This window comes from Silurus meridionalis, chromosome 13 (genome assembly GCF_014805685.1).
Source record: "Silurus meridionalis isolate SWU-2019-XX chromosome 13, ASM1480568v1, whole genome shotgun sequence".
Lineage (NCBI taxonomy): Eukaryota > Metazoa > Chordata > Actinopteri > Siluriformes > Siluridae > Silurus > Silurus meridionalis.
In genome coordinates this window covers 9,781,962-9,854,050 of record NC_060896.1, presented here as the reverse complement: position 1 = coordinate 9,854,050, position 72,089 = coordinate 9,781,962, and the positions used below count along the sequence as shown (strand labels likewise).

At 36.0% G+C, this 72,089-nt stretch overlaps 5 protein-coding genes and 1 long non-coding RNA gene across 8 annotated transcripts in view; 3 read left to right on the top strand and 3 right to left on the bottom strand.

Annotated features, from left to right (window-relative positions):
* kcng4a (potassium voltage-gated channel, subfamily G, member 4a) overlaps positions 1–23,918 on the top strand; it is a 51,421-nt gene extending 27,503 nt beyond the window's left edge. The window contains exons 4-7 of one of the 2 annotated variants that reach the window (XR_006927698.1): positions 1,162–1,557; positions 20,488–20,630; positions 22,152–22,254; positions 23,828–23,918. Coding sequence is in view for 1 of the 2 variants with exons in the window: in XM_046864797.1 (XP_046720753.1) it covers positions 1,162–1,212 (51 nt within the window). In the remaining variant the exon portion in view is untranslated. Of the gene's footprint in view, positions 1–1,161; positions 1,717–20,487; positions 20,631–22,151; positions 22,255–23,827 lie in introns of those variants that run through there. The other variant, XM_046864797.1, reaches the window with a different exon arrangement.
* Positions 20,448–23,110, top strand: si:dkey-246g23.4 (uncharacterized protein LOC559426 homolog). Its single transcript, XM_046864920.1, is given in 3 exon segments — positions 20,448–20,526; positions 20,529–20,628; positions 22,163–23,110. Coding segments are annotated over 3 exon segments (588 nt in total). The 3' UTR covers positions 22,572–23,110.
* A 13,560-nt stretch (positions 23,919–37,478) lies between the features above and the next one.
* Positions 37,479–38,384, bottom strand: LOC124395462. The gene is made up of 3 exons (XR_006927631.1): positions 38,300–38,384; positions 37,719–37,830; positions 37,479–37,606 (listed from the first exon to the last, which is right to left on the bottom strand). It is a non-coding gene; the product is annotated as an uncharacterized LOC124395462 (long non-coding RNA).
* A 496-nt stretch (positions 38,385–38,880) lies between these two features.
* wfdc1 (WAP four-disulfide core domain 1) lies at positions 38,881–53,903 on the top strand. The gene is made up of 7 exons (XM_046863861.1): positions 38,881–39,346; positions 50,216–50,411; positions 50,619–50,702; positions 50,805–50,945; positions 51,981–52,031; positions 52,135–52,191; positions 52,617–53,903. The coding sequence occupies exons 1-6, from the start codon at positions 39,236–39,238 to the stop codon at positions 52,182–52,184; spliced, it is 633 nt and encodes a 210-aa protein (XP_046719817.1). The 5' UTR covers positions 38,881–39,235; the 3' UTR covers positions 52,185–52,191; positions 52,617–53,903.
* A 928-nt stretch (positions 53,904–54,831) lies between these two features.
* utp4 (UTP4 small subunit processome component) lies at positions 54,832–63,912 on the bottom strand. The gene is given in 17 exon segments (XM_046865322.1): positions 54,832–55,071; positions 55,223–55,333; positions 55,526–55,711; positions 56,626–56,721; positions 56,806–56,912; positions 57,021–57,177; positions 57,308–57,430; positions 57,532–57,575; positions 57,578–57,595; positions 58,161–58,257; positions 58,341–58,432; positions 58,780–58,951; positions 59,634–59,845; positions 60,269–60,443; positions 60,594–60,782; positions 61,196–61,370; positions 63,780–63,912. Coding segments are annotated over 16 exon segments (2,055 nt in total). The 5' UTR covers positions 61,355–61,370; positions 63,780–63,912; the 3' UTR covers positions 54,832–54,954.
* Positions 63,872–67,468, bottom strand: dusp3b (dual specificity phosphatase 3b). Of its 2 annotated transcripts, none has more exons than XR_006927740.1 (5): positions 67,260–67,468; positions 66,417–66,649; positions 66,120–66,322; positions 64,828–64,895; positions 63,872–63,913 (listed from the first exon to the last, which is right to left on the bottom strand). XR_006927740.1 is itself a non-coding variant. In XM_046865323.1 (5 exons), the coding sequence occupies exons 1-3, from the start codon at positions 67,379–67,381 to the stop codon at positions 66,123–66,125; spliced, it is 555 nt and encodes a 184-aa protein (XP_046721279.1). In that variant the 5' UTR covers positions 67,382–67,468; the 3' UTR covers positions 63,877–63,916; positions 64,858–64,895; positions 66,120–66,122. The 2 variants fall into 2 exon arrangements, 1 of the variants encoding a protein (XP_046721279.1); XM_046865323.1 differs by having other exon boundaries at positions 63,877–63,916; positions 64,858–64,895.
* Positions 67,469–72,089: the final 4,621 nt, after the last annotated feature.

Here is a 72,089-nt window from a genome sequence, read left to right as displayed (position 1 = left end):
TTTTTGAAAGTCTATATGGATGTAATGTATGACTTTGTGACCATCTTGTTTTATAGTGAACAGTTTCCACTATAGTGAACAGAAATGCTACTGCACCACAGTGACCTTGTTTCCTATGCTGAGAAAAATACAAATGTGTCCTCCTGGAGTCACATTTAGCAACTTTTACCTCTTGAATGTCACTTTTGTATTTCATCAACCTAGTTAGTTTGCATATGTATGCACTGTCCTTTCCGCCTCACTTGGTATTGATGTGCATCCTCAGAAGTGCTAAATGCAGAGATAGTGGTTGGTCTGCGCATTTTAAAGGTATCACCGAGTGTGATCTCAGCTCGACCTGAATACAGTCTAAATTTCACTGTGAACTCTGGCCCTTTTGAAGATGCACCATTTGTCTTCAAACGCACAGTGGGAGGTGAAGCTGGAGCTCAGAGGTCTACATTAATCAGTGCTGACCAAAACTAAGCCTTTTGGAGAGAAAGGACTTACAAGTCTGACTTTAGACTAAACATACAAACACACACACACACACATATATATATATACACACACACACACACACACACACACACACACACACACACACACACACATATACACACACTCCTTATATCGTGATTGCTCTCAGATCGGTCTGGAAAGAGGTAGTGGTGCTTGGTGATGGAGTATAAGGGGAAGACAACCATACTATTTGCTGTAGGTGTTAATTAAATATCCCACCCATAAACAGGGTTTCTCCCGAGTTACATCATATAGCATTCACAGCAGACTGACTGAACATTCTCTGTTTGACAGATGGCTGTAATTGGATTTTTGGGTACATTTCATGAACCTACAATATGATCAATTTTCCTTCTCCCGCCTCTTTTCCTGCAGAAGCTTTAAAATTGAATGATGGGGTTACGAATGGGCGATGGCAGATTTAATGCTCTATGCAGGTTTAATTTCTCAGTGCAGCTGTCTTCATCTGTTCAACACAACCTGGCAAAGCAGAGATGAAGAGAAAAGGATGCTCATTTATATTTGTTATACCCTGTTTGTTAAAAGTGCTAACAAGCTGTTTGATCGTTATTATAGAAAAGTTTATAAATCTGTTTGTTATTTGTGGAGTCTATTTGAGGCCAAATTATCTACTTTTGTGCCTTTCATCTTTCATTACAGCCAGGGAAGCTTTCTCTGACTGCCTCGTCGACTTATATTCCAAGGAAATGAGTCATGATCACTGCTGACTACACATACGGTGGTGTTAAAGCACTGATGCACTTTAACCACTCTAAAATACAAAAATAAAATAACCTGGTAAAGACTGGATAACCGAATTGTATGCTTTTGTATTGCTCTTTAACCAACAGGTGCATCTGAGTCACAGAAGGCAGAGATGATGAAATGCAGCTTGTAATGTTCCTTCTGGGGTTACGAAATGGCTATCTTTCTGCAGCTTCTCTCATGACTTCTGTTTGACTTCTCAAAGTCTTAAATCCCACTGGTTCAAGGGTGTTGAGGAATTTTCCATAACAGCAGCTCTGGCAGTAGTGCTGACTGTAATTCAAATCAGAGGTTTGTATGAAAATTCTTACATATTATGGTTTCTGAATTAATGCTTCTTCTCCAGGGTCCACATAGTTTAAGCCTAATAATAAATAAAAATGATTTGTATTTAATTCAGAAAAACGTTTAATTGTTGATATGATGAAGCTTTTTGCAAGGACAGTTTATTTAACATTCATGGATGCTTTTATTATCAGGGTTTTGTAGCAGCCAAAATGTTTTCTGCCATGGGAGAGTCTTCAGGACTAAATATATTACAGTTTTGCTATAAGATGTCAAGCTGCATTATTTTGTCTTACCAGGCGTTAAGAAGCTGGAAGAAAGTAGATATCCCCGGTGTTGAATTTATTAGGCAAATCCAATAATCATTGAAGCCCATGCAGAGCTCAGAGCGCAAGTATAGATAAGGATTATCCATACTCAAAAAAGAAAAGTGAGGTTCCAAGCAGGAAGTAATAGTCAAGTCAAGAAGTCAAGAAGCTTTTATTGTAATTTCAACCATATATAGCTGACGCATTACACAGTGAAATGAAACAACGTTCCTCCTGAACCCTGGTGCTACATACAACAGCGATCACAGAAAACACAGGGCCAAAGACTAGTATGTGTCCTCACCACATAAAGTGCATCGTGTGTAACCTGGTGCAAACAGTGCAAAGACAACACAAGACACTGCAAGACAATACAGAACAGTGTAAGACAAATACACAAAATACAAAATAGCGCTGCCAGTAAACCTGTTGTATATAACACACTGTGGTGTGTATGAGACGTAAAGTAATCAGTAGCAAAAAATAGAATAGAAGAACAATGAGAAACAAAGTTAAGTTATAACACAGACACAGCACAGCAGATAATAACAAAATGCACTGTAAGACTTTATAAAAAAAACTGATGTAATCCATTCACATAACAGCGGTGGAGACATGACTCAAATTCACAACAAAAAACACTTCTTTAGACAATCACATGATAAAAACACAAATAAAAACCACAATCATAGAATTTTGATCTGCATTACACTCCAAGAAAGGAAATATGTGGTAAATACATCAAACACTTGAAAGTGATAACAGAAATTTACTTGTCCTCAAGAATAAATGTTTAATATTACATTATATGGACAAAGGTTTGTGGACAGCTGACCATGTATGTGTTCCACATTTAACCTCCATTTGCTGTTATAATTACCTCCATATTTCTGGGGAGATGTTCCACTAGATTTTGGAGTGTGGTTCTGGAGATTTCTGCTCATTCACCCAAGTGTGTAAGTAAAGTCAGGCACTGATGTAGGGTTGAGGAGGCCTGGGGTGCAGTCAATTCATCCCAAGGTGAAAGGTGCTCAGTAGGTCAGAACTTTAGAGCAGGCCACCCAAGATCTTCCCCTTTAACTCTTGTAAAGCATATCTTCCCGGAGCATGCTTTGTGCACAGGGCAATTGTCATGCTGGAATTGGTTTGGATCTCCTAGTTCAGATGAAAAGAAAATTAATTTTGTTGCATCCAAAGACATTATAAGCAATTTTGTACCACCAACCTTATGGTAACAGTTTGGTAAAGAAAGGTCAGATGTTCTAATGCTTTTGCTTATTTAGTGTATTCATTTATTTAAGAAAATGTAACTATATGCTTTACACTGTGATTAATGTTTCCATAACTATATGAATTTGTGGAATTATCATTATCAGTTGGTGTGTGAAAAACTTGGTGGTCTATTAGCTACAACTACAGAGTATGTAAGTAAGACTAAAGGTAGCAGTGATGCAGAGGAGGAGGTGATTAGTAGTTTCTGCCAGTAAAACAAGATTAAGGTGTTACATTCACAATCTTATCACTGCAGACAGGTAATTACATCTTACTGAAAAATCCTGGCCAAGACCTAATCAATCAATGTCTGTCTATTCAGTTTCACTCGTTACAGGCAGAATTTAATGGCGGACTTGTAAATCTTATGTGTAATAAATCTGCACTCTGACCTCCTAGAAGGCATTCGAATAGCTTACTTTTTTTTCTTTTAGATAACCTTTGAATGGATTTATAATGAAGCTTCAAACATATTTTTTTACCTGTTGTTACATCCTTATAACTAAAAAATGTTACTGGCTTTTGTCTGATGCCTTTTTCTTCCAGGATAACACATCATTCTGTATTTCTTGTCTGGTGGTGAAAATTGATTTGAATTGATGCTAAGTCAAGAGTTTATGAATAATACATGCCAAACATCTCAGTTTCTTTATGTGGCATTTCAGTGGGAAATTTCCAACATTTCTTTCTGCACTGCAGATATATTGTTAATAAGATACTAGACAGATGACAGAACATATTATTATCTAGTGTTCTGTAAACTTGGAGCAAAATAATACAACCATTTTAATAAGAAATGATGTTACACTTTTACATAATATGATACATTATTTATGATATGATTTATGAAATGATTAATAATAAATAAACCATATTTTCTGGTCAAAACTAACAACTATTATTCTGTTGTATGTATGTAACTGTAATTAATAATTTTACTAATAATCATAGACTGGAATCATGACAAATTAAGAATCTTTACAAATCAAATTTGCTATGTGAATGAAAGTTTATTAATTATTATCTATATTCCTAAAATTAACATTGGTTTAGCTTAATTATAACAAATTTTTACTTTTTGTAAATTACATATATAAGTCATAGAAAATATAGGAATTGTGAAGAATTCTTATAGATTGGCCACCATTATAAAAATAAATTATGTTTAATATTTACTCAAATGTAAGGTCTATTATTGGTCTTTTTATTTACTGTAAAAAAAAACTGAAATTGCAACTAAAAAGTCTAGTCCAGAAAATACAATACAACTAAATAACCAAATAAACTAACTAACTAAAAATATAGAGCATTCTTCCTGGACTTGAAATTCACTTGACCAAACTGATCGGTAACAATATCGTATATGTTAATAAATAGCCGAGTGTCATTTAGGCCAGCTAATAGCAGCACAGATGTTATTCAGTTTGTGTACTCTACATCAGTGGTCCCCAACCCCCTGGATGCGGACCGGCACCGGTCCGTGGGCCAATTGGTACCAGGCCGCACAGAAAGAATACATAATAACTTACATTATTTCCATTTTATTTTTTATCTGATTCTGAACGATGTTTTATTTTGGAAAATTTGACTCACTCTTGATGCATGTCAAGATGTTTGCCTTGGTCACGTCTTACCTCTATCCGCTACCTTCTTAAAGGGGCTGCTCCGGCCACCAACACATAATACATTACAGCAAAATGAACAAAAAACAACACCATGGATTCACATTTATTATTATATTTAGAAAATACCAGTTTTTATGCCGATTTTATTTTGTTGTATTTATCCGCCACACCTTAGGCCGGTCCGTGAAAATATTGTCTGACATTAAACCGGTCCATGGCGCAAAAACGTTTGGGGACTGCTGCTCTACATAAATAAGATTCAAGCTATCCTGTTCTTATGTTAATAATCCAGGCTCTGATATGCTCACTTATATCTCCTTGTGCCTCTACTCTTCCATTTTACTGAACATACCTTTTGCGATCCTTTTCTCCATTACTGCACATTAGCTCCTGCTGAATCCGACACTCAGAAACCACAAAAGGTAGATTTGAGTGAATTTGTCTATGGAGATCTTTGTTCTCAACCTGAACAGGCCAATTTCACAATCTAATCATGTTTTCAAGCTAACCACAAAGAACTAGAGAGAATAGTACAATTAGATGGAGAGTGTACTTTGTCCTTTTTCTACTTTCACATACATTGGATATCTAATGCAATTGGTGATTACTCCTGAGATTTCGGAAAGGCAGAAGAAGAGTGTCTGCCATCTCAGCTGTGCCACAGCTGGATTGGTTCTTAATCATCTAAACTATCAGCACAGAATGCGAATAAGTCCCTGCTGGGTTCTTCATATTGTTCCAATGGAATTGCAGTGCAAACCTATCATCTAGCATTAGTCTTTCACATGCACACACACACACACACATGCACACGTACACACATGCTGTAATATTTGTTTTATTTAAGGTAAATTGCGAATATTATGTGTTTTATATGGTAATTTGTGAATTGGGGTATTCTATTCTGGACATTTGTTTGTTTGTTTGTTTGGGGGTGTTTTGTTTTTTGTTTGTTTGTTTCTTTGATTAATCGATTCATCGGATAAAAAAAAACTAAGTGGTTTTTTTTTTATTAGATATATTGCTTATAACTATGTAAAACCCAAATTCAGGGTATTTATTATAAAAGTGTGCTTAAGAAAATGCTAAAGCCACATTTTGAGATTAACATTAACATTTTGAGATTAACTATCTTATAGTGGCTGCTTGTTGAGGAGTGCATGGGGGATTTTTTTCCTTCAAAAAATTAACTCATGCTGGGTTGTTTCAATAAATAAAAAAAATAAAAATAAATAAAAAATACAGCATTTGAGTATGCAAATACAGTTAGCAGTATTTATTTTTATGGTAATTGCAAATGGCAAGTTGGCAACCATGCTTAAAATAATCTATATAAAATACAATACAACATTGTTTTGACAATTTCTATTAAAAAAAGACAGACATTTTGTTGAGTTGTGAAGATTTAAGCATCTACTGTATAATAATTAAATGATATACAAACACTAAAAACAATCATTTGAACATAGAAGACCTGCAGTAAATCAGATTTGAATATAAGTTAACTGTTGTAGTAGACAAATGCTATAAAAGAGAATGGAACGAAGAAACGAGAGCAAGCTAACAGGCTTGATTTAAAAAAAAGGAAAAAATATTAAGTGGTATACAAATGCCCAAGCATTCGCTAAAAACACATAAGTAACTAAAAAAATTACTTAAAAAGTTGTAAGAAGTAGAGAGTGCTTCTTTAAAGTTTCTTAAAAGTGAAAATAAGTAGTGAAGTAAATACTGATACCAGAAATATATATATATATATATATATATATATATATATATATATATATATATATATATATATATATATATATATATAAAAGCATGTAACCTGAGTGCTAACATAGCTACTTTACTTTATTTTATGTTATTTATGTTACCGGTGAATAAAATCTTAACTATTATGGAAGTGAACTGGAACAAATTTGACTTTGTTTGTTATGGAAACTGTTGCTTTGCCAACAAGGATCCAATGTACCAAAGTTGGCCAGTTTGTTATATAAAAAAATTGGATTCTTAATCAATGTTGGCCCAATATTGACCAAACATTGCAGGGTTGTTATGAAAAGTGCCAGTGTTGAGCCAGTGATTGTCAAAAAAAAAAAAAAGTGATTCAGAAAAAATTATTGGCCTAATATTGGAAATTGCCAGCATTGCTTCCCATTTTGCATTACTTAGGAAGTGTTTTCTCTGAACTCTCTTTGTGTTAATGAGGCCATGCAGTTCAGATTTAGACCTTTAATGGTGTCCCACCTGAACCAATCCATCTCTTAAAACTATTATAACACCACAGCTTAGAAACCATAAATAACCAAAAACATAGTATAACAAAATGCTGCATCACAGACAGATATTTGTGTGATGCTGGTATTCTTGCATCACATTCTTATTTAGCAAGACTGAAAATAAATGCCATTACTAAAGCAAGAAACCCAATGAACACAATTGAACAAGTCTTCTTTCACTGCAGCCACAGCTCCGACACCCACATACATCATCTTTAGCAGAAGCATCAATGTTAACCTCATAAAATAAACAGTTTGTCTTGTAAATGTCCTTGTAAGTGTATCTGCAACCAAATCAGTTTCTTGTCCTCTGTCAGCCATTGTGGAATAAAGAACAACTGTTAAATGCACACGGATATATTTGAGCTTGTGCAGTTTGCTACAGATGCGGTTTGCAGTAGGTCCGCTCTCTGACCATCCTATTAAAGCACGTGAAAATGCCGACATGTTTGGATGCCTTCTAGGGGGCCTCAGAGTGACGAATCACAATACGTTATGTGATTCTGAAATTTAATTGGATTAAGGTTTACCAAAACATAAACAGCATTTCATTATTTCAATGCTAATTCTTTTGCTGCAGCAGTCACAAGTCAAGAATATCCCTGTGTGTAGCCTCTAAAGTCTCATGGAACTAGGTTGGCTTTAAAAGCTCTGACTTTTCCCCTCCCCATTTTTTTGACCTTAGTAAGAATACTAGAATAAAGACTACAGAAAATATGTAATAAAAAAGCTAAATACTTTTGCTGTTTAGCTACCCTAAGGTTAAAGTGTATACACTAATCCAGCTTGTAGACTTAACAAACACAGAAACTCAGAGTTTTTACTACATAGATAGATAGATAGATAGATAGATAGATAGATAGATAGATAGATAGATAGATAGATAGATAGATAGATAGATAGATAGATACATACATACATACATACATACATACATACATACATACATACAAACATTGATCTATAATTAAATACACAAATCAATGGCATATGAGGTGTAGCTTTTCTATAATAGCAATCTAACCATTACCCAGGGAATAGGTTCAGCCATACAAAATCAGCAGAGTAAAAATGCCACAAGTAATGGCTTTTTTTCTTAGCATTTCCTGGGTTGAGACAAATGTCATTCATTTGTCATTATGCACATCATCGTGCACATGGAATAGCATTTTTATTTTTGCTCAGCAATGCAGAAATGTCTTACATAAAAAGCAGAGCCTTTTATATGTGTGTATGTATCTATGTATCTATCTATCTATCTATCTATCTATCTATCTATCTATCTATCTATCTATCTATCTATCTATCTATCTATCTATATAACAGTATATATATATATATATATATATATATATATATATATATATATATATATATATATATATATATATATATATATATAAATTAATTAAAGCAGGTAAAAAATTAAGATATTACCTATACTGCTGATTCCACACAGTCCCCTCCAAGTGTTTTTCCTCTAAGGACCATGTGGGTCTGAATTTAGAAAAAGCCAACAAAAAAGAACTTCAGTGATTTCACTGTACTTACACTGAAAAAAAATATATATTTGGGAAATCAAATTGTCAAAATTTAAAAATAATCTACCAAGGTCACCCTTGTATAGATACTTGTCTGTGCTTTCTGCAATATCATGGTAAATGAGTATGGTAAAGTATGTGTACCTCGAAACTTAAAAGAACAGTCTTGAACCAAACCTGACTTGTCCTTCTGATTTCAAGGCTTTGTAGTCAGTAGTGATGCCATCTGGATAAGTATAGAAACACCTGTCCTTTTTGGGTGTGAGCCATTGGGACAGAAGGACTGCCAAAAAAAGGGATGCCCTTCTTACACTATTAAAACTGTTAGAAAAAGGTACCTTACAGATAACCTCTAAATGATCAGAATCAGTATCAGAATCAGATTTAATGGCCAAGTCTGTTGACACACTCAAGGAATTTGTTTCCAGCTGTTGGTGACTCTCAAAAGTACAGACATAAATAACACTATACATTTAGTTTAGACTATACAAGACAAAACAGACAATATGAGACAATACAGATAATACAGATTAAATAAGAGCACAATATACAGACTATATGATATATCAATTCGATCCAATCAATGACAGATTAAATGTAAATGTATTTGCAAAAGTACAGCAACAGCAAATAAGATTCATTGATGTACCCTATTGATGTTTCTCTACAATATCCGCCTCTTATGCCAATATGTAGTACAAGTAAAGTGAAGGCTGTATTTTAATCCCCTTTTTACTTCCTTTGTTTCACTGAGGAATGTAAGAAAAGCTAGGAATTATGAGAAAGGGGTCACTGCAGGACATGCTTAACCAACCTTTGGGCTAATACTACTACTGCACATTTAAACTCCTGCCAAGGACAGTCAGCATCGGCAGTTTTTCAGCTCCGATTTTTAAGAGCCTCTCTGTCAGGTCCTGAACAGATATGTCTTATCTTGCTTAAGAATTCACAATCAGCAGAATAGGACAGAAATCTGACTGTGGCTCACGCTGTGATTTTCTGACTTAGGTCTCAGTTGTTTGATTGATGATGATTGAATTGGTAGTTTTTGAAATTATTAGGGGATGCTCTGATTTTATCTGTGCCAACACTTTACAAATAACTGCCAGCAGATTAAATAACATGTGGACAGTCTTTCAGAGAATGGCAATTCACTCGAATTTTCATGCACAACAGCCATTACAGAGAATGAAACAGAATTAAGTTGACAGGAAAGTTATGGTAACTACAACAGGGCTGAGCAGAAAAGCGTCAAAGCATGCATACCATATCAAACCTTGAGAAGACGATCACTTTTTTCCCAAATTTTACATGAAATAATGATCATTTCTGCCTCTGTAAAAATCTATAGTTTGCCATATTGCAGCCATCATTAATACATTAATCAACAGAGGTATTGCCATAATAGATGCATTATTCATCAAGACTTCTCAAAATACGTCATTACTTTAAGGAAGGGGCTAAGACTTGAGAAGAATACTCATTTTTTATCACTTACTGTTTTTGTTCCTTTCTATTATTTCACTGACGATGTCCTTATATTACATTGAATGTCACAATTAAATTGTCTATTATTAAATATCATCCTTAAATATTCTCACCAAAATTAATTGCAAGAGTAAGATGTGCATATTTAAAGTAATAAAATAAGGAATTATGTAATACAGTACAGAATAATATATAATAATAAATAAATATAAATGAAACAAATATTTTTCTGAAAATCTGTTTACTTTTTTATTAGTATATTCAACTTTATTTGCACTATGAGAGCATACAAACGTCAAAAAGAATCTAGATATCAACATCTCACTAAGACAACATTGCAATCTTGTAATAGTTCATAAGTTCAGAGAATTTTTTTAAAAGTCATTCCTTTTAGACAAAGAAATAAACAATAAACACTACAACAGTGGAGGGCAAAGTGTCAGCTAGGTCATCCAGTTTTAATTATATACAGTGTACTGTTTGTATTTTATATTGGAGAGAAAAAAAAGAGAGAAAGATGAGACAAAATACATATAATGGTGTGGACTGTCTATGAGACAGGTTAGTTACTGTTATCGTTAGGTTATATACAGTCCCTTTGCTTGTCTTGTTACTGAGAAACTGCAAAGCACAAAGTCCTCATGCCTGAGAACTCTCCCAATGTGAAAAACCTTCTGACAACTCTCATGGTACAAAGACACTAGAGAATACAGAGAATGTAAAATAAAGTCTCCTTACAGAAAGCAGCACCATACCAATGATTAGAAACGTATTGGTCTGAGATTATGTCCAGTGTGTGCCTGTGAAGGTTGTTAAAAAAGAATCAAAAATATATTAAACTAGTGCATTCATATAAAATTTTCAATTTTCTTTGCAGTCAGAGCTGCCGTTATAGAAAATGAATCAACATGTTCCGACCAATTATTAAGATTAGAGAATTCATTTTTTCCATTATTGCTCTAACTCAGTGTCATTGAACGGAAAAAGTAGATATAAAATAGTGAGCTATATTTTGCTCAGTTGATATTGGACCAACTGTGGTTGGTAGTTTGTAATTTTGTAATTGTTTATTCAGCACCTGATTGTCATTGTTGTTTTTATTGTGTCTTAAAATTTGACTCTGGGACAATGTCTTATGGACAGATGAGCTGTGTAATATAAAAATAGGAAGTGTTAAGATGAAAAAGGAACTGCTAATGACCCAAATCATCCCACCTCATGCGTGAAACATGATAGATATATGCCTGTCAACTACCGTAGATTCATTTATTTTGAGTAATGGCATGAATTCTAGGCATAGACGTGGACAGTAACAACTCTGGTTTAGCCAGAACTTACTGGTTGGCCATACAACAGTACTTCAAGCAGCAATAAACACTGAACAAACTCTCAGCATAATATGACCAGCTAAAAGATGTGAAAACATACTCTGAGCTAGTTAACCTGGTAGACCATCAAATGTATACATTTTTTAAATTGCCTTGTATTGTTTGTTGTTGGGTTTTTTTTATGGTAGATGATCAGTAGTAGTTTCCAGCTGGGAAAATCACCAGCTTGTGTTTTAATATCCAATCAGACTAAACTGGATTATGTTACCAGGCATATTAGTATGCTGTATATGCTTTAATCTTAGGGTAGCTAAACAGCAAATATTTTTAGCTTTCTTATTACATATTGTCTTTAGTATTTATTCTAGTATTCTTACTGAGGTAGAAGAGGAAGGGGAGGGGAAAAGTCAGAGCTTTTAAGTCAAGAAGTCAACAGCATGGAACACAATTTACACAGCATACAATACACTATATGCGGTTAATAATAATTTACATAATAGATACAGTTTACCGTAAACTCAAATCATTTATTGGGAATCAATGTCATAGAGTTGTCAGCACCTTGCTCATTAGAGACAAACTTACACTTGTAAAGAACATTCTTATCTCAGTCTTATTCGTTCTTAATGACCACGTCCGTTTTTTAAAGTGCTATACAAATAAAAATGAATTGACTCGAATTGAATATTTGTGGTCCAGTGGGTTGTTATTCACGAGTGTAAAATATCAGCCCAATTAAATGTTACATTTATGTAATGATGTGTGAAAGGTCCTTGTTCAGACTTGCTGAGTTGTCAGCATTTTTGCAGCATGAAGAGACTAGAGATATATTTGACATTAAAGCTTAGACATTTGTTGGAGCATGTGGAGTATGAGCAAGGGTGTATGTGGTATGAAATACTTGTACTGTGTGAAAACATTTTTGTGACTTTTGCCAATATTTATAGATCAAGTCTTAGATCACTCTATAGTGCACATGCAGCTCAACTGATGCAGCATTTAACTCGACAGCTTTTCTAAATTTATAAAGAGCAAAGATGTACTTTTGGATGTAAGATGTACCACTTATACCTTTAAACTTTAGTTAAGTACTGTACCTTTGTTCTTATAACAAAAGCTATGAGTCTAAACATTTTAAAGTATAGCCATTAAAACTCAGTCACAGATTGAGAATGAAACATTTTTAAAGTCATAGACTCTTTATTTCTACTAAATCCATATATACCAATTTCTCAATTCTGTTTTATCCTAATAAACTGTCTAGAACAGCATTTCTGACACTTACTGCAAACCAGATTAGGTTTGCAAATTAGTTTGCTAATAGTAACATTCACAGGTACTTGGTGAATGATGAACAATTTATTAAATCTAAGGCATATCTTATTTAATATCTGTTACTGTATTTAACACAATATTTGATATATATGTTAAGGCTTCCTATAATGTGACTTTTATTTCTCATGGAAGAAATCTCGGGTGTTAGTGCTCTGTAACAGTCTGTGAGCTTTCCACCACTGGAGATACTGGAGAGATGGTTTTCTAGTTTACGGAATGTGGAACCAGCAGTTCGACAATAATTATAAATCAAGTTAATAAAAACAAAATGTATTGTCATTTGAACCATATACAATCCGTATACCATATACAATACACAGTGAAATAAAACAACGTTCTTCCAGGGACAAGGTGATAGGTAACAACATATAAGCAATTGGTCCAAAACTTAAAGCTTTAACCTAGGAATTGGGAGACAGGGATTGGAAATGCAACATATCTGAAGTCATCAACAAAGTCATAGCACTTTGAATTTTTTTTTGTGGTTTTAAATATTAATAAGTAACAAATTTATTTCACTATAAATTTAAATTAACTTTTTTTTGTTAATATTAATATCCTGTGTGTTTTAATACATTTTCAACTTATTAGATTTGATGGTAAATAAAATTGTACTTTCTACTTTTACATTTAAATGGTTGCACATACAGTATAGCCTGTTTAAAGTTTGACAAAAATTAGACCAAATTTAACCTTTAATTAATTCAAATTTTTTGATTCAGCATAAGTTGAGGCCAGTAACTTGATAACTGCAGCCACAGGTGGGTGTTTATTTCATTTTCAGTTTGTTCACTCAGATTAAAATGTGTTTTGCTGGATATTAATACATTTTCCTATGCACTTGCATAGTTTTCCATTTATGAATGTATGTATGTATGTATGTATGTAATTTATTTAATGCAGCACCAGATATGCATTTCACACTTATACTGTGGATAAAACTCATTCATTAAAGAAACATTAGTTTGTAATTGGATTGCACCTGGTGAGAATTTTAGATGTAGTTTTAATAGCATGATCCTACAGTACGTGTACACATGCATGCTGTGTGTGCATATTCCTTTTTTTAAGTATTTATTTACTTTTTTTTTATATTTCACAAGTAGTAGGCCGTTAAACCATTTCTCACACTGCTGAACATCAGTATCATAAGTAGAAACACTCTACATACACTGATGTATTGTAATGTTACAACAGCTAATCTTTACTAATGGAAATTCCAAAATGGGCATCGCAAAGCATCCTGTAGATTTAAATTAATAATTTCATCAGGCAAGCGTTACTTATTTTTTATTAAATCTTTTGATAAATCAATAAATCTCAAATGCTGCTTATTGTATTTTTTTATTAGCACTTAAAAGCTTGACAACCATTTTTTCATTCGGTTCTTGTACAGTAGTTCTCCCATTATAAGTGTGTGAATCAGGAGCAATGGATCACTGTTGTGGACTGAAATGACACCTGAATGAATACAGAATGAGCACGTTTGGGTTCTATGCGGCACAGATTAACCTTCAGCAGAAATTAATTGCCTTTTCTAACAGTGGCAGGCAACGGTGGAATGGAAAATATATTAACTACTGGATAAAATAAAAATTCAAATTAGGACTAAATGGATCACAAAGGTTGGTTAATTATTTGTGGCTCTACATTTATTTCACAAGTACTTCTTCCTGCTGGAGGTTAAAATGAAACATCAAATGTTTAATTAGCTTTTTTTTTTATCATTTTAAGAGTGGACAAGTGGTTCATATAATTTGCTTTAGTGTTCTGTAACCAAATATCATCATGCTTCTGAGGCAAAAGTGATTGTTTAAAAATTTTGATCGCACATTGAGAATCAATCATTTATGTAATTTACTGCTATTGCCTCATTAAAGTTTTGGATTTAAGCAATTAGAGTGGCTAAACTAACTAAACTTTATTCCAGCTTTATAAATCAGCTCTGCAGTCAAACCTTTAAAACCCAGTGATACTCTTTAAAACATGTCTAAATAAACATATATCACCAAAAAGATGTGGAAATATTTACTTTTTGAAGTCTTGCTAAGTCTCTCTTTCTGCAAGGATCATGTTGGGTAATGAGCCAGTTTAACAAACACAGTAGTAAAAACAGATGGTCTGCTTTGATAGCTAAGTGTGATTTCCTTACAGTAAATGTCAGGCTTTGATCAAGTTGGATATAAGCCAAATGGATATAAGCCTTATCAGTTTACTTTTTAATCAGATTCTGGCTGTCAAAATATCTGAGCTGCTCCTGTGCCACAGTTGCAATGGAATTATTAAAATTCATTTTTTTTCTGCATTTTTACTTTTGAAGATAACCAGATTTCAAGGTGCTGAAACTTGTGATTGAGATACATGCAAAAAAGTAAGCATCATAAGTAGTAGTAAGGTTCCATCTTGATTATGTATAAATCGTACAGTCTGAATGTTCTCTACACTACTATCTGTGTGAGCTGTTAACCCCCTACACACCCTCACGTGCTCTACCCTCTTCTGAAGCTGGTCTTCTAACTGCCCAAAAAACACGGCTAAAAACTGTGGGTGATCGGGCTTTTTCTTCTTTGGCTCCCAAACTGTGGAATTCCCTCCTCTCACAGATTAGGAATGCAGAATCCCTGGGTATCTTTAAATCCCATCTTAAAACATACTTTTTTAGGGTAGCTTTTAAGTGACTTCTTTGTTTTTATTTATTGGGTTTTTATTTTCTGTATGGTTAGTTTTAGTGTCTGTAATATTATGTGTATCTTTTAATTTTATCTTTTATGTCAAGCGCTTTTAGAAACTTCTTTTAAAGGCGCTATACAAAATAAAGTTTATTATTATTATTATTATTATTATTATTATTATTATTATTATTATTATTATTACTACACGGTCAAATAGCATTGTCAGAACAGTCTGATATGTGCTATTCCATTAATACAACAATGATTTGCCAAATAATTACTATTTTTTATTTATTGCTATATGAAACATTAGACATTTTTTCAATGTTTAGGGCTACATTTGATCATATCCATAAAGCATAAAGTCCCCTCTCCTAAAGAGTCTCCTATGTCAGGAAGTTCTTTCAATCCATTTAGATTAATTTATTTGAGCATCCACCACAAGCCCCTGTGAATGAGCTGTTACTATAGGTATGAAAGAATATAAGAACTAGACCATTATTCTTAACTTATGATTTATGTTCTAGCCGGAACTTCTGTCGGAGCCATGCTGCTGCTAGAAAATTAATGCACACCTCCCGATTCAAAAACTATACTATACTGTAATATAAAAGCGTAAGGTAATTATTTTCTCACTACCATTTCATATCTTTTTATAAATGGTTTGGAAGTTTGCAGCACAGTGCCAAACTTATTTTATGTAAATAAGTCATTTATTTTTGCCTATTAATTTGCAAGTCTATCATTCCACAGCTGAGCTAAACATGTTGCTAAATCATTTCTCCCACCTGCACACAAATTCCTTTTCATGCACATTCTTTTATAAAAGGCTACTAGTGTACAAGGAAGCACTAAGACATGTTGTAAGGTTAAGTAAGGTTAAACTGTAATAATAAGCATGGAAATTTAGGCAAGGCTTTGTTCCTTTTGGAAAAAAGCAACTGTACAGTTAAAGCTTTTTACTTCTGGAGTACAGTAGGTCAAACAAAAAGTAAGGTCTTTCCTATTGCATGACTACTGTGGAACTGGGACAGACCCATGCTTCCAGGCATCATTTTAAACTGCTGAACATGCTTAAAGAAGGGGAGTTAACTGCCCTGTTCAGTAAACATAAACAAACAGTTGGCCTCAATTAACTTGTGTCACAGACTGACAAATTACAGTGCAAGGCTTTACCTTCCAAACCTGAGCAAAGCCAATGATGCTCTCTTGGCTATGGATGGTAGTGGCATCTTTGGGATGCTGGGATTTAATTTTCTCTTAACAAGGTTAACCCTTAAAGAGTCACACCACAGACAGCCCCCTGTGCCTTTGTGAACTGTAGTGCAATCCATTTGTTTTGTCAATCTAAGTTCAATTCTTGAGTCAAGCCTCAGCAGAATCAGTGTCATAGAGCTGTAAAAGAACAAACCCTGAATAATGAAGCAATTATTTGTTACATTATTCAGAAGAGAAATCAACACAGCATTTTTGCTCATGTGCTTTGGTGTTTTTTTGTTGTTGTTTTTGTTATTTTATCTTTTTAAACTTAAATCAGAATTTAGCTAGTTAGGATGTTTGCATATTGTCCACAACTCCACATTTCCAATACTTTATCTCTGTTGTTTTTTAATACAGAGCTCTAATGTTCAGTACATGAGATATCCTAGCCCTATCGTGTCCTAGCCTTTATTCTATACACTCGTTCACATGTTACTTCCATATTTCCTGATTAAGAGCTGATTAACATGGAGATTATCTTAATTAATGTAAGTGGACTTAATTCTACAAGATGAGAGTTTTTTTTTGAGGATGTTCAGGATTTACTCAGTTTGGTGAGCTAGTGAGGATTACAGTGTTTATGGAATGGTCCGAAAATGTTTTATTTTATTATCCTTATTGGATTTTTGGATATTTGTTGGTCACAGAGACAGCTAAATTGGAATTTGTGATTGAGGGCAGAAAATCCAAGATGCATTAGTAGGAACCTGAAAGTTGTGCCCAATAGTTCTTGACTGTGTGAAGTATTTATAATATATGCAATTTTTTATAACATAGTGATTTTAGGATTTTAACATAGAAATTGTAAGTTTTTAAAATGCTAAAATCATTATTTGACTTTTTTGACTTTAGAATTAGCACAATGGCCAATCTCATTAAAGTTGAAGAGAACTTGAAAGCAAATCTATTCTTTATTTGATTCTGTTAACATAGATCATATTGTACTAACCTGAATATTACAAAATTAAATATACTACAATTAAACAGAAATAAAACATACCTAAACAACGTAAATTGCCCACTACTATACATTTCCTTATCTTTAAGATTAGGGTAAAGGGGTTTATATGTACAAATGCTGCAGAGTTGTTGGAGGGAACAAGTGACCTCCAGTGATGCATTGCTTTTTAACAAGCTGCCAACAACTGGTACTTGTATGCTAGGATGAATAATAGTGTTTTGGAAACTAAACAAAAATAAGCTTTGAATAATGATCTGTTATGGTTACCACTTTAGTAGCTTTATGAAGCTAAAGAAACAGCTAAGCATGAAGCTAATGATGTAGATGATCTAAACGTACTCATGCAAAACACTGGATACTAAAAAGAGTAATCTAGCATCTGATTTTGAAAACCATACTGTAACATTTGGGACTATTTAGCTTTGTTTTCTTAACATCATTGCAAATATTATATATAGTATATTAACAACTACAGTTTTATACTTTAACTATAGTACATCATTCATATTTATAGTATAACTATAATTACACTTTTATTTTTTTATTATTGTTTGTTGATTATCAGTGGAAAATAAATACACTCTAGACTTTAATCTAAAGGTAGAACTTTGTGATGATGAAGCCCTTCCAAATATAGTGTTGTAATGCATATCCTCCACACCCTCAATATTTCATTAACAGCCAGGGCTAAACTGGTAGTCTACTGTCTACAATAGGAACCTACTGTCTACACCTGCTTAACATAACCTGACATTATCATAACAAATACGTTATCATAACAAATACAGTAACTATGCAACAAGTCACTCACTAAGACAAGTAGTAGCATTCACACCCACTGTACTGTTTTAGCAGTGCATTAGTATATGCAAATATGGCTTTCCTGTCCAATACTTTTCCTTTGTCTTTCTGCTTCTTTTCAGGTTATTACTGTATTTAAAAGTAGTCTGAGACTTATCCAGTAGAACAAGGGAATTCCATGAAAGGAGCCTCTAAATCACCTCATAAAATTATACATACTGTATCCTGTTGAGCATAATGCACATTGTGTCAGACCTTTCAGATCACTACAAAATTAATAAACCACATAATGTTAATACTTTAAACATAATTCCACAGTATTTTGCAACTATAAAGTCAATACACTCCTATTCTCTATCTCTAAAATGTAGAATGATCTATCCAGATTGCATTAACTGTTGGATAGAACTGTACATCTGACTCCTAGTTCAAGTGCTTTATGGTTTGAACCATGGTAGTTTTTCCCATAACTCATTAATTGCAATAGCAATAATCATTGATAGCAATAGCAATAAATATCTACACAATGAGCAAAAGAAAGTGCAACATAGCTGTAGGAGAAAGAGTGGGAGCAGCCACTACACACAAAATCCAGATTAAAGTATAGTGAGGCATATCAAGGTACAGTAAGTTACAAACAGTATATTCGTAATACATAACCACAATATACACTAGTATATAGTATATAAAGTAATGTCAATGGCAAAAAGAAAACCTTGATAGACCTATACCCATGTAGACAGATTCAGCATGATAGTAACAACTGCTCAGGTTTTATTATTTAAACAGTTTTAGAATTGCGAATTGAATTGTACTCTCTGTTTGCAGTGTAATGAATAAATGTAGCGAATATACTACGCTAAACATGTCCTCCTAGAAGCCTGAAGACCCAGTGCATACCCACTTTCATTGTCTGAGATTTAGTCTGTGGTAAAGAGCGCACATACATCCTCCTGATGGTGGATAAGACCGGTATATTGTGCTATCTGCCTTTCTTGTGTTTGACATTTGGTGTGTTTACCACCACAGTGGCAGGCAGCTCATAGATAACATCCATCTCTGCAGCAACTGTACACATCAGAGGTATGCTTTAGTCCATCAAACATATCAGATTACATTAGGGAATAAACAAGGCAGAAAAAAAATGTTTGTGTGCTGGTGGGTAGTGGGTAGAATGTGTGTGAAGTCTTGAGCCAAAAAAAAAAAAAGTCGAGGTTTCTTTGAATTATGCAGTTTCTCTGATGTGTCCAAAGAAAATGCATGTTTGCATTTCCATGCTAACACCTGTATCTTTTACCACCAGAGGGCAGCTGCTGATTAAAATTCTTACCCAACTTTGCATAAATCTCTCACGGTATTGCAGAGACTGATTAGTATTTCATAAGAGCAAACTCCACAAATGCCAAGACGTGCTTCTGTACAAACCTTTAATCATACGCCATCTTGACAACCTGTGAACTACGGCATGATTTCTGCACTAATCATCACTTGTAATATCTTGACATTTGTGGAAGTCATGTTCCTCAGAAGTAACGTCAAACAACGTACAGCTGATCAAAGTGCAGCAAAGCAAAAGTCTATAAATAATAAATGATTTCTCTAATTCCTTTCCTTGAACTTCATATATTGGATTTTACGCTCTGTCAGTGTTTTGTGGCTCCTTGCAGTACAGTATTTCAATTCAGTTTTATTTGTAAAGCACTTTTATCAATACAAATTTTTACAAAGCTGTAGATTTAGATCTGGAAAGGGGAAGCTGGGGACTAAAGTGGCAAAGAAAAGTCCCAGAGACACCATAAGGGAAGAAAGACTTAAAGTGGAACCAGTCCTTTTCTGGGTGACATAAATATATTATAATGCACTTACAAATCCTTATATGTTTACAAATACACTGTAAAATCAGTCATTAAATTCGCTGAATAGATATTTAGTGTGATCATATAAATACTATACGATCCACAAGTACTAGGATGAGCACAAGACAGTCTTTATGATCCAGGGGAGATTTTTCACTGAAGTAAGTATGATGGTTCAAGAAATGTGTTTCCTGTGTTTCTCTGATTCAGCTCCAGTTGGCTCTGCGTTCAGTGCATGTGTTGGCCACAGAGTTTGGTGATGCTGGGAGGACTGCTGAGCAGTGTAGGGATAGTCGTTGGAGTATACAGTCAAAATCTGTTCCAGCTTTACATCACTGTGGGATTTCTGACAGGTAAAAAGGACTGCCACTGAGAAACTTCTCACTATCTGACTTATCCTCTCTTTTTCTCCCCTTGGTCCTGCTATTTACTTTTGGACCTGCTTTGGACCCCTTAGTCCTGCTTTTACTTTCAGGTTATTGAATTTCTCACTTTGACATTAAAAAGCGCTGGGCAGAAATCACACCTGCCGCTAGCCTTTGCAATGTTTTGTTTTAATTAAACAGTCAGATTGGCATGGTTCAGTCTTAATTCCACTTACCACACATAAAAAAAACTGGTTAAAGGAATTCTACAATATATATATATATATATATATATATATATATATATATATATATATATATATATATATATATATATATATGTGTTATTCCACTTAACACACACCTACAGTACACTTTCTGTTTACTCAGAATGGAACAGCTGACACCATGGTAATAGAGTAAATATTAACCAAATAAAATCAGCCTATAGAGAAGAGAGAATCTGATAGTTTGGTGTGTGGCTAAAAATTCAACCAGGGAGATCAGTAATAATTTCCAAATGCATAATTGCATTTGCATAATTGTTTGGGGAAATGAACACAAACTGTCTTAGTATGGTCCACAGTATACAACCATATATACTACTACTACTATTACTACTACTACTACTGATAATAATAATAATAATAATCTATCAATGGAAAGCTCTTTGGAGCATTGTGAACAATGCTCATGTCCTTATAGACAGCAAATTCCTTCTATACAGAACATTTTCACCAAAAGCTGCATACAGAATTATTACGGTCTCCAGTCATCCTTCCCACTCTCTCTTTGATGTTTGATGCACTACCAGATTTTCTTTTTACTGCCGACATAGTCACTGAACAAAACAGAACTTTCATGATTAATATTGCAGAGGAATTTTCAAACCACTCACTTTTTCACTATGCCCTTTAATGCTGCCCAGGCTTGAGTAAGAAGGAGGGAAATAAAGGTTTTACTTTCTTTAATAGGCTTTCCTTTAACATATATGGTTGTTGTGTCGCTTTGTATCACAGGTCACATGTCATTGAACAATAGGTTAAATTTAGATTGGTGCATTGATTTTTGCATTTTGGTTTGAATCAATTCGACAACTTTAAGTTTGTTATACATTATTATAATGTGATTAGTATCAAAATATGTGATTTGCCATAACTCAGATATAGTAATCTTTTACAATCCCTTCATAATTTGCAAATTCACAGTAGACCTACCCCAGGTTCTGACCAATGCTGGTCATATATTGATCAGATCCTATAAAATCCAAACATATCATAGCAGACTTATTGGTCTTGTCAAATATCAAATCGCTAACTTATGAATTTCAATCGTGTTGTATCCTGTGCATTGCTGAGGTTTGCAACCATAAAATGCACTTTTAAATGTAAAAGGAATTGGTGTTTTTGGATTTTTCAATGTTAATATATGTCTTTCTATATTTATTATTTTCCTTATTATCTCTACACCTATGACCCTAAACCTAAACTCTTTTCGTCTCTTACACAGTGCCCTCTTTTTGGCTTTGACTATGCTCTGACCTGGACTGTAACCATGCTGGGCTGCTATTTTAAGAAGCAGCGGCCCGTTGCCAAAGCTCTCACCAGTGCAGGTGAATAAATCGTCACTTTCCTTTTCACACCTCACATCCAATTCCTGGTAGACAATTATTCCTGGAGGGGTGCCATGCTAGTGTTGGGAGCTGTGCAGCTGCACTTGTGTGTGTGTAGCACAGTGTTGATGCCACACACTGCCCTCTATGATGAGTTTTCAACAGATCCACTAGGACTCAAGCTACAGTCCATCTTTCAAATACACCAGGAACCACAGGAGGCTCCTGATCAGAGCACTGACTCACAAAAAATATCCAGCAGCAGGCCAGATTTCTTAAGGAGCAAGTCTACACAACATGCTACACAACATGGATGACACATTAATTGGCAAACTTTGTGACAAGGTTTCCTTAGCCTTAGTGTTTGGTTTGTTTGCAGCACTTAGTTTCTTTGTCCCAGCTCTTTTTAGAAACTGACTTTTCCTTTTTTTTTTTTTTTCCGTAAGCAAGGTTAGTCTGTTGAAGTGTAGACATGAGTGTATTTTTCAGCAGTATCACCTTTAAATGTATGCTTTATGTAGTGTGTTTTGTGTAGTTATGTGTTCTGTGTTCCTTTACTGTATGTTAATTTATGTTGTCTGCAGTACCTCGATCCTAGGGGAATGTTTCATGTTCTTTTCACTGTGTACTGCACTATATATGGTTGGAATAACAATTAAAGTCTACTCGCCGTGACTTTAAATCTTCTCAATGTATACAAGTGCTGCTCAGCTTATCAGGATTTAAACTATGATTAGTATGACTTAAAATGCAGAAAGAGAAGTGCCTTACACAGAATCAGTCAAACTCCATTTCTTGCTCTCCCTCTTTCTGACATGGCTGTGTTAATTTCATGCATTATTGGTTGACAGATAAATGCTCTTTCTTATCCTTTGTCATAGCTGTTCCTACCACAAATTTAGGGCATGTTTTATAGAGTGTAACTCTCTCCAAGTCCTTCATGTGCAATATGCTGCCTCGTTCACAAATGATATTCTGACAATATATCACAAGAGCACAACAATGGCACCAAATCAGTCAAAGTGGTAGTGTGAATCAGTGCTGCATGCTGTGGCAGCAAGCATCTGGGGCAATGCTTATTGACTGCTAAACAGTGCTAAATTTGTGTAATTTCAAGAAAACAAATTCCTATGCTAAAAGCCTTTGAACACTTTTGAAATGATCTGTGCAGTTATGCAGTAAATTATTTTGTCTAGATGCTAACACATCACTTCGGGTTTTGACTCACTCAGTCGTTTGGAATATAAACATTTTGTCAATACCTTCATTTAAATAAGCTTTTGCATTGCTTGCCACGATTAGACAAGAATAAAAAAGCCTGTGAGAGCTGTACTGCACTAATACTCTTAAATTAGCATTCGGCATGAAGCTGCAAATACCATGCAGCAAGGATCAATTGTGTGCTTACGAAGGATTCAGTGTGCAGGCTAATCTTTTTATGTGATATTACACTTTATCAGGTTTAACACACAATGCATTTTGAATTAATAAAGTTACCTTTTTGTCTGCAGGAGTCTTGTAGCTATAGTACAGGCTTTCTGATTTTCTAATTCCTGTACTTTTCCTGTATCAGATAACCAGGAGGCCATGCAACACTAAAGAAAAGTCTAAAATCCAGGAATGATGGAGTCGAATGGTAATGGAACTTGTCAAAAACTATTGTAATTATGAATGTCAAGTCAAGTCAAGTCAAGTTTATTTGTATAGCGCTTTTCACAACAGACATTGTCTCAAAGCAGCTTTACACAAATCAACAGTGATGGTGAATGGTGTGCATTTGTCCCTGATGAGCAAGCCGTGGCGACTGTGGCAAGGAAAAACTCCTTAGATGTTATGAGGAAGAAACCTTGAGAGGAACCAGACTCAAAGGGAACCCATCCTCATCTGGGTGACATCAAGAGTTTGATCATAAATCTTTTAACAATACAGAACACTGGAGAGTGAGAACTAACATGATTACTGGAGTATAAGATTATAAGTAATGTTCTTTCTGCAGTCTTAAACAGTCTATATGGTTAGTAGCTCCGAGTTTTATAAGCTCAGCATTTGTGATCACCACAGATCCAGCATCAGCTTCTCCATGCCAGAGCCTTTAAACACTCCAGGAGGTCCAATGTCAAAACTCCACACATGTAGCGGGATCCAAATGGCACTGGTACGTCTCTAGATGGTTCAGGATGTTTGTGAGTTCGGCATCTACTTCTTTAAAGGTCCGTAATCATCACGAGGTGGGAGGTGACTGGAGCTGGAGCAACCTCAGGATGCCTCGGGATGGGGAGAGAAAGAGAAGCAGTGGAGAGGAATTAGCGTAGCTGCTGTTCATGATATTAACAGCACAAGTTGATAATGTGCATGTGATCAGATGTTCTGGAGCACAAGGTTATGATGTGATGTGTGTTATGTGTAGGCTTTGCTAAAAGATACGTTTTAATCTACACTTAAATTGGGTGAGTGTGTCTGAGCCCCGAACACCGTCAGGAAGACTATTCCAGAGTTTAGGAGCTAAATGTGAAAATGCTCTACCACCTTTAGTGGACTTTGCTATTCTAGGAACTACTAGAAGCCCAGAGTTTTGAGATCTCAGGAGCGTGGCGGATTGTAGCGTGTTAAAAGACTGGATAGATACACGGAGCCAAACCATTTAGTGCTTTATAAGTGAGAAGTAATAGTTTGTAGTCTATTCGAAACTTAACAGGAAGCCAATGTAGGGACGATAAGATCGGGGTTATGTGATCATATTTTTTGACCTTGTAAGAACTCTGGCTGCTGCATTCTGGACTAACTGAAGCTTGTTTATTAATGAAGCAGGACATCCACCTAGTAACGCATTACAGTAGTCTATTCTGGAGGTCATAAACGCATGGACGAGCTTCTCTGCATCGGATATAGACAACATATTTCTTAGCTTAGAAATATTTCTAAGGTGAAAGAAGGCTGTTTTGTAACCTGATTGATGTGATTTTTGAAAGACAAGTCGCTGTCTAAAATAACACCCAGGTCTTTTACCGTTGAACTAGTGGTTACAGAACATCCGTCTAAATGCAGGTTGAGATGCTGGAGCGCCTGTATACCAGTTTTGGGCCGATGAGCAAAATCTCAGTCTTATCAGAATTTAAAAGTAGAAAGTTATGGGTCATCCAATCTCTTAGTTCCTTAACACACTCAGTCATCCGGGTTAATTGAGCTGTATCGCCTGGTTTAGATGAAATATATAGCTGAGTATCATCAGCATAACAATGGAAGCTAATTCCATGCCTTCTAATAATATTTCCTAACGGAAGCATGTATATTGTGAAGAGCAGGGGTCCTAGAACTGAACCTTGCGGCACGCCATAATTTACTTGCATTAGCCTGGATAGCTCTCCATTCAAATCTACGAAATGGTAACGATCGGACAGGTAGGATTTAAACCAGCTTAATGCCTGTCCCTGAATGCCGATGTAATTTTGTAAGCGATCTAGGAGGAGATCATGGTCTATAGTGTCGAATGCAGCACTAAGATCTAGTAAAACCAACAGCGAGATGAAGCCTTGGTCTGAAGCTAAAAACAGGTCATTAGTTATTTTAACTAGAGCAGTTTCTGTGCTATGATGGGGCCTAAAACCTGACTGAAATTCTTCAAAGATATTGTTCTCTTGCAGGTAGGAACATAACTGTGCAGCGACAATCTTTTCTAAAATCTTAGACATAAATGGGAGATTTGAAATTGGTCTGTAATTTGATAACGTGTTTGGATCCAGATTAGGTTTTTAATGAGGGGCTTAATAACTGCTAACTTGAGGGATTTAGGGACGTGACCTAAAGATAGTGAGGAGTTAATAATATTTAGAAGAGGCTCACCAGTTGTATATAACACTTCCTTCAGTAATTTAGTAGGAATTGGATCTAACTGACATGTTGTCGATTTAGCTTTGGCAATAACATTATACAGCTCTTCCTGTCCTATACATGTAAAACAGTGGAGTTGTGGAGTTGAAGGTAACACTGTCTCAGGAGATGCTGTAAGAGGTTGAACTGCCACAATTGTTTTTCTAATGTTATCTATTTTTTCAGTGAAGAAAATCATAAAGTCCTCACTACTAAACTGTGATGGAACACAATTTTCAGAGCCCTGATTTGTAGTTAGTTTAGCTACTGTACTGAAAAGGAACCTGGGATTGTTTTTGTTGTTTTCTATAAGTTTGCTCAGGTGTTCAGCTCTAGCAGCTTTTAGCGCCCGTCTGTAGCTGAGCATACTGTCTTTATCTGCGATTCTAAATACCTCCAATTTAGTTTTCCTCCATTTTCTCTCCAGATTACGTGCTGTTCTCTTGAGGGCATGTGTATGACTATTATACCAAGATGCAGGTGCTTGGTCTCTAACCTTTTTTAACCGGATAGGGGCAACGGTGTCTAATGTGCTAGTGAGGATAAGGTCTATGTTCTTAGTTATCTCATCAAGATTAATAGTAGTTATGGGTTTAGTGAGAAATTGAGATAAATCAGGCAGGTTATTTACGAATCTGTCCTTAGTGGTTGGAACAATAGTCCTACCAGGTCGATAACGTGGTGCAACACGGCTAATCTGCTCTACCGGTAGTGTGTACAGTATGAGGTAATGGTCTGTGATGTCATCACTCTGAGGTAAAATATCTATATCAGTGACGTCTGCTCCGTGTGATATTATTAAGTCTAGTGTGTGGTTAAAGCGATGAGTTGGTCTGGTGACGTTTTGTTTAACCCCAAAAGAGTTTAATAAGTCAACAAATGATAATCCTAGAGCATCGTTTACATCATCTACATGAATATTAAAGTCTCCTACAAGCAGCACTTTATCAAAATTGATCAAGAGATCTGATAGAAAACAAGCAAACTCTTGAAGAAAATCAGCGTAGGGTCCTGGGGGTCTGTACACGGTGACCAGAGCGAGTTTACTATGTATGTCCGAAAGTACAACTTTAAGAACGAGCACTTCAAATGATTTAAAGCTGAATCCTAACATCTGACTAACATTAAGAGAAGCAGTATAAATGGTTCCTACACCCCCACGACCAGTCTGACGGGCTCATGCTTATAAACATATCCTGACGGTGTCGACTCGTTTAGACCCATATAATCACCTGGTTTAATCCAGGTCTCAGTGAGACAGAGTGCATCGAGATTATTCTCTGTGATCATCTCATTTATAATCAGTGCTTTGGGTGCAAGTGATCTAATGTTTAAAAGACCAAACTTTAAAACTTTTTGGTGTTTGTTTATCTGGCATTTTCAGTTTTAACTTCAATGAGATTGTTTCTGGATCTTGTGTATTTACTTCTTGGTTTTGCTACACGAGGATAGATACGGTTTCTATAAACTGGGCTGTGTGTGAACTTGTAACTATTTGGTCTGTTGTATGCGTGTTCTCATTGTCGAAGATTTCCTGATGTCTTACCAGTCAGATGGTGTGAAGTATCCTAGAGATGTTATCTGATAGCACTGCTGCTCCAACTCTGCTGGGGTGCAGGCCATCAGGGCGGAAGAACCTAGGACGCCCCAGAAACAGTTCCAGTTATTAACAAAGAGAAGTTTATGTTCTCGACACCATGACTGTAACCATTCATTTAGAGCTAAAAGTCTACTAAACTTCTCAGCCCCTCGCTGGTAAGTGGGAAGAGGTCCTGACACTATGATCCTCGTTGTGGGTGATGTGCTGCGTACCGTCTCCACCAGGATCCTGAAATCCTCTTTAATACCTCCGTTTGTCTCAGCCTGGTGTCGTTCGTTCCGGCATGAAGAACAACCGCCCGAAGTTCTCCTTCAGGACCGCGGGTACCTGCGCAGCGACATCAAGAACACGAGCACCAGGAAAACAGCGAGTGTGCACCTTACCTTTAGCTCCGGTAGCGCGGACATGCCGGACGATGGAATCTCCGAGAATCACAGTGTCGCGTTCCGTCTCGCGGAGAGGGGCGAAGCGGTTCTCGGTCGAGATCTCGAAGGCCTGTAGTGGTGGCGGGGGAGACGTCCTCGACCGGGGCTTTGCTTGTCTCTTCCGCTGCTGCCGCATCCAGGGTCCATGTTGCACCTTTGCCGGAGTTGTAGGTGCGCTGGGTCTGGGCAGAGAAACACGCGGAGTTGAGGTGCTGGGAGCGTTAGGTTCAACCCGGGAATTTACCTGGGACGAGTGCGCGTCCGCCCGGGATGTTTCCAGCGCCGCTTTCCGCTCTCGCAGCCGGGCATGCTTTTCATGCAGCTCGCGAATCTGTTTCTCCAAAACCTCCATCTCCAACGCCACCGTTTGCAAATCGAACGAGTCCTCACCTGTGCTCAAAGTTATGTGTGAATTAATGTGAATGTGAATTAAAACAAGATGTGTTTCAACCTCACTGTGTTTAATCTTTATAAACCTTCATAAACAAGGTATTCCCATTCTACTAAATGCCCCTCACTGAACGTTTTTCTTCATTGCACTTCTGGGTAAACAGTAGAGAACGATGTGTGTGTGTGTGTGTGTGTGTGAGTGTGAGTGTGTGTGTGTGTTAAAGGCCCAGAAGAGCAGCAGTTATAGGAATACTAAAACCAGTCTGGCACTAACAATCATGCAATAAACAAATTCACATTTCTATGACATACATATAGTTGATGTAAAAACTGCCTAAAGCTCCTGGCCCATATCTGCATTATTTAATGCATTACACTGCTGCCATATGATCAGTTGATTAAATGATTACATGAATGAGGAGGTGTTTAATTTATGTGTTAACTTATGTTAAATGTTTACTGTTATAATTCACTGTCTATGCACCCATGTCCATTTGTTAATACATGTTGTGCTTTTGTATATTGTGTATGTGAAAGAATGACAATAAAGCTTTGAGTTGAGTTGAGTTGAGTTGAGTTGAGTTGAGTTGAGTTGAGTTGAGTTGAGTTGAGTAGAGTAGAGTAGAGTATAGTCTTTCCAGAAAATATTAAACTAATACCAGCGAGAAAATCCGAGAAATCTTTCGAGCCAATTGCTCAGTTTGAAAGTGTTGCTTGAATTGCTGTTGCTTTGTTATTGAAATTGTCTTCATGTCATGCACCTATATGTACAATTAGTGGCCTTCTAATTCCATGTCGCTTATAATTGTGGAGGTAGGTTCCTCCCTCATGATGTTGGGTACTCCCCCCTTGTCCAAGAACTGAAATATACAATTCCGGTATACAATTGCATAGTCGAGTGGTACAACAATGCACAGTGTAACCAAGATAACCTCTGAAGAACCGCATCTGAGCACATGCTGCAAAAAGCCCACTGTTCAATTAACACCTGTAGCATTTTTACTAACCTGATTCCAAAAAAGTTGTACAAATTGTGAATATGAACAGAATGCAATGATGTGGAAGTTTCACATTTCAAAATTTTATTAAGAATACAACATATATGACATAACAAATGTTTAAACTGACAAAATTTATAATATCAAAGGAAAAATAAGTTGATTTTAAATTTAATGGCATCAACACATCTCAAAAAAGTTGGGACAAGGCCATGTTTACCACTGCGTGGCATCCCCTCTTCTTTTTATAACAGTCTGCAAACGTCTGGGGACTGAGGTGACAAGTTGCTCAAGTTTAGTAATAGGAATGTTGTCCCATTCTTGTCTAAAACAGGCTTCTAGTTGCTCAACTGTCTCAGGTCTTCTTTGTCGCATCTTCCTCTTTATGATGCGGCAAATCTTTTTATGGCTAAAAGATCTGGACTGCAGGTTGGCCATTTCAGTACCCTGATCCTTCTTCTACGCAGCCATGATGTTGTAATTGATGCAGTATGTGCTCTGGCATTGTCATGTTGGAAATTTTCCCTGAAAGAGACGACGTCTGGATGGGAGCATATGTTGTTCTAGAACTTGGATATACCTTTCATCATTAATGGCGCCTTTCCAGATGTGTAAGCTGCCCATGCCACACGCACTCATGCAACCCCATACCATCAGAGATGCAGGCTTCTGAACTGAGCGCTGATGGTTGTCCTTATCCTATTTAGTCCGGATGACACGGCATCCCAGTTTTCCAAAAAAACCTTCAAATTTTGATTCGTCCGACCACAGAACAGTTTTCCACGTTGCCACAGTCCATTTTAAATGAGCCTTGGCCCATAGAAAACGCCTGCGCTTCTGGATCATGTTTAGATATGGCTTGTTTTTTGACCTATAGAGTTTTTTACCCGGCAACGGCGAATGGCTGGGTGGATTGTGTTCACCGACAATGTTTTCTGGAAGTATTCCTGAGCCCATTCTGTGATTTCCATTACAGTAGCATTCCTGTATGTGATGCAGTGCCGTCTAAGGGCCCGAAGATCACGACCATTCAGTATGGTTTCGGGCCTTGACCCTTACGCACAGAGATAGTTCCAGATTCTCTAAATCTCTAGATGATATTATGCACTGTAGATGATGATAACTTTAATCTCTTTGCAATTTTTCTCTGAGAAACTCCTTTCTGATATTGCTCCACTATTTTTCACCGCAGCGATCCGCAGTGATCCTCTGCCCATCTTGACTTCTGAGAGACACTGCCACTCTGAGAGGCTCTTTTTATACCCAATTATGTTGTCAATTGACTTGCAAATTGGTCCTCCAGCTGTTCCTTATATGTACATTTAACTTTTCTAGCCTCTTATTGCTACCTGTCCCAACTTTTTAGCTCTCATGAAATCCAAAATGAGCCAATATTTGGCATAATATTTCAAAATGTCTCACTTTCAATATTTGATTTGTTATCTATATTCTATTGTAAATAAAATATAAGTTTATGAGATTTGTAAATTATTGCATTCCTTTTTTATTTACAATTTGTACAGTGTTCCAACTTTTCTGGAATCAGGTTTGTACAAATAAACAGAAAAACTGAGGTGTAAATTAAACACAGTAAGATTTTAATCGATGGTGAGGAGGTGATAATTCAGCTCTTAGGAAGTGAAAACAAGCAATGTTCTAGTGTTGTAAGTTCATAAGAAAATTGAAGGTTACTAAAAGAATATTTAAACAACTAATTCTTTTGTCATTACACATTTACATTTAATACATGATATACATTTTATCCAAAGTATATCCTGTAGTACATGGTCTATAAATTCTAGCATGGTAAATTATGGTAGAGATGTGTTTGTTTAGCAACACAATACACAAGTTACACTGATCAGGCAAAACATTTTTAACACCTGCCTAATATTTCGTTGGTTCTCCTTTCTGCTGCCAGAACAGTTCTGACCTGTCGAACATTAACAGTATTAACTTCTTCAGCAATTTGAGCTACAGGAGCTTGTCTGTTGGATCGGACGAAGGAGTTAGCCTTCGCTCCCCACGTGCATCAGTAAACCTTGGCTGCCCATGTTGCCGGTTCCTCACTGTTCCTTCCTTGAATCCTCCAAAATGCTGACACTGCAGACTGGGAACACCCCATAAGAGCTTCAGTTTTTTAGATGCTTTGACCCAGTCATCTAGCCATAAAATTTGGCCCTTGTCAAACTTAAATCCTTACTCTTTCTGCTTTTAACACACCAGCTTCTTAGACAAAATGTTCACTTGCTACCTAATAAAGTGAGATAAAGTGTTATTCACTTCACTGGTCATCATGTTATAAGGTCATAATGTTATGCCTGGTCAGTGTATTTTTAAGTGACATTTAAGTGCTATAGGGGTCTACTGGAAAGCATGTCTAACAAAATAATAAAGGCTTCTGCTGGAAAATCAATTTTGGGACAACCTTAAAGGTACTATGCAGAACCTATATATATCAGCATATTGGGGTATAACGGTAAACAAAATATATGGTTCAGTACGTACCCCGGTTTTTGTCACTGTTCGGTTTAATTGTGGTACAGTTAGGGGAAAGAAATGCAAAATATAAAATTGCTTTTAATTTTTTATTAACACTATTATTATTATTATTATTATTATTATTATTATTATTATTATTATTAACATTTGTGCTCGACATTTGAACAGTTTACATTTATGAAACAATTTTAAATAAAATGCCTTCTTGGGTAAATAATATATAACATTATATTTTATAATATTTTATACAAATAAAATAGAATAAATAAAATTAATTCAATATTTTTTTATTATATTGATTACATTGAGTAATTAATTGAATTGGCACAAATTAAATTTCATAAATGGATTATATTTTACATTTGTTAGACCCCATATAACCCCATATAACGTAAAAAATTTAATACAGTACAGTACTGTAAACATAAAATAGAATTTTTGGGGTGGCTTCCATTTATTAGATTTTTTTTTTTCCGTTTATCGTGGGTGATTTTAACGGTGTATAAAACGGGGGATTATATATATTTATACATACATACATACATACATACATATACTTTAAACCCAATTTCTTTGGTTTCCCAGAGCCTGGTGTTTAAAAAGGAATAATTGCCTTTCCTTTTTGTCACCCTCTAGTGTTGATTAGGGGTAACCATTTAGAATACCGTACTGTATTTATACTATGTGCAGGTTATAGTGAGCATGGAGAAATTGTTTATAACAATTTTCCTAAATCCATAAACAGAATCAGCCTTGATAATCGATTCATGAGTAAAGTTGCTCAGAGGCCATGACGCTCATGAACTCTGTCTTCAGTGCTCGCTCTCAGTAACATAAACTACACATGTTTCATGTTTACTCTGTGTTATGAAATAGGATGCAGCCGCTCAAAGCAGTCATTTGTACAGAATTTCAAAGCATTTGTTTGAAGATTACAAGAGACTATCTTTTCAACATCTGATGTTTTTGTTGGGTTTTTTGTTTTGTGGTCTAAACAGATACATGATGCATAAACTTCAGAATATTATCTGATGGCTTATGATAAAAATCTTACTCTTGGAATAAAATAAATATGTTCAGCTTCATCACCTCTATAAATCATGGAAAATAAATGACGCACTGAGACTTGCCCGTAGTAAGTAAATTTACAAACATAAGGTCTGCAGTTTCCAAAAACATACATCTTCCATCTCTCTTTTCTACACACATTCATATACACACATTATGCGGTAGAAACACTGATCCAGTTGTTGTTTTTTGTATATTACATTAGGGGTTTTCATGCTTTTTGGAGTCAGCAAACCCTTTAAATTTAAAATAAATTTCACAGATTTATATTTTCAACCTATTCCAAAACTTCCATATAGTTTCCAAATAAGTTTTGAGTAAAGGGTCTGGATACTTATGTACATGTGATACTTCGGGGGGGTTTTAAGTAATTTAAAGACATTTCTATAATTCTGTTTTCACTTTGTCATTATGGGATACTGAGTGTAGATTAATTTGAAAAAAATCACTTTGAAAGATTATAGTATCAGGCTGCAATATAACAAAACTGAAAAAGTGAAGGGGGGGTGAATACTTTCTGAATGCACTGTATACAGTATATGAGGCTCATTATGTTAATATGTTAATAAAATTGTATTTACTTATTTAGTCATTGATCTCAAAGCATTTTATTTAGAATTTACATGGAATGGCTCAGTGACTACAACAAAGCAAAGCTGTATAGTAAGAACAGTAAGGAATGTAATTCTGATGCTCTGAAATGTCTTGAGAGTTTTAGGGGGTTGAGTATCATTATTAGTTTCACGTTTAGACGTGTAGTCACCTGCTAAATGAGGATCAATAACATGGTTAGATTCACCCTTTTAAGGGGATTTTTTTTTTGACAGACGCATTAGAGATGCACAATCTCTCTGTATCTCTCTGTCACACACACCGACACACACCACTTAGACAAGGAGGAGTACTCTCCTATTATCAGATAAAATGTGAAAAGCAAGATCAAACAAAATTGCCCCCACATTTCCGTCCTCACATCTAGATCCTGTTCTGGGGAAGAAAAAAAATGCTTTTAGTCCTTTGAACCGTTTAGCCTTCAATCAACTCTTTGGTTTCTGGCCCTGTTACCTGCGGTTTGTGACTCTAAACAAATTAAATGTGCTTTCACGTTGCGCTATGTAAATGAGGAGTCATTCTTTTGTGGTTTGATTGTCGCTATCTGATCGTACACAGCATAATTCTTATGTGTATTTGGAAGTCCAGATGTGAGTTAACAATGCTGTGTTTCCCTCATGCTGCCATACTCAATATGACAGCGCCTAGAAGCTTCCCCAACAAAACCATTTCTCATGTCAAAGCAGATGGTTAAATTCTTTCTCATTTGCCATAAATAATAATATAAAAAAAAAACAGTTTGACACGCGAGGCGTGCTATACGACCTGGATGTATCCTGAGCCATTTTTTTCCCACTGAACTTGAACATGCAGTGACCCCTTTGATGTTCCTAATTGGAAACAGTTGATTGACCAGAGTTAAATGTCTCCATCGGATCCTCACCACACATGCCAGTCTTAAACTCTCTCATTTAAGCCTGGCCTCATAAATATGACCTTAAAGATAGACTCCCTGCCAGCTAGGCCCTGTAGAAACGGCTAAATGTTTTCTGCGTGACCTCGCTCGCATGGGTCACGGTGTGGAATTCAGCTTGGCCATAATTCAAAGGGTGCGAACTGTGAGTGTGTGGGTGAGGGATTAAAAGATAGGATATAGTAGCAATGCTGTAGCTTTTGCAGTATAACGATCGACAGGAGAGGCTTCCATGATAACTACTGGAAGGTCAAATAACGAAGGACACCATCAGGGCACCAGGATGGAAAGAAAAATCAGAAATGGAAACCATGCTGAGCAAAAGAAAGAAGGGAAAAAACAAGAGAAAAAAAAATTGTTGCAAAAGATAGGAAAGTCTCAGCAGGGTACATTCTCTTTATCTCTTCCTTTGCTTTCAATTTTTTTTTCTCTCTCTTCTCTCTGCACCTGGGGTGGCTAGGTGGTGCTGATTAGAGCAAATGAAGGAATATTGCCTAATTCAGAGTGATGGGGACAGCTGTAGGAGGTTGGGATAATGAGCTCTTAGTGGGACACAGACTCACAGGACTGGGCTGCTGTAAAGCTAAAGTGAATTTCAAACACTTATCTCAGGCTAAATGGACAAAACATAAATGTATGAAAACTATTAGGGGGATGTCATCAACCATTTCAATGCTGCTTTAGTGGAACAAATTGTACATTAATATTTCATATTATTTTGTTATTTCAGTATTTTGCCTTGCACTTTATATACTGTCTTGACATATACAGACTTATATACTGTAGATTCTAATACACTAATAAAATACGTTTTGAATATAGTTATTTGCATATTCATTTAAGGATATATTGTATAAAACATTAATACATGGCCAAAAGTTTGTAGACTCCTGACCATCACACAAATATGAGCTTTTTAAACATTTCATACCACATTATTCCTCTGTCCCGTTATGAAAAACCTACACAATTCTGGAAATGCTTTCCACTTGATTTTTAAACTATTCTGTTTAGATTTGTGCTCATTAAATCACAAGAGTATTAATGAGGTCAAACAGTGGTGTCAGTTGGAAAAGGTCTGGGGTGCAGCCTGTGTTCTAATTCATTCAAAAAGGTGTTCATTGGTGTTCAGGTCAGGACTCTGTACAGGAAGCTCAAGTTCTTCTACTCCAAACATGCAAACCATGTCTTCATGGAGCTCACTTCTGTGCACAGGGGCTTTCATACAGTAACATATTTGGGCTTCTTAATTCCAGTGAAGAGAAACAGTACAGTATCCCAAGACATTCTACTGAATTGTGTGCATAAACCAGACCTACGAATGTGTGATTATCAGGTGTCCACAAACATTTGATCATAGTATACCTTATTCACAGCACCTTCTGCTATACAATAATATACAATAAAAAAAAATCTTCTTTGAAGTTATTATTAAATCATGAATCCACTTAACATCTAATTAGCTGAATATCATAAAAAGAAAAAAATGTTTGTTCTCTTCTTATGTTTTCTTGATTTTTAATGATTAACTAAATGATTAAAAAATAAGAATTCAATGAACGTCCTTAATATCCATGTGCCATTACAATAGATGCTAATTTTAAGCTCGGAAAAAAACATTGTGAAATACTTTATACACTGAGAAGGGTTGACATACTTTGAAATGTTTATACTGTATGCACATTTATTAGATTCACTTTTAAGAATAATGTTTTATTTTAATAGTTGTCAAATCATTTAGACCCAGTTGCTCTAAAAGTGATATTTATTAGTTCATAATTGAAATATAAGTTAAAATTTAGCACTGGGGTTTGTGTTTTGTTTATCAAGATACAGATTATAAATTTTTTTTTTAACACATAATGCAGATAAACTCACAGGTTTCAATAAATGCACTGCATTCTGTTACAAATATGCAGATCTGTAAAAGAAACACACACACACACACACACACATATATTATATATATATATATATATATATATATATATATATATATATATATATATATATATATATATATATAATTTTATTAATTTTTATTAATTGTTTTGTTTTTTGTTTTTTCATTTTTAATGTTGAACAGTCGTAAAAAAGAATTTTACTGCATGGCGTACTCCGTATGAATGTGTATGTGACAAATCGTTGAAATTTGAAGATGGCGCCAGGATGCACTAACGATAGATTGAAAGTCAATATAATAGTCTGGTCAATGTTGCTAGTAATTCTTGTGTCATGTCATTCATGTGGATTTTATTTTGGATGTACAATTTACCTTAAACATACCACTGTTGCAGAGAAATTAAAACTCGCGGTAGACTCTAATTTGAGAGCCATTTTTCAACAAAATAATGCTTCCTGCCGCTCTACTGCACATTGTCTATAAATGATTTGAGAAACATGACAAAAGTGTTGACTTATCCACCTGTTCCCAGCTCTCAATCTGATCAAGCATCTGTGGGATGTGCTGAAAAAACAAGTGTGATCCAAGTCCCCACCTTACAACTTAGAAAACTCAAAGGCTCTGCTGTCATGCTGCCAGATACCAAGAACACTGTCAGAGATCTTGTAGAATTCATAAATCGATGACTCAGAGCTCCTTGGTTGGTACAAGTTGGACCTACACAGTATTAGACAGGCGGTTTCATGTATGTTATGACTAAAAGGTGTATTATGCTGCTTACTTTGTAATTTCTGCTCGACATGTATAGTATAAAACAAAAAATGCTTCCAAAAATATTAAAAATGATATGAGTATTAAAATATTGTGTAGTGTTTTATAATATGTAATTATACACATGCATTTTCCCACACAGTCACTATAAAATGAGAAAATTATTTATAGAAGCAAAATCACTTATCCACTCAAACCACCGATTACATTCATATGTCTTACATTTCATGCCAGCTCTCATGGTCATATGGTTTCCTTCTGCTCAGCAGATGTTGCTGACTCTTCAGAGCATAAAAAGCCCTGCTGGAATTCACAGAAAACCTTCACATCTTCAAATTCAGACCTGCCAGCATCAACACATCAATTCTAATAAGTCTGAATTTATAATCATCATCTTATTGGGTAAAAGGCTGACCTGACTATGGGGTCGACTCCAAGCAGCTCTATCTGGTTAAGTTCAGCTGCAGTGCCAGGAGGTTTGGAGCATTGGGAATGCGAACGTCCACCCATTCTTCAGAGAATGTTCTCTGTTCAAAAACATTTCGAAGTCTTTCACTTCGTCTTTTATTGACAAAACTAATCACTACTAATCAGTACCAAAACACAAATAATCATAATGAATTAGTTTGGCTTGTGTGCACATTTTTTTTCTAGTAACAAATTTAAATTACCACAAGCAAAAAAAGAACGTATTCTTTATGCATTGTTTTGCTTCTGGAGTTATTTTCTTTGTGCATGCAATGTGAGATATTTTTAGCTTAGCCACGTAACTTTAAAAAAAAAAAAAAGACTGTGTCTGGGAAAAACAATTAAAACCCTGTTGTTTTACCAAAATGCTGATGCTAATTAAAGCAAAGATTTTAAATTGACCTGTCTTCTCTGATCACTGGCAGAAAGCCTATTGTCATTAAGCCTGCAGAGCAAATTGGATCAAAATGCATGCTATGAAAAGTTTCATCATCCTCTGAGCTGATAATATTAAAATGGCTCCCTTACTGTGAGAGTAACACACATCTGCTGTCAGCTCATTTCTTGCATCTTTACTTTTACTTTACTTCTTGCATCTTTACTTGCTTAGCTCTGGCCGGGTCTCCCTGCAGTAAAATGGATAATGACAGTGATTTGATCTGTCGTTTTTTTCCCCTTTTTTCAACACTTTCAAAGTGCTTTACAGGGAGTGAGGCACAGAAGGGGGTGCCCTACTTTAAGACCCAACATTTATTTTCAAAGCCAAGTGGCCCTTTATGTAGTTTAACACACATCACATGATACTTAGCCAATGTGGAGATTTACTCTCACATTAGAGATAATTCACTGTAACTAACAAATGCATACCTTAAACACAACTTTTCTGGATTGTTCTACAAAGTACACTTGATTTCCCAACTCTCTCTCTCTCTCTCTCTCTCTCTCTCTCTCTCTCTCTCTCTCTCCATGTAAAATCTTGACCTATGTGCGTGTCATGCCAGCAGACGAGTTTTACCCCCTCCTCAGAATATCCAACACACAGGCAGCTGCCTCTTTCCTCATTCTTGACTCTCTCTTCTCTACTCCTCTTACTTTTCTTCCCTTCCTTCCCTTTTATCCCCCCCCCCTCACTGCTTCTCCTCTCACCTTCCCTCTAGTTTATTCTTCCAGACTTGAAGCACTCTTCTGAACGAGTGAGTTCGTATAAGTGCACAAGGACAGAGACGTCAATACAGGACCGGCTTACAGGCTGTTGGGTAACTCACAAGGAACTACACGCATTCACTCACACGCTCACTTACACACAAACTCCAAAAGGAAACCACAGTGTAAACACACACAGACAAAGAAAAATTTGATCAAGAGTCTAGACAGCAGGACGAAACTTCAAAGTGCGGGAGTCGAGAGAAGAGGAAGAAAAGGAACGAGGAGACAAAAGAGAGGAGCGAGTGAAGAAGAAGGGCCATGGCAAGCACTCAGATACCAAGCCGGCTAACTCTGATTGTCTGTCTGCTGCTGCTCATCACTGGCACACAGAGCAAACGCAGACTCAGGAGGAGAGGACTCAGCCAGAAGGTCAGGGTCAAACATTTCTTCATTTTTTTGCATATCTGTAGAGACAGTCAGCTTTAGAATGAGTGGCTAAAGAAATTGAGCAGAAATGGATATATCAAATCACAGTGCATTCTGAGATATTAAAATATTAAATACGTATTGTTTGTCAGGAATTTGTGCTTGATAATATTCTTAAAGCTGTTAAGTTTCTTAAGGTTTTCTAGTATTCAATATTTTTTTATTCCTAATTCAAAAACCTTCAAAATGATTTACACCTGACAATCAAGGTATTGTGAAGTGTACTGTCTAGACACAGATAGAGGGATTTTAGTCTACTCCTCCATAAAGTCTATTTAAGCTCCTTTCTATTCTCAGGTTTTTGCATTTATTCATACAGATAACAAAAGTAAATTAAAGTGGCCATTGCTATGATTGTGATTCTGCCATTGCTAACACTGATTCTGGTTTGATTTAACTAAATTGTTGAGAGCTTTATCTATGGCTAATTGGGCAAATCTTGTCAGACACAATAAGGTTTCATCTTAAATGATTTGAATACTTTGCAGAACTCATGATACTATCACAAAAACTCATGGACCAGATTAGCTTCAAAACCATTTTTTCTTTTACAAATATTTTTGTTTAATTGCTATGGCATTGATATTGTGTTTAGCAGGATTGTTCACTGCTTTTTGTAGTTTTTATATCCCTTGTCATGATTAGCATCTTTTTATAAAAAGAGATTCAACATGAATACTTTAAAACTTTATAAAAAAAATTACGTTAAATCATGTTTTTATTACATTTCGCTTTGTTAAAGTACATTTCTTTAGTTGTTTGAGTGGAAAATTGTATTTGTATGTAATTCTTACTTCATTCCCATGATGGTTGTAAATAATTCTGGTGCTGACTCGACTTGTTGTTAGTTTAATTGTTTAGAACAGGGCGGCTGGACTAATTCACAAAAGACATTATGTTCAATTGCACAAGAATTTACAAGAATTCAGTGTTTGTATGTGTGTGTGTGTGTGTGTGTGTGTGTGTGTGTGTGTGTGTGTGTGTGTGTGTGTGTCCATAGTGTTTTCAGACTTTCAAAGTGGAATCTTGTTTTGACATCTGCTTTCTAGCTCACGTGAGCGCAATTAAGGCTAAAGAGGGACAGGGTATGTGATGCTGCACAGCTCTATCATGCTGACACGCACACTTTGAACAAAGACCAGTAAAATTAGGACATGCAGAGACACTGGTGTATTTATTCTTTCTTCCCCTATAAAAAAATTATCTTTTCTTCCTGGCATTTTCGTTTCCCTTCTGGCTCTTTAGAAACGCTACACATGTAATAATGAAGCAGAGGTGGTACACAGTGGTTATGGCAGCTGGCCACTGGCTATATTGTAAACCATACAGCAGGAGCTAACGAGCTGACATTTTCTCCAATGATGTTTTATTGCTAAAAAAAGTTATTTCTGGATATGCTCGTCAAGGCGTCATTTTTCTCTGTGTGAGCACGATAGAGTCCAAAAATCTGCATGGGCCACCTGGCACTAAGTGTAGTCCTAATTCTATGCAGCAAAATGCAGCATGTAAAGTGTTAAGAAAGAAATGCTAGTGCCTTTTTCCTGGGATTTGTGCACACATGACCCAGCAAAAAATATTCTGCATGTCTAAGCAAAAAAGATGCCGTATTAACAGTACTGAATGTTCATGTCCTGCAGTCAGTGAGGCTTCAACACTTCAACACTTAAAAGCATACAGGACTGAAAGAAAGAGCAATGCAAAGCTGTCTGGAGGGTCAAACTAGAGTTCCTAAGCTTTGTCTTTAGTGAAATCTTCAAGTTGTCAAAAAGATTCACTACATAGCTTCAAATAACTTATACTAGCAATCTCTAAAATACAGAAAGAGTGCCGTAGAGGCGTGGAGAGAGGAGCAGAAGAGGCAGAACTAGCTGTCACACTACATGGCATTTTGCAGGCCTGGGTAATAAATCAAGATCTGTCTGAAAACCATTCACTGGAATATATATACAGTAGATGTGTGGGGGAAGGTAATATAACAAGATTACTACTCATGAATCTGCTGTGTAATAGAAAAAAAAATGTGGGGATAAAATGACTGCACATTTGTGTGCTTTTTTGTTTGACCCAAACAAGGAATTAGTGACTCACAGATGAAGGTGTAACCACCCAACTCGCTGCATGCAATGCTGTTTGTCCCAGGTTGAAGTATTTTATAATCAGATACATGTTGTGCTCCTAATGCACGCCAGGACTTGTACAGGGATGTTTGACCTCCTCAGAATATGTACACTTCTATTTATCTTGCAGATCCAGACTGATTTTAACAGCAACAACAAAGAGCTAATGCAGTAGACAGATGTTTTGTGCAGATGCACACACAATGTCTGTCAGTTAGAGTTTTGCTGTGATGTTTACCAGTTGCCCCGAACATTCACAATGCAACTATAGCATGTGTGGTCTGTGTTTATTAACTATGCAGAGAGTATAGTGAATAGACCATCCAGTAAGTGTTCCAGAAGAAAGTTAGCCAGACAGTAAGTGTTTCTTTTCTAGCTGTGTAAAATAACATTATGGATACTTACTGTGTAGATGATTATACAAGCAAAAATGTTGCCGCATCTAAATATCGAATAAAAAAGTCCTGACAAATGTAGTTTTTGGTAGAATATTCAATGACTGTAGTTAAAAATGTTTTTAACATAATAAAAAAGGTTTTTGATTGGAAGGTCACAAGTTTAAATCTCAGCAACACCATGCTCTATCTGCTGGGCCAATAAGCCTTCAGCTGCTTAGTCATAGCTGAGATAGCTGTACATCGCACTGGATAAAGGCATAAGCAAAATGCCATGAATTTGAAATCATTGTAGAACATATTCAGGACAAAAAGTATGTGGCCAACTAACCATCATGTCCATATTTGGGTTTTCCCCAAATTGTACAAAATAAATGTAATTTAATTTAATTTAATTTAATTTAATTTAATTTAATTTAATTTAATTTAATTTAATTTAATTTAATTTAATTTAATTAATTTTATTTTATTTTATTTTATTTTATAAATAATTATAAAGAATTTCTATGACTGTGTATACTAAAAGGGTAATTGTGTAACCAAGTTTTTCTTTTTTTATTCAATTTTGTTGAAGTGACAGACTTGAGGGCAAAATATTTTAGAGTGGTGAGTCCAAACCCATCAAATTAAAGCTGTTTGTATTAATTGCAGTCTAAGTGATTCTAAGTGGTGCCATCCACAGCAGCACGCAATTGTAGACATATCTCCATTTGCTTTAATATTTTCTCTTCAATGGAACTACTGTAAGAGATCCAAACAAAAATAATTTGCCAAGTTTAGAGTGGAAGTGAAAACCTGACAAACCTACTGAACACCATCGAGATGAATCAGAATGCTGACCGTGTACTAAAAAATAAGCAAAATCATCTTTAAAGGCTAAAATATCAACAAATCTTTTGGAATAAAAAGTCAGCAAATGTAATTTCAGAACATTTAAAATAATCATCCGAGGAAAGGGATACAATTTTCTATAATAAAAGAAAAATAGCCACCTAAAAAAAGTGACAAAATTTCACTTGTGTGTATTTAATAGACTTGGGATAGAAGATAAATATATTAGATACACTTTGAAAGGGTACCTACTGTATCATAACATATTCATAAGCATTTTATAAATATTTTATATGGCAATACGAAATGATTCATGAAAGGCTTCTTTCCAAACTTGATTTTCCCAGAAGTTTGATGCTTTGTCTTTACATATAAAAAACTCTTTATATACAAATATCTTGTTGTGGTGTGTCTGTTTTACTTATCTTAAAATCTACTCTATTTTACTTATTTGTTGTAATTATTTTATTCATTGATGTAATTATGTATTTACTTCATAAAGGAATTAGAAACATGTAATTTATTGATTTTCATTAAAAGTGCTGGTGCTCTACAAGCCACGGAAATGATTAGAAAATCTATCTATCTATCTATCTATCTATCTATCTATCTATCTATCTATCTATCTATCTATCTATCTATCTATCTATCTATCTATCTATCTATCTATCTATCTATATATATACATATGTGTATATATATATATATATATATCTATATATCTATATCTATATCTATATATATATATATATATATATATATATATATATATATATATATATATATATATATAAAGGATAACCAATAATAGAAATGTAAAGTTTTTGTTTTCTCTGCTTTATTTCATGTAAAAATAGTTCATACGTTTTCAGGCTATTCTTGCACTGCTCTCTGAACAAGCTAGTGGTAACTGAGCTTAGGTGTACAGTATACTAGTGTGTGAATGGTGCTATGTGATTGATTGTCATCCCATTCAGGATGATTGCCCTTGCCTTGCACCAATTGTAGGTAGGATGGGCTCCAGTTACTCTGAAATCCTCCCCAGGATAAAGCAGTTACTAAAGAAGAATAAACGAATAAATCAATTTATATTGTGGAAGTGCAAAACTAGACAGGGCTTATATGTATGTACAGTATAAATAGACAAATGTTGTGAATGTGTACAGAGAAAATGTGGCAAGTTACTACTTACATCGTATGTTGATTTAAACAATTTCAGCTAAAACGACAGCACTGTTTTTCTAAATGAAAAGTATTTCCAATTTCCGGTTAATTCCACTTATTATTTCTTAATAAATACGCTTTTAGACTAACTTTTTTGTTCTGTTGGCAAATAGTTTTGATGCTTTAATGGCAAAAGAACAGGATAATTTCAAGTTTACAGCTGGCTGCAGTTTCACTCTGAAGTCCCGTCTGTTTTATGCTGTAAACAAGTTAACAAAGCAGCAGTTTGCAGCAGTCATGTGTTCACCTGTCAGCAATAATCCCAGTTACCCAAAGAGTTTCATGCAAACTTACTGAATTAGCTCAATACAGCCTCCTGATTAAAAAGGCACTGGATTTTGGATGGCATTGCTAATGCAGAACTATCAATGTAGCAGAAGTAATTTTAGTTCAGTTTAGATGCATATTCAAAGCACTAATCAATGCAAAGTATCTTTACAGCAGAGATATTAAAGTCTCAACAAGTCTTAGGATAGGATATAATAGGGGTATAAGTACATAGTAAAAGGACTTTCATTTCAACGTGTACTTTTCTTTGATCTGCCAATCACTTGCAAGACCCTCTTACGAGTACAAAGTCACTATCAGGCAGCAAACGGTAAGACAAATGGAGAAAAAAAAATCAGTTTAGTGTGTACAGTGTATGATATTAGCATATAAAGCATACATCAGTGTGAAATTCAGAAGGCCAGTAATTAAAACAGTAAAAAACTGGAGAAAATAAGGTTTGAAAGGCAGGGTGGAGAGATTAATCTTTAACAAAATGAAGCAGAGCTGTGGTGGGGTAGCATGCTGTGAGGTTTGAAAAATGATGGGTAATGTCTTAATTATAGATGTGCATTTTAGTGAACTACAAATCATTAGAAACAGATCATGAAGAGACTCCTAAAGTACCCATTTTAATACATCATAAATTGATACATCATAAATGAAACGCTAATCCTCACACTATGTAGCTGCTTCAGCAAAAATTTCCAGCAGCAGTGTAAAACCCGTTCAATAAACACGTTCACAGACCTCATCAATCAAGTGCCTGTAATTCTTTAAAAGTGCTCTGGGACAGGAAGGAAGTTAAAAGTCATAGTCAGCATAAGAACCAATGAAAACTATAGAAAGTATAGGCTGTGTAAAAAGTCTACTGTGAAAAATCTAAATGCTGTAAATTCTAGCAAAATATTGAATTTTTATTTCAACGTTGAAAAAGTTTTGTTCCATTGGAAGATTTACAATAAAACAGCCAATAGGACAGGATCATTTCAAATATTAAATTAGTAAAAAACTATCAAATCTTTCAAAAATGTATAGATTTTTTTTTTTTAGCAAAATCCACAATACAGATTTTTTGGTTTATATTGTACACTCTGTTGGCCAAAAATCCTCATTGACATAAATGAGCACAGCAGATCTCAATCAAAGGATCTGTTTAGGAGTTTAGAAATCTCTTGTGAATTTGCTGGCCTGTGGTTTTCCCACTGTGAGAGAGAATGTAGCCATTAAATACTTTCATCATGGAGCTCTTGACATCCCTACATAAGAGCAGGAGAAGACAAACAGGAAGGAAGGCATCCCAGCATGCATAACAGTAGAAAGACTTACGGAGATAAGACCATTAACTCCAAACAGGAAAGAGATACTACTAGCTTTTCCTGACAGTCTCTTAAAAGATAATCTGGATATAACTGTAAGAGCTATGAATGAAGTCTGCCTGTCTGAGCCACAACATCACAACAAATTATGCTACAGCAAGGTATTCCTAAATAGGAAGACTGTGTGCTTATGTGTGCAGTTTTGTGGTTTAGTTTATTGTGAATGTGATGGTACAGAAGGATCTTTGTAGTCACAACACTGAATTTCTTTTTAAGATTTAGAAGTGCCCAGTAGATGAAGAACATCTTGGTTGGAAGAACTATGTATAAATAAAGCAGTTTAAACAAGCCTTAATCAGATTACAGTAAATATAAATTCGATTCATAAGCACTGATCTTGCATTAGTGTTGAAAAAATACAAGAAGAAAAAGTCTTTTTAAGGAGGGCGCAAACAAAATTCAGTTTTTGAATTCATTTGACAAAATTATATCAATAGGCAGGTGAATGTTGACTACATTATTGTCCAAGACAGAGAATAAAAACTTATTTTGAGCAGGTTTAGACATTGTTTTTAAATCATGTTTGGTGTAGCAGGTTTGTTTTCCAAAACCTATTAATCACTATACAGTTTTTAATGAATGTATGAACTGAGATTCCTTAAATATTGTAATAGTGGTCCATGTATCCATGTGTGTTATTTTGTGTGTATGTGTGAGTGATAAGTAATCAAGTGACCATGTATCTGTGTTAGTCTGTATTGACATGTGAGGTTTTTTTTTTTATCCAGTCCAACTTCATCTCAAAAACTTCTAAAGTCTTAAAATTAGTATAAATGTTTTCCTCTTTTTTCTAATTTTGCTATGGTCATGATCATGCACACATATTCCCCTTTACCTCATTCTTTTTACCTCAATGTTCTCTCAAATGTAGTCTTAGCAATTTCCCAGCCATGAGTTTGGTCTACTTTATGAGATTAACAAGTCAGGCTGTTCCAAATTAAGCTTTTCTGCAATTTCTAGTGCATCATGGGTTTACTTACCACACTCTAATCAAAAAGCATGATTTGACCCCTTCGCTTTGATGCGTATCACTGGAATTTATAAGGAAGAGCTAATATGCCATCACCTCTACTCTATGAACAACTCCATCTTGCTCTCTTGAACTCCACAGATGTCTGGTGCACCACTAAGAGCCACTTTGCCCTTGTTTGGGGAAATTCATTAAATTTCATTCTAATTATATGCTATGAAACAAGCTGCTGGGTATTTGTAAACTATAGTAGTTTAATGTTGCATTTCAAATCACAACCCTATCATTTTCTGCTGTTTCTCCTCCAGCACAAATGAAAATAGTCATAGACAATGAACAGGAAACAGCATGATTCCTGCCCCAATGGGCCTCTTTAAAGACTGCAAGCAATAATAACTGTATGGAGCTTAATGTGGCAGTGAGCAGGCTGCTTAAAAGCTAAATAAATCTATGGAACATCAACTTAGATCCATCAAATAGCAACTTTCGTTAAACGGTTGGTCACCCAAGAGATGTAAGCAGTATTTTAATAGAATTTAAATAAAGATAGAGTTGTGAATGAAGATTTTATGAGAATTAACATTTATTGAACAGCTGGTATGTTTTCCTCTCTGGAACTTGCCTCTGTGGACAGGACTGCAGTGCAAATTGTATATGGTAAGACATTAGTGATATAAAATATAATTTAATTTACAATTAATCATTTCTGTCCTGAATGTATATTGCAATAACTTGCAATTGTCTGAGACCACATGTGCCCTCAACTGTATAATAACAAATTATATCAACCATAAATATCTTAACTACACTTCTTTTATGAAGCAAATGTGTGTCTGTTAGGTATAAACACATCTGTACATCTGTTCCATACCACTGCAGTTGTTTTAATTGTTGCTTTGTGCCAGAGATACCTGCCAAACAGTCATTTGTGACAGTAAGTGAAAACTGTAACCTTATCAAAAAATACAAAATATAACCACAGAGAGGCAAAAGCCAGTAGAAGTTATATAGATGCAAGTTTACAAATGTAACTGAAAATGTAGTCATTACCCTGCAGTACATGTTACATGAAAACTTGACTGGGTTTAGTGAAATTTGGGATTTTTGAGAGAGCTTTGAATTACCTTTAAGATGCCTCTTTCACATAGACTTGGCAATACAAAGACATCACTATATCTACATTCAGAGCAGATACAACCTGCAGAATATCGGTTAGATTACAGACGATCCCACATTCAGAGGACAATCGCCAAGATGATTACGCAGTCCTGGACTGTAGTCAGGCATAAAGAAAGGATAATAGGGTGGAGAGGTTGTGAGACAAAGACAGAGACATACTGTAGTGAATCAAAGACTAAAAAAGTAAAACGTAGCTCTTCTTAGTAGACTGGCTCTAACCCATTTTCAAAGTAAAGCCTTTGTGGAATTAGTTCACATCCTTGAACTCCTGCACAAAAAAGAAAGGAAATTCTAGTGCAAATCCCTATGGATTTTTTTTCCCTCTTATTAACAACAATGTTTCCTTTATGCCATAGCCAGGCATACCTAATAACAGAAAATCTCTTGTCCTGAACTTTAACCTCAGGGGGGTTACCCAGTTTACTTTTCTGTAGAAAGCATAGAAGGAATGCTGAACTTAGTGAACTGAGAGCAGTTCATACATGGCTGCTTCACAGATCTTGATTCACATGAATACAAATCCCTGGCAGAGCTTCAGAACAGCCTACACCCTAGTTTAACAGGAGAGGGGGCCTCGGACATGATTCAACTGAATAGAATTTAGTGTTTATATAAATACTTATGGAGCTTTTTCCTAGTGTTGGGAACACAATGAAATACAGTAGATATATAGATGTTTATCAAACTGAGACAACGGATAATACTGTGAGAAATTAGTCTGAAGGCGCTCAAACTGAAGGTATGCAAAGTGCAAATGGCGCCATCTATAGGACATGATGTTGCCTGCTATAAGTTAAAACCTAGAAACCAGTCAACCATTTAGGTCAGGGATGGGCAACTGGAAGCCCACATGGTAGTATCTTTAAACATGACAAGCAGGACCATGTTGGCCTTATAACTAAACAAATTTAAAGACTGCTTTTATATTAGGATGTTAATTCCAACCAGAAGAGGATGCTAGTTTCTGCCAGTAACCATAGTATTTAAAACATAGTAGGATATGCCTGCCATTGAGAATGTTTAACAAAATGAGAAACATTTACTGTGATTAGGCAAGATGTGAAACAGATAATCATTTGACAGAGTTTAAGGGGGCACTTGACATCGATTTAATTGTGCACTAGCAGGAGAAGCCAGAGGTTTCTCATTGAGACTACTGGGCAGGAGGAATGCTGTCTGAAATGATCTATATATTAATGTCTTTTGAGAAATGTATGCACTGAATTGTTCTTATATTCAGTATTTATTTAATAGTAATTAAATACTGAATTGTTCTTATATTCAGTATTTAATTACTATTTTAATTTTATTTTTAAAGGGATAGTTCACCCAAAAATGAAAAATTATTCACCCATTATTTATAAATTAATTATTATATATTTATTCACCCACATTATTCCAAATCTGTATGAGTTTCTTTCAATTTCTATCAAACAAAATAAAGAAACTCAAACAGGTATGGGACAACATCAGTGTGAGTAAATAATGACCGAATGTTCTTTTTTGGGGGTGGCAATGTTCTCTTGACTACTAATCAAAAATAGGGTCTTTGTACATTTGTTGAGATTTATACACTTTCTTGTCATTGAATAAAGTTGGCCATTTGAATGAGCAGAAATGCACAAGTTTTATAATTAATAAACTTGTTGCAGTAATTGTACATTGAGTTCCCTCAATAAAGAGCAAATTGAGAAATTATGTCAAATTATGTAAAATGTGTTCATCACTATGATGTGTTCATCACTTGCTAATCTATGATTTATGGGGTATAGATATTTTAAGATGTTCTGTGTAATCGCTATTCTCTCTTATTTTTAGCAAAATTATTGAATTACTTAATTTATTTAATATAATAAAAAGTGTGTTGCATTTCATTTGAATTTGACTGTTTTATTTTGATAAAAAAATTATAAAATATTATTTAACCAAGCAGACATTTTATGAATAAATCCTATTTAAAATGTAAACTGTTGATGTTTACAAATATAAATAATAATAAACTGTGTTTCTAAAAAAAAAAAAAATTAAAAGCAATTTTGTTTTGCATTTTTTCCCCTAACCGTACCTAAATTGTACCAAACTGTAACTTAAAAACGGAGGTACGTACCGAACCGTAAATTTTGTGTACCGTTACACTTCGATGTGATAGTGATGCGATACTCTCAAAGTACCTTTGGGATGTATCTTTACGTGTGGAAATTTCAATATAGTATCATTAAAAAATCTAAATAATTACACCCTAATGACAACTGATTTATTTATCTTTCAATACTTTACTCAAAAACCTAAATAAAAAAACACCACATGCTCCTTCTCATACTGCATACTAAAGGTACAAAAGCTGTACTGTTGAGAGCAACACTCTGGCACAGAGGAACAGTGCAGTTTAGTATGTATATATTTGTAAGAATAGATGATTTAATACAGATTGCACTTTTTTTTCTCCACAGGACTACGAGTACCCAAACCACTCCCAGTCCACTCAACACCAGAAGAATGATCGGTGCCCACCTCCACCTCAGATGCTTCCTGAGCGAGCGTGTGATGTGCCCAGCTGCCGCTCAGACTCAGAGTGTGAGAGACACAAACAATGCTGTTACAATGGCTGCATCTACGCCTGTCTAGAGTCAGTTCAGCCTCCACCAGGTTAGAAAACACGCAGACATTAAAAGCACAAAGAAAATTGTGTCCAGCAGTTCAAGAATTAGCAAAGGAAAAACTTAAAACATATATTTCTAAATTAGAAAAATTATAACACTACTGGCATACAACAGTGTGTATATATAGTTAAATAAAGCTACTGTACAGTATTTATGTGAGTGTACTTACAGTGCATTACTATGTTCTCATCAGTGCTGGATTGGTTGGTGCAGCCAAAGCCACGGTGGCTTGGTGGAAACGGCTGGCTCTTAGATGGACCAGAGGAGGTACTTCAGGGTGAGTGGCAATCATTACTATGTTATCTAATGTACCACCAGGCTAGTTATATAACAAGTAAACATCTGCTAACATGCTGTTATATTTGTGTGGGGTCTGTAGCTGAGGCATGCAGCACTACAGAGGATGGGGACGAGCCATTACACTGTCCTACTGGATATGAATGCCACATCATCAACCCTGGAAACCCCTCTGCAGGCATCCCTAACCGAGGCCAGTGTATCAAACAGCGGGGAAACTCAGGTTTGAATTCATCTGTGTGACAGTTACATTTTTTTTGTCATATCTTATTACTGTTTGATTATTCTGCATTTGTTTGGTCTTCTAAGATAAACCTGTCAGATGTTGTTGTGGCTTAAGTCTGGCAAATAGCTGAAATAAGATGTATATTTAGGTTTTAGCAAAAAATACCGTCGATACGTTTTAATTTAGACAAATTGGCAGACTTCTTAATCCAGAGCAACTTTCTTACTTACTCAAGGACCCAGCTGTAGTGGGATTTGAACTCACAACATTCCAATCAGAAAGCTAACATCTTAACCACTGGGGTACAACTTCTTATACAACTTCAAGAACTTTTAAGTTGTGTAGGTGCTTTGTCTTTTTTTTCCTTTAAAGTGATGAATATACTGGTATACAGTGACCCTGTCCAGTGTCATTTTTACCACAGCAAAATCCAGTAAAAAGATTTTAGGGAGAAAGAAATATATTCGGAAAGCTCCTGGCCACAGACGGAATGTAATCTTTCGATTTAATTGTCTCTCTTTTTACTTTTGTAAGTAAACAGATTTTGAAATGCTGGAACTTAAATATCTGCTCGACCCCATTGAAAAATCCAGCTTGGTTTGTCCAGCTGAGAAAACACAAAGTTAAGTCTGTCATAATGTTACATCATAGACAAAGATTATATATAAAAATAAATAGGATTATTTAATTCAGTAGGTTTTATCATAAAAAAATTAATCTGCAGGTTGCTGGATTGAATATACTGAATTAATCTCGGGTGATAATTCGAGAAAACAATCTTATGATGCTCTGTGTTGGATTGAGCTGCTGTTTCTTTGTAGAGTGGACATATTTATTCATTTATACATTCACTTTATTTAGATCTAGCCAGACCATATTGAAGAAAGAATTGTACTAACACATGAGCTGCATTTACATTTGTTAGATACGACCAATTCTAGATACTAAAATATAGCAATAATGTTATAATTTATATAAATTAATAATGAACAACCTGTTGCACATTAGCTACAATAATTGTTTCTTTTTTAGATGGTCGTAGCCTGAGGCACAAGTACTACAAAGATCACAAGGATTATTTAGGTTAGTATGACCACCAATTTATATCTACTGTCTCTTCGAAAGAAAACATCCAAGTGAAATCCTCACAATTCTGGTTTTAATCATTGCGTTTTCATCCAAACAGGAAGCAACACCAACATAGCAGTGGGTTATGAAGAACACCAGAAGCACTGAAGAGCAGGTGAGTTTTTTGTTTGTTTGAAAATGACACATTAAAATGTAGTTTGCAGACTGAGGAATCAGATTTCCCCAAATAGGATCACACATCACGGCAAGCTAAATAAAATGGATCCGGATTTTGGTATTTCTTTATATGGCAGTATGGCTTTTATAACTCAAATCTGCCATATTGTACTGGAAAATTGGCAGTTTAATCACACATTATTAAATGGTAGAAAGGAAGGCACAACTCTATTTTCCATTATGAGATGTTTGCCATGAAATCAATACTGCATTAGATTTTGTCAAGTGATTACAATTTATTCATTTATGATGCAGACTAAACTAAGAAGGAACGAATGAGTTGGACTGCGGCAACACAATATAATTATGTACACACTACACAAAATTAATCTCTTACATGAATATTATCCTCTGTTCTGACAGGTGACCTTCATAGCCCAACAGAATGTATGCAGTAAAACAAAACCAGCCAAAAACTTCTGCAGAAACTGAATTGCTTTACTTTATAATTGGTGCTTTATTTTGAAGGTGCTAAAACTCGAAAAAGTCAACAGTTCCTACCTCCTTGTTATAACTTGCCAGCATGATGCACCACTGTGCATTTTCATCACTTTCTCAGATAAACACACTGCTTAGTTTTAAAGTATTTGTTCTCAAACTTATATTTAATGCTAAACCTGAGAATGTACTAAATATATAAGTATCCTTACATGCTTTACCGGGGTCTGGTAAAACCAAAAAACGTGTTGGTCCACAAACATCTCAGGCATTATTTTTATATAATTTATTCCCCCATTGTAAGTTTTACCTACTATAGTCATTTAGATTGGAAATGGTAAAAAGAAATCGTGTAGGAGCTGGATTTTTCAGATGGAGAAGTGACATCTTACTCTGTTCTTACTTAACAAAGCATAATGTGGATTATCAGTCCTGTATTCATAATGAGTTATTTGAGCATATTTATACCATGTTATACAGCATATTATTTTGTTTACTACAGCAACGTCATCAATTCGGTTTTAAGGAATGGCATATTGTTCTTGGTTAAAATTCACAGCTATATGTATTACCAGATTTTCTTTGTTCCCTGTTAAAGATTTTTTTTTCAAGTTGTTACCATGAATCTGCAAAATGCATTGGTTTTTCTCCTGTGGTGGAAAACTTGCAGTTTTCCCTGGAACTTTTACAAAGGATTGGCTGTAAGAAATTCCTCCATCCTATTTGAAGAAATATTTCCTTACAGAAAACATTCGAGCTGATATTATACTAACAATCACTGAGACAAATTCGAGTGCCACAGCCCTGTGTTGTAAACCTTATAAATACTTCCAGTTAGTTTATAAATATTTTTAGATACTTCATAAATAGTTCCAGTTACATACACAACACCTTACAAATTGAGTACATGACCACAAAAACATGGGACAGAAGGTATTATGACTGGAGACAGTAATGTAGTATCACACTGTAAACACGGGCTGTGTAATCTGTTATAATACATTTCGGTGTTCTTATGAACAAATACATGAGGCATGCAAATTAGCATGCTGTGAATATAACCATATTTACATGAGCCTTCAAAAAGGAATTCTGTGTGCTGAGCAATGTTATAAATGCATCTATAATGCATTATGAATACAAGTGGTGCTACAGAAATGTGCAGTATTTTTTTTATTCCTGTGTATCATGAATTAAATCTTTTTCTGCAGTCTTTCATCGAGTTCATATGCCTCATATCATGTGACTCATTATTCATAATGCCTCAATTATTCATGTTCCTTAATTGATATGCCTAATGTTGGATTAACAGCCATTCTTTGCCTTAAGGCGAAATGAGGAAAAGCTAAATGAACAAATCAAAAGGCTGTGTTCTCTAAAAAAAAAAAATCTTTCAAGCATTTCATTCGTAAAAATAAATAAAGAAAGAAAGAAAGAAAGAAAGAAAGAAAGAAAGAAAGAAAGAAAGAAAGAAAGAAAGAAAGAAAGAAAATAAATTGTCCTTAATTTTAAATAGTAAATAAGTAATAGGTAAAAAAAAATGCAAAGGTAAAAATTTTCATATGCCAGTAAATATTCTGTTTATTACTGTATCAAACAATTCATACAAAGCATGGGGATGAGCAGGTTCACAATGTCTCTCTCTTGCACACAACTTGCAAATTGCATGCACACAGCACGCTCACACACACAAGCTCTCACACACACACACACACACGCCTCACACACACACACAAGCTCTCACACACACACACACACACACACACACACACACACACACACGCTCACACACACACACACACAAGCTCACACACACACACACACACACACACACACACACACACACACACACAGCTCTCACACACACAAGCTCACACACACACACACACAAGCTCTCACACACAAGCTCACACACACACACACACACACACACACACACACACACACACAAGCTCTCACACACACACACACACACACACACACACACACACACACACACACACACAAGTTTCTCACACACACACACACAAGCACACACACACACAAGTTTCACACACACACACACACACACACAAGCTCTCACACACACACACACACACACACACAAGCTCTCACACACACACACACACACAAGCTCACACACACACACACACACACACACAAGCTCTCACACACACACACACACACACACACACACACACACACACACAAGCTCTCACACACGCACACACACAAGCTCTCACACACGCACACGCTCACACACTTATGTAGCAAACTTCTTCTGTCTGACTGGTGGTGGGAGTTCAGCAGTGATCTCCAACAGGGGACGCTCCACCACTACCATTGACTGATCCTCCATCAGTCCAGCAAACAGCAGCTCCTGAAGGACAGAAAAACAATTCACAATTAAACCCAACAAACAAGTCATCATCAGCAGCCTTTCAATAGAACTATTAAAGCACTGTTAAATTTGAGTTATATTCTCCAAAATAAATGCAATATGGTTTAGAGCAGTTGGGATCTACACACACCTTGTAAGTCTTACAAACTTTAAACGCATGGCTTTTGGATTTCCTTTCCTTCTCAGGTAGGCTTCGCAGTGTCAGCTGATTGAAGAACTGCGATTTATCATTAGGAAGAGGCTGGAAAGGAAAAAAAACAAAAAAAACAAAAACAAAATTAACCCCAGGTCTCAAGATAAACATTTTCATAATTGAGCAGTTTAAATAGTATGGGGCAGATTTTTTTTAAAAGATGAAAACACTGATCCATTTAACTTATTTATTACAATATGCCAATACATGAATAAGATTAATAGCTAAATAGCATCTTACCAGGGTTTGATCAATGACACAGAACATGTACATGTCATGTAGCACAATGTGGGCTGGGTTTTTGCGACTGAAGGTCACATTAGTGACTGGTGTGTCTCTCTCCAGCCACAGGAAATGAAGTCCGTTCCTCTGCACCAGTCGACTCCAGTCAGTGTACTGTTTTTGCTCTATCGAGTACTCGAACAGCTGCAGAATCAAAAGAGCACAAACATTTACTAGAAAAACTGAGCATTTTTAATTGTACAGACTAATGCAGTGTATCATATGGACACACACTTCGCATTTCTACTCAGGTTATGGCAATGTCAAATACACCACTTCTGGGTTCTAGAACGTTTCAAAGTTCTTTTTGAGTATGGCTCTTCATGACATCATGAAGGGCGGAAATCCTTGTATGGGCACTTCTCCCAGTAGAAAGTACTCACACAGCACACCCATCACTGTGCTTCATTCGATTACTGAAGTGACAGGACTTGCCGTTCAAAAAATGTCTCTAAAGAATTGTTCATTTAAGACTACAGAGGTTTTTATCGCTACTCAAAAGCTGCTCAAAACGCTATCGCTACTCAAAACGCTTCCGGGAGCTCGTAAAGCTGATAAAAGACTCTTCTGAGATATGAAGGATGCAAAACTACACAATAGTTACTCAAGATTAGCATGAGATTGGCCATGTTATGTGCTCTTTTTTTATGTTTTGAGAAAACTGAGAAAAATGTAAAAAAAAATAAAAAAAAAGAACAAAAATTGTTTAAATTAATTCATGGTATTTTATTTATATTATATTTTGTCACTATGCTTTAACATGGCTTACCAAAGTGGCTTATCAAGCTGCTTGTTTTATTAATATCAATCAATTTTTAGATGTTCATCATATTGGATGTTTGGTATGTGATGGTCAAGTCACTACTAGTTGCTACTATTAAAATATAAAATATTTTGCTCATTTAAGTTAAAACTATTAAGTGCATTGTTTTTTTTCCCAGTGCACAACTTGAACTTTTGCACAGTGAAAAAAATAATCGATGTGCACTATATTATAAAATACATTTGGTTCACAGAATAAACACTGATCTATCCCATGTGTCCTGTGTGCTTAGTACCTGCTGATCTGCATGCACCATGAACAGGTTGTTAGTTGTTGGATGGATGGCCATGGCGCTGACTCCGGAGCTATAAACAGGCACTGTACAGTGTACCTGAAACACACGAGTCAATGATGTGATTCCTTTCCCACCACATATTACCTCCTCCTCACACGAGACTTTTGTATTAAACCTTACCTTCATCTTCGTCAGGTTGTAAACGTGAATCTCATGAGCACTATTGGCTGAGGCCAGCCATTTTCCATCCTCACTGGCTGCTAACAGGTGAATGGCTTGCCCAGAGCCTTGACAAGAAAGAGAAAAAGAAAAATAAACAAACTCAATCGCAATAAATAAATAAACAAGCCCCTTTTAAAGTTTCAAAGTAATATACATATTCAAATTCCTCTCACCTGATTTGGACTTGAGCGTGGTTACAAACTTGCACTCTGTTTTGCTCAGAGCGGCCACATGTACAGTCGAGCAAGTGGAAGCCACAAACACGTGTGAGGAGTCTGAAGAGAAGCATATCTGATTGGCTGAGCTGAGGATTTTTGGGAGCTTAGAAACCTATTATTAAAAAAAACAAATAAAAAAACAAGAAGTTCTTCAGTAAAGTCAATTTTCCTAAGTTTTTTGAGGGGCCCCACAGCTCAAATGACTGAATTCCTCTCTGTCTGCTGTCAGTAGAGCAACTGACCTTTGTGATGCTGATGTTGTTGTTGACACAATGCAGTCTGTACAGTCGAAAGCTGGCCACTGTAGAGTAAGCGATCCACTCTCCACACGGGGAGACAGCACTGCAGCTAATATGCTCCTCACCCTGATGGGGGACACACACACACACACACACACACACACACACCAATTGACCTACTGGAGTCTTAGAGTTCGGAATAACTAATATAAAGTAAAAATCTATACCTTTGTCTTTAGATGGAGTAATTTTTCTGGTTTCCTTTTAATGGTAAACTACTTCCAGGCATCCCTTCATAGAACAAACAAACAAATCATGTTTTTTTACTGTAAGTTTCATCCAATCATGTGGCAGCAGCACAATGCATATACAAGTCGAGCGTTCAATTAAAAAAAAACAATCAGACTGAAGAAAAATGTGACGTCTGTGACTTTAATCATGGCATACAGCAGATGTTGGAACCAGATGGGATGAATTTAATATTTCAGAAAATGATGATCTCCCAGGATATTATTCAACAGTCAAAAAACAATAATAAAAAAATTAATTGAGTGAGCAACAGTTGAATAAAAATAAATGTCAGAGGAAAAAAGGCCATATTGGTTAAAGATACCAAGAAAAACACAGTAACAAATAGTCCATGTTTACATTGTTTATGATGATCACCTCAGAACGCACAAAACATTAAACCTTAAATTGCATGGGCTCCAAAAGCAGAAGACAACACACCGTTAAAGTCAGTATATGATGTGAATGCACATTTGGTTACCTTTAAACATGCAAGAAATGTGACAGCATTCAAATGAATTTTAAATGTGGTATTCTTCATTTAGGTACATGCTCATATTTTTCTTACCGGTGCCTTCACTTTCTCCGAGTCTCCACAGCTCCAGATGTGATGGGTACTGGAACAGCAGTACACCAGTTTTCTTGGCACAGGACACTAAACTTCGCTATATTGAGAAAAAAAAAGTTGCCTTTAGAATAGTCACTTTGAGCTGTAGGTGCAGATAAAATCTCTGGTATTAAAACTCACATGAGGAAAATGAATCTTGCGAAAAGTAGTAGCAGTGCTCTTCACTTCAATTTTATCCAAAAGAGGCCTCATGACGATCTGGGTGTCCATTCCTGAGGTAAGTTATAAAAGGAAGGGAGAGGGAGACCCAGAGAATGTTAAAAACGCTCTGAAAAATGACAAATTTATATGGAAAACTAAGTAAATGAAACTAAACCACTAATGCCATAACACTTTTTTCCATAACACGTATATTAGAAAGTGTTGACTTTTAAAAAAAGAAGCATTTTTGTGGATTAAAGCATCTCTGATCACTAATGAATTAAATACAGTGGTGGATTTAAACGAGCAATATATCATACAAGTCTTATAGAATTTCTAAAATGCAGAATAGAGATTTTTTTATGCTCTACGCCTCGTGACATTCAAAAAACAAAGAATTACAAAATAGTGACCAAACCTCCTGACACAATGGCCATGTTGATCTCCAAAACAGCTCGGACATCGTGTGTGTGGTTCTTGAAAGTTCTGGTTTGGACCCACTCTTTATCCTCCTGTCCAAGAACCATGGAGAGGAACTGAAACTGTACTATGGTTCCCTCTGACGTTCCTGCAACAACGCTGGTCTCATCCTTTGGGTCATAATAGGACAATTTATTAGCCACAGCTTCGATTTAAGTCATAAGGATAAAAATGTCCATAAGAATCAATATTAAGGAACAATTTCACTCAGATTCGGATCACAGCAAATGTGCCCAGTGTGATAGCCACCTAAAACTAAGAAGTATGAAGTCTCTGAAGGCTGAAGGCTCATTCTCTCATCGCACAATGTTGTTTGAGTCTGGTAATAATTCCCATTTAGACGGCATGTTAGGAGAAGCAAGGACACTGTTGTTATGCTATATTAATAACACATACACATACACATATATATATATATATATATATATTTTTTTTTTTTTAATATGAATATATGTATAAAACACACATGCATATATTTTTGTATTGCGTTTGCTACTGGTTCCACATCAGGATTGTCTAGCATCAATCAAGCTAATTTACAGAGTAAAATAAAAACAAACAACAACAACAAAAAAGTCTTACTAACAGCAACTAGTTTCCAGTTACAGAAGAAAAAACTGCTTTAGCCAGGCCTGGTAAATTGTCCACTAATAATTATCAATGAAACAAAAGTGAGCTAGTCAAATCATGCTTTCAAGCACTGCAAGAATGTGGAAATCGAATGCACGTGCCAAATAATTTATTTTCAGAGATCACAAACATGAGCCCATACAGTCAGTAAAAGCTTTTCACCTGTGAGGCTGATAACGTTAGAACGTCCCACTTGGTGACCTGATGGCTTTTAATCAGCGTCCCTGTTTGCTCATCCCACATCTTAACCTTCCCAGACGAGTCTCCGCTGACGATGGTGCCATCGCTGAGGTAAACCACACTCCAAACGACACACTCCTTGCTCCTGGCTGTTCCTATTCCACGCTCCACCAGCAACCGGTGAACTGACTGACCTGAGCAGCAACAAAAAACATAAGGATTCATTTATAAAACACTTAGTATATAGTATAGAGGTGTCTATTATAACTGCCAAAAAAAGTCTACAATCCAGTTCAGTACCATCTCAGGCTCTGGTCCTAACCAGCACCAAGTCAAATATACAAATATTATATTATTAAGTAAATATTAAGTTAAGTAAGAAAGTTTGTGCCCCCCAGGACCTTTAAAGCTTTTTTCACAATTCCGCTGAGGGGGGGGGAAAAAGCAAAAAGATGTGTCCATTAAGATTTTAAATATTATATATAGTTTGCTTAAGAGATTTTCGAAGGCCAGGTGTGTGATACATAAATGTAATAAAGTATGAAAAGGGGAATAACAATGCAATGCAAAATTTTGTTGACATACAGTTCATGTTTTTGTCAGGGTTTACAACCTACCTCTTTCAGTGTCAAAGATCCGAATCATATCCATCATCCCTGCAGCGATCCTCAGGCCTGAAGGGTGCCAGGACAGCGAGATGATTCGTCCTTTTTGTTTGGCCATATTCTTTTCAAACTGAATTTTACTTTCACACACCTCAAAAAGTTTAACAGTACCATCCTCACAACCAACCTGCCAGAGAGCACATCAAAAGAACAGCTGAGTATTTAGCCATGAAAAAAGGCAACCCTTTTTCCAGATCATCTTTACTCTGTGGTGAAAATAAAATCATACTCATTTCCAAAGGTATAAAATAAATTCAAATAAAGTGAGCAGACTTACAGCCAAATGAGTTCCTTGCTTGTTGCTTGCTATAGACCAAATGGGGCCTCCATAAGCATCAAGTGTGTATTTTACTTTGTGGTTGTCCAAATCGTACTCAACGATCTCTCCGTTTAACCCGCCACTAAAGAGGCGCTCTCCGACCCAGGCCAAAGCCTCAGTGGCACGAGATTCTCGCCCAGGAATCACCTGTGAACACAAACCACGTTACACACATCTCAAATAATCCACACAGGGGTCTAATCTGTCCAGGAACCAGCACTCAGGCACCATGTATAGCCAGAGCGTAGTATTTGACAGTAAAATCTAAAACTACTCAATTCAGTTTTTACATGTACAGTATTTATTATTATTATTATGACTCATTTTCTGTACTGGTCAGTACTGCAGTGTTACTGTGTCTCAATGTCTTGTTGTGGTGTTTTGCACTAAATGTCTCGCTGGTGGTCTTTATAGTGTGTCCTAGTTAGTTTTGTGTAGTTCTGTGTTACTTTTTGTTCATTTACGATGCTTTACGCAGCACTTTGGTCCTGCTGGAAAAGTTTACTATGTACTGTACTGTAAATGGTTAGAATGACAAAAGCCTACTTCATTTGACAGACCTTTTCCTGAAAGAAGTGATCAACCACGTTGAAGATCTCCACAGAGCCGTCGGACCGTGCCACCGCGACCCGCTGAGACTGCGGCTCAAAGGCCAAAGAACGGACAGCCGAGGGCATGTAGTCGAAGAAGCGGACACGATGAACCTTGAACTCCCCCATCACTGCACGATTTAAGCTGAAAAACGACACAGAAATAGTTTTACTCTTTCCCTAATTACACATTAAAAAGAGAAAGATACTAGTTTACAACATGCCTGAATGGATTTTGCAAACCGAATCTGGCTGGTTGAATCTGAGAATTAAAACAAAAATCCTGAATACTGTTACTAGATTGTCTGAAACGGAATTGTTGAATCCGAATTTGTAAACACTGGGGGGGAAGAAAAACTATTTGGAAACAGATGTTTGATTTGTGACACTGAAAGAATTTCTGGATTTTTAAAAAGTCCATTCAGCTAAGAAATAAACAAAGACATGGTCAAATGTATGTAATATCAGAATTTAAATCAGAAAGAGCAATATTGTCAAGAACATTTGCACTTACAAAGACTTTGTTTTGGTGATGGAAGCTTCCAGAGATGAAAAAAGTGGTATTGCAAAATTGTATTAAAAAATAAATAAAATGTGTTATTGCACATATTTTTATTCTTATTGCACAATGCTGAGATGATTTAACTGCTAATGAGGAAAAAACTTGAACTCAGTTGAATTAATTTATGTTGTTGTGAATATTTTTTTCCTTCTTCTTTCAGCTGCTCCCATTAGGAGTCACCACAGTGGATCATCCGTCTCCACACCCCCCTGTCCTCTACATCTGCCTCTTTCAAACCAACTACCTGCATGTCTTCCCTCACCACATCCATAAACCTCCTCCTTGGTCTTCCTCTTTTCCTCCTTCCTGGTCGCGCCATCCTCAGCATTCTCCTACCAATATACTTCATGTCCCTCCTCTGCACATGTCCAAACCATCCCAATCGCGTCTCCCAATGAAAATCTCAACATCTTCATCTCTGCTACCTCCAGCTCCACCTCCTGTCTTTTACTCAATGCCACTGTCTCTAAACCATACAACATCGCAGGTCTCACCACAGTCCTATAAACTTTCCCTTTCACTCCTGCAGATACTCTTCTATCACAAATCACTCCTGCCACTCGTCTCCACCCACTCCACCCTGCCTGCACTCTTTTCTTTACTTCTCTAACACACTCTCCATTACTTTGCACTGTTGATCCCAGGTACCTGAACTCCTCCATCTTCTCCACCTCTTCTCCCTGCAACCACACCACTCCACTGCCCTCCCTCTCATTCACACACAAGTACTCTGTCTTACTCCTACTGACTTTCATTCCCCTTCTCTCCAGCGTGTACCTCCACCTCTCCAGGCTCTTCTCAACCTGCTCCCTACTCTCACCACAAACCACCATATCATCCACAAACATCATAGTCCTCAGAGACTCCTGTCTGACCTCATCCGTCAACCTGTCCATTACCACTGCAAACAGGAAAGGGCTCAGAGCCGATCTTTGATGCACCTCCCCACCTCCACCTTCAACCAGTCTGTTGGTCTTACTGCACACTTCACTGCTGTCACACTGTCCTCATACATGTCCTGCACCACCCTCACATACTTCTCTAACACACCTGACTTCCTCAAACAATACCACAACTCTTCTCTCCACTCTGTCATACGCTTTGTCAAACACAATGCAAGTCCTTCTGACCTTCTCTATACTTCTCCATCAACATTCTCAACGCAAATAATGCATCTGTGGTGCTCTTCCGAGGCATAAAACCATACTGTTGAACACAGAGTTGTTGTGAAGTATTCAGTGAAAATAAATTCAGATCTTTATATCAGTGAAGTGCAGTGAGGTCAAGGACAGATTCTCGATAACTTGCTTTCTTTATGCAATGTTATTGGGTGTTAAACAATCAGTGCTTGGACTCTCACAGACCCTCATCACTGTAGCAGGGTAACCTTGGCCTCTCATGGCACACTGTTTATTGTAGTTTTAGTATAGTTTGAAATAGCCAAAATAGAAATATCTTAAGAAACCAAAAAACTTTTACACAAACATGTAAAACAAATTATGATAAGACTCTGGAATAAGATGATATGCAAACAAGTATATTTAAGATATTCAGACACTCAGGTCAGTGTAAATAGGATTGTACAATCTAAGGTGAAGCTCTTGGCTTCTGTATTTCATTATGCTTTCATTGTGCATCCAAATGATTGCAATCATAAAGAAACTGTTTATAACCCCTTTATAACTGCTCTCTATTTTCCTATAGAAAGCTCTTTCACTGTACTTCTGAGCAGGAGGTTATACCGGGTGACTCCTTGAAATCTCTTCGCAGTTCATTTACACCTAAAGAAAGTTCAGAACCTTCACCTTATCCAATAAAATCTATTTCTGTCGCATTAAATGACTTTAATCACTGACTCGTGGTCAGTTTAACTCGAACTTACACTGCTAACGAAGCTGCTCTCTGATAAAGCTTCCGATTATAACTCATTAACAGAGAAATAGAAAAGGAAACAATATGATTTTGACCCACAAACACGTAAATACCAATTACCTGTTTTAAAGACTGTATTTCGATTTTCGCCTTTAGTTACTCCGAGGTTTCATTTCGAGCTGCTCCACACGTTGAGCTTACAGCACCACCACGTTGAGGCCCTTCAACCCCGGAAGCAGATACTGCGGCGCTTACTTCTTTCAAAAATAAAAGTCATGTGCAAGTGACGTTACTACTGCTACTGCTACTGCTACTACAGAGCATAACAACAATAATAACAGTGACAATACTACTATTACTACTATTACTACTTACTACTAATAATAATTATAAAATAATAATAATGAAGATGATGATGATGATGCACTTGGACAGGCCACTGTACAGACGAGCTTATAAGAATAATGAAAGAAGAAATGTAGCTAACTAAAAAAGTATTTTAGACGTTTTCATCATTTGCATCAAATATAAACTGTAAATTAAAATGACACAATTAGGGGGACAAATAAAATTGCAGATAACTGATGACTAACGAACATTAACAAAATGTGTGTGTGTGTGTGTGTGTGTGTGTGTGTGTGTGTGTGTGTGTGTTCATTTTATAAACATTTGTCATTCTCCTGATTTCATCTTGCATTCAAAAAGACTATACAAGTGAATGTCTATATTTCTGCAGCGTATGTAATCGATCTTCATGATCATAAGTCTGTCCTCCACTTGCCCTGTCTGTGGCTTTTACTTTACTTTACAAAAAAAACATAAATGCACTAAACCTTACATTCAGTACAGTGAACACCTTATAAAACAATTTACTACCTTCAGTTTGAGGATATCAGGAATTGCTTTTAAATAAACAAGAAACAACTACACATGTTTATTTTCTTTTCCACAATAAGAAACTTGGACTGTTGCATTCCGTGTGAGGTTTTTTACATGTAAGACACTAAAAACAGTCGTGCCAATCATGCAATCATGCCATTTACACCAGTATGTTATGAACTTTGCCATGTGAAAGTTGGTACCATTTTCTTTTCCACTATGAGTATCTGGGACTGTTAAAGACCATGCAAGGCTTTTACATGTGAGACGGTCAGTGTAATCATGCTACCTAGGATGTGTGTCTCTGTGTATCTCATACTTCTCTTCATCCAGCAGTTTGTTGTGGATCCTGATCTCCTGCACAAGAATGTGGGAGACGTGAGAGAGGAAGTGCAGCTCTCGGTGCATATTTAAGTAGTATGACCTACACCCACAAAGTGTTGATTTTCTGCTAATACTTTCTCTAAATAGATCTGTAAATCTGTAACACAGCTTTTAATAATGGCATTATAATTACTAAAGGATGTAGATAAAGATGTAAAAATGTTAATGCAAATGTATGCAAATACAACATTAAACAACATTTAAAACATTTTATAACTCCCAGCTGCCACACAGTAGAAATTACAGATCATGCACAACCCTTTATAAAGAACATTTTACACAGAGAAGGTTGGAGGACTATTTTGCTGACAGTTACAATTAAATTAACAATATCTGATCCAGAAATGGATTTTCAGTATAGAAAAAGATGACAAAGGGAGTCTTTGTACTGACAAGTGCACAAGGATTAAACACTAAGGACTAAAGTTTTGCAAATAGCAGCAGAGCAGCAGAGAACAATAATCTTCAATATATTCTATAAAGTAAAGTTCAGACAACCATCCAGTTTCTTTAGAGATGCATTAGGAAAATATATTTGCACTGTTCTGGTAAAAGTTGATTCTACACCAGTACTTTACAAACTGGAAATGTTGTCAGTTGTAGTGGCATGTGCCAGTTACAGGACATTAGTGACCATCCAGATGATGACGGGTTCCCTTTTGAGTCTTGTTCCTCTCAAGATTTTTAATCCCAAGTCCTTGTCGACACTGGCTTGCTTATAAGGGGCAAACTAATATGGATTCACTTACAGTATAAGAAACTAATTTATGAATTTCTAATTTATATTCATAAATTTATATGAATTTGGTCCCCTGGTGGTCTAGTGGTTAGGATGCGGCGCTCTCAACGCTGCGGCCTGGGTTGGATCCCCGGTCAGGGAACCAACCCCAGCCATTAGGGTTGCACAAGCCTTAGTGCCGATCCCAAGCCCGGATAAATGGGGAGGGTTGCGTTAGGAAGGGCATCCAGCGTAAAACATGTGCCAAATCAAACATGCGGATGGTCCGCTGTGGAAACCCCTAATGGGAGAAGCCGAAAGATAGAAAGAAAGAATATTTATCTGAATTTATATCAAATATATAAATCTATTTATTTACGTAATGCTACTTTTTGGGGATGTGCACTGTTAAACACTCTATGCAAATACAATTAAACTGAACTGAATATTACCCTGAAAAAGATTTACCTTCTCTTTACCTTTTATAACTTGCCCTCATTTTGCAGTCTGTCATTTAGTTGACAGAGCTGCCACAGGAAACCATCGTTAGGTCCAATCTCCCTTTTCTCTCTCACTGTAGCCAGAGCAGCTCGTACATCCAGCTTGTGCTTCAGCATCAGGTAAGCGATGACGACCGTTGCTGAGCGACTGTAACCCTTTTGGCAGTGCACATACACCTTGCCTAAAAATACAGTCTGTTATGTTGCACAGGAAAGTTATGAGGACATGCATACTTAATATCTATGCACTAACAATACTGAATATTGAGACTTTACCTCTGTCTTCTTTATTTGCCAGGGCCTGTTCTATGAAGTCTGCACACTCTTCGAAGTATATGCTGAGATTAAAATACTCCACGTCATTGGCTGGTATTCCGTGGTAGATAATTCCTGTACCCACATAATATTCTGCACCTGTCTTCACATGCATGTAGGAGTCTCCATCTGCAACATTAAGAATGTGGGTAACTTGCAGTTGTTGCAGGAGTCTCACATTTGTGGCCACGGACCTGTAACACAGTGCAAACATGAAATGACTGACTCTGCCATGTGACTATCTGCCATGTGACTAGATATAAATAGCACTCAAGTCTTGTTCTCTATATTTATAAAGATAGATAGATAGATGGAAAAAGTAAAAGGGACTGAAGATGTAATGATTGCCATTAGTCATGTGACCCGATGACAACGCAGACAGACAGACAGACAGACAGACAGACAGACAGACAGACAGACAGACAGATAGATAGATAGATAGATAGATAGATAGATAGATAGATAGATGGATCATAAATTTTAAAAAAGTAAAAGGGACTGAAGATGTAATGATTGCCATTAGTCATGTGACCCGATGACAACGCAGACAGACAGACAGACAGACAGACAGACAGACAGACAGACAAACAGACAGACAGACAGACAGACAGATAGACAGATAGATAGATAGATAGATAGATAGATAGATAGATAGATAGATAGTTCTCTTTCATATGTTTATGTGCAATCAGTAATCACAGCCACACTGTATGTAGTTGTTTTACTGCAGATATAATTTCTATATATGATATAACTGTTGGCGTAAAAGACAACAAATGGACCTAAAAGTTTATCAAGACATACTCATTTCCAAGCAGAATCCTGGTGTAGACTTCATTGAAATCTCTGGTTGGCATGCTGAAGTGGCCATTTTCGTCTGATAAAAGGTCATTGAGTTGCTGCAAAGAAACTCCATAGTCGGTCATATTCACCTGAAGCTTAGTTGAAATAGTATTAATCACACGGTTGAAGGTTTCTTCACTTTTATCTTTCCAGCACCGAGCTTTGGGTCCTTGTTTATTCAGTCTACTTTAAACTGCTGACTGAGTGGACAACCACTAGATGGCAGCAGATCCATATGATTGATTTTCACGATTTCACAGACTTGTTTCAGTCGCAGTTTTCTTTTTTTTTAACCATCAATGAATTAAGTTCGCACTGATTCTGCTTTATTGCGAGCTTAGTTACATTTTCATTATATATGTAATAACTGAATTGGAAAAATGAAATAATATATTGTGTACAATAGTAATATAATATGCCACCATATGGAGAACTCTAACCACAAAAATGGCACAATTAATTTAGCCCTGGCATGTGACAGTGTTGGACTGTAATAAAATATTTTAAATGTTTATTACTGGCAACCTGATTTTCATTTCAACTCTCAAGGACACAAAACAGTATCAAATATTTAATTTCAATATACAATGTTTTTAGATGTATTAAAACTCAAGTAGTGTATGTAAGCAATTGAGGGCCCAAGCAATTCATGTCTATATTTCAAATCTTTTACACGGTTTTATTTTTTTCATCCTTCCTCTTCACAAAAATGCACAGAGATGCTGGTAGAGTCCAGGAAGTGACACGACTTATACTGTGGAAGTTAAAGAGAACCTCTGATCCCGGAGCTATATAACCATAAAAATATTCCTAATAAATGCAAAGCTACTCAAGCATATTTCATATTTATCTGCCTCAATTCCACAACCTCACTTACTCACTTCTTCTGCTTCTTTTTCTTACAAAACAGAACTCTCTGACCAGTTGTGTGATGGTCTCAGTTCTTTCCTTTTGTCATGTCTTTCTGAGAAGTTTTGGATGCTTGAGCATTTTCTTGCTTGTAGAGAACGGTTTGAATTCATTAGTATTTCAACAAACAGCTAACATAAGGAAGAGGCTTAAATCTAAATCAGTTTTTGAGGAGTTACATATATCTTAGATGGCTTTCTCCATGGGTCGGAGCGGGGGGATGTTGATGGAGGTAACGTCTTCGTCTCCGGCCGTAGCCACAGGGACTGATCTGGCGTAGGGGGGCTTTCATCTTATTACTAAGACGGTTGATGTGGTAGGCCAGATCATGTATTGAACAAGTGAGAAGGTTACAGCCCCTTCTGCCCCTTCGACTCAGATGATCACTGCAAAAGCAAGCAAGCAAGAGAGAAAACAATAATAAAAAAATACACAATAAAATAGCCTTATTTATGCTCTCCCAGGACATTCAGAAAGATATTTCTCTCTTCCAATGTCATTTAATTTATTTAGTTTTTACTTGCAGTGGAATTACAACAAACAGTATTTAAATGAGGAAGACTTCATTCTGATTGTATGGAATTTGCTATGGAAGGTCTTTTTATATATATAAAAATAATTATGAAAGCAGGTTGCAAATCCCAACACGTCTAATTGTTTTATGCAAAGTATATCTTAATAATCCATATCTAGCTTGTGCTGTTTTGTGTTGAATCACTATTAGGTGGCCATTCTGCATATAGCTACAATCTTCTTCTGCCTTTCTTTTCCTTAAATCTCATCCTTAGCATTCATCTACTGATATACCCTATCTTCTTCCTCTGCACATGACCAAACTGTCTTAATCATGCCTCTTCCACCTCCCTCTAATAAACTAATTTCTAATCCTGTCCATCATCATCCATCCCAAAGCAAATGCAGCATCTTCAGCTCTGCTACCTCCAGCTCCGCCTCCTGTCTTTTACTCAATGCCACGGTTTCTAATCCATACAACATCGCAGGTCTCACCACAGTCCTATAAACTTTCCCTTTCACTCTTGCAGATACCCTTCTATCACAAATCACTCCTGTCACTCTTCTCCACCAACTCCACCCTGCCTGCACTCTTTTCTTCACTTCTCTAATACACTCTCCATTACTTTGCACTTAAACTGTATCAGCACCATATATAGCCACAATAAAGCACATTAATGTAATAATGTGCCATTCTAAAATGAGATATCTTGAAACATCGTATATTTTAACAAAAAAAAGCTTTTAATTACCAAATGCTAACCTGTATGCATTTTATTAAATGGTGCCACTAGATTGCCGAAACTCAAACGAGTCACATGGTAGAGAGAGGAAGGTACCTGCTCTGTGAAAACAGCATCCCCATATTCTTGTTCTCCTGCTGAGCAAGAAGTTCCAGTGAGTCTTGTAGACTCCACTCAATCACACAAGGTTCCCTTTTCTTCAGTCTGGAACATGACGAAGAGCACAAACATTTCAGAATTGCAAACTATTGCAATTTCAAAAAGGTTAGATATGAAAAAAAAGTGTTGATGCTTGGACATACTTTGTTTCTCTGTCAGATTTAACAGGAAGTGTTGCACTTATAGCACAAGGCACAAAATCAGCCAGCAAATACCAAGTCAGAAAACTCAGAGTGATCTTCTTCATTATGAATTTATCCTGTAAAAAGAGTTCAGTTCATTGTGGTAACCAGTTAATAAGACATTTCTGTAGAAACTGAACAGTTGCCTAAAATATCATACTCAAGACTATTTATTTACATTTACATGTACATTTGCGGTATTTAGCAGACGTCCTTGTCCAGATCGACGTACTAAAGTGATTCTCTATTAATGAATAAATCTACACTGGTACACTAGAGTACAAACTTAATATAAATCAGCCTACAACTCTGTTGAGAGTTTTTCTTTTTTTTAAACAAAGCAAACTTGGGAAGTGTTAGTTTAAGTGTTTCAGGAAGAGGTAGGTCTACACCCGTCGCTGGAAGATAGCCAGGTACTCCAATGTTCAGACATCTAGGGGAAGTTCATTCCACCTCGGTGCCAAACCAGAGAAAAGCCTTGAAGTGTACTTACCTCTTACTCTGAAAGAAGGTGGTACCTTGGTACCTTGAATGGGTATTCAACACCCATTCCTAATCTGCATTAGTCAATGTATGACATATATACAACAGTAACAATCAGGCATGTTTTATAGGTTTTACAGTGACACATAATTTTCTTAATCTGTGCTGCTTTACTCGTGTGTGAATAAGTCCTGCTTTCACATGATGATGACAGCTGAATGTCTTTCATACACAAGCCTCTTCTTGACATGATTTCTAAGAGAAAATCTAATAAAAATCCTGACTGAGTAGCATTACAAGGGTACATACCTAAGAAGCTGTGTTCTTGAATTGTACTTCTGATGTCTCAAAACTGACTGGTTACCCTAGAGCAATAGAATTCCCCGATAATTTCCAGCATTTGTGTGATGGAGAAGGATACAGCTGTGACACAACCAATTATCTGAGTCTAAAAGGCAAACCAGGAGGCCTTTTATACTGCAGGGTGGGAGGATGTGGGACAGTCACTCACACCCCCAATATTACATGCATTTTCTTGTGCAAACTGAGAATGATTTATCTGTGCTTATTAATTGTTATTAACAGTCATTTACCCTCCCATTTACAGGACATTTGTTATAATCAGTCTTTATAGTATGTTTCCTCTATGCAGTGAACAGGTATAATGTGTGTGGCTATGACTGCAACACTGCATTATACACTGCATTATACACTGCATATTCCAGATATAACGTATCTAAATAGTAATATCTAAATCTTCATTTTCATACATTTTCTTGTAATGGTTTCATAAATAGAAAATCTAAAATCTAACATGCAGTTCTTGCTGTTAAATCTTTAATGGTGTGATTTAATTATGTTTTTTATTCGACATATATTCATTTAATATATATAGTCATATTGATCTTATACAAACATTTCTTAATTATATTAAAAAGATTGACATGGTTTAGAAGTTTAAACATGATGAATGACATTATTTAAATACAATTTCAAAAATAAGGAAACAGATTTTGCATTGACTTCACTACATTTATGTTTTAATGTCCCCTAAATGCTCACAACATTTAGGTAGTGTTTAGATGCGGTGTTCCAGTAGACTGGCTTGAGTGACCTCTGATGTCACATTGTAGTGGAATTGGAAATATGCTTCACTTGGTGACTATGGTAACATCACGTTAGGCACCTCACAAGTCCCTGGAAATCCTGGTATCAACTGATCAAATGGATTGTACGTGCTGGGAGTGTTTGCTTGATGCTTGGTGGTCTGAGGCATTAAATAACACCCATAAATGATGTTTAAACAACATTAATGATCATTTTTCACAGGTTCGATAAAATAAAATTCACAGATGGAATAAATACTTCCATGGAGGCTGAGTTGAGTCGTGCACAGATTTTTTTGTGTAAATTTAAATCTATGCTCTGACACACAGTGATGTAAAATAGCTTTAAGTTTTTGTCGTATGTTCATTTTGTACAGTGAAAGGCTGCAGGCAAACTACAACAAACAGCAAATATTAAAGATTAAACAATTTTAAACAGTAAGAGAAAAGGAAATAAGAAGAAAAAGTAATAATGAGGCATAGGAAAGTTATAATTATGTTAAATTATGTGCAAAAATTATATATGTAAATCAGTACAGTATATATATATATATATATATATATATATATATATATATATATATATATATATATATATATATATATATATATATTAGGCTCTCACAGCTGCGGCCCGGGTTCGATTCCTGGTCAGAGAACCAACCCCAGCCATTAGGGTTGCACAAGCCAGTGCAC

Bases quoted from the DNA above. Each gene is read 5' to 3' on its own strand.
- wfdc1 (XM_046863861.1), top strand. From the start codon at position 39,236: ATGGCAAGCACTCAGATACCAAGCCGGCTAACTCTGATTGTCTGTCTG. The intron at 39,347-50,215 runs GTCAGGGTCAAA...TTTTCTCCACAG, and splicing joins GGAGAGGACTCAGCCAGAAG to GACTACGAGTACCCAAACCA. The intron at 50,412-50,618 runs GTTAGAAAACAC...TGTTCTCATCAG, and splicing joins GTCAGTTCAGCCTCCACCAG to TGCTGGATTGGTTGGTGCAG.
- dusp3b (XM_046865323.1), bottom strand. From the start codon at position 67,381: ATGACCGACTATGGAGTTTCTTTGCAGCAACTCAATGACCTTTTATCA. The intron at 66,650-67,259 runs GTATGTCTTGAT...ACTGTGTTACAG, and splicing joins AGGATTCTGCTTGGAAATGA to GTCCGTGGCCACAAATGTGA. The intron at 66,323-66,416 runs GTAAAGTCTCAA...CTGTATTTTTAG, and splicing joins GGCAAATAAAGAAGACAGAG to GCAAGGTGTATGTGCACTGC.